General features: G+C 44.3%; 3 protein-coding genes across 3 annotated transcripts; all 3 read left to right on the forward strand.

Moving 5' to 3' along the window:
* Window positions 1–6346: 6346 nt before the first annotated feature.
* On the forward strand, window positions 6347–7176 carry LOC123073768 (Bowman-Birk type bran trypsin inhibitor). The gene is made up of 2 exons (XM_044496806.1): window positions 6347–6573; window positions 6692–7176. The coding sequence occupies exons 1-2, from the start codon at window positions 6450–6452 to the stop codon at window positions 6964–6966; spliced, it is 399 nt and encodes a 132-aa protein (XP_044352741.1). The 5' UTR covers window positions 6347–6449; the 3' UTR covers window positions 6967–7176.
* A 4076-nt stretch (window positions 7177–11252) lies between these two features.
* LOC123073769 (uncharacterized) lies at window positions 11253–12684 on the forward strand. The gene is made up of 3 exons (XM_044496807.1): window positions 11253–11701; window positions 11783–12076; window positions 12158–12684. Exons 1-3 carry the CDS (start codon window positions 11446–11448, stop codon window positions 12424–12426), a joined length of 819 nt encoding a protein of 272 aa, XP_044352742.1. The 5' UTR covers window positions 11253–11445; the 3' UTR covers window positions 12427–12684.
* A 1588-nt stretch (window positions 12685–14272) lies between these two features.
* Window positions 14273–15184, forward strand: LOC123073771 (Bowman-Birk type bran trypsin inhibitor). The gene is made up of 2 exons (XM_044496808.1): window positions 14273–14416; window positions 14511–15184. The coding sequence occupies exons 1-2, from the start codon at window positions 14296–14298 to the stop codon at window positions 14786–14788; spliced, it is 399 nt and encodes a 132-aa protein (XP_044352743.1). The 5' UTR covers window positions 14273–14295; the 3' UTR covers window positions 14789–15184.
* The last annotated feature ends 56905 nt before the right edge of the window (window positions 15185–72089 follow it).

Here is a 72089-nt window from a genome sequence, read left to right on the forward strand (position 1 = left end):
AAATGGCTTGAGGCCATGAAATCTGAGATGGGATCCATGTATGAGAACAAAGTGTGGACCTTGGTTGACTTGCCCGATGATCGGCAAGCCATCGAAAATAAATGGATCTTTAAGAGGAAGATGTACGCTGATAGTAGTGTTACTATCTACAAAGCTAGACTTGTCGAAAAAGGTTTTGACAAAGTTCAAGGTGTTGACTACGATGAGATTTTCTCACTCGTAGCGATGCTTAAGTCTGTCCGAATCATGTTAGCAAATTGTCACATTTTATGAAATCTGGCAAATGGATGTCAAAACTACATTCCTTAATGGATTTCTTAAAGAAGAGTTGTATATGATGCAACCAGAAGGTTTTGTCGATCCTAAAGGTGCTAACAAAAATGTGCAAGCTCCAGCGATCCATCTATGGACTGGTGCAAGCATCTCGGAGTTGGAATATACGCTTTGATGAGTTGATCAAAGCATATAGTTTTATACAGACTTGCAGTGAAGCCTGTATTTACAATAAAGTGAGTGGGAGCACTACAGCATATCTGATAAGTATATGTGAATGACATATTGTTGATCGGAAATAATGTAGAATTTTCTGGAAAGCATAAAGGAGTATTTGAAAGGAGTTTTTCAAATAAAGACCTCGGTGAAGCTACTTACATATTGAGCATCAAGATCTATAGAGATAGATCAAGACGCTTGATAAGTTTTTTCAATGAGTACATACCTTGACAAGATTTTGAAGTAGTTCAAAATGGAACAGTCAAAGAAAGAGTTCTTGCCTATGTTACAAGGTGTGAAATTGAGTAAGACTCAAAGCCCGACCACGGCAGAAGATAGAAAGAGAATGAAAGTCATTCCCTATGCCTCAGCCATAGGTTCTATAAAGTATGCCATGCTATGTACTAGATCTACTGTATACCCTACACTGAGTTTAGCAAGGGAGTACAATAGTGAACTGGGAGTAGATCACTGGACAGCGGTCAAAATTATCCTTAGAGGACTAAGGAAATATTTCTCGGTTATGGAGGTGATAAAAGGTTCGTCGTAAAGGGTTACGTCGATGCATGTTTTGACACTGATCCAGATGACTCTTAGTCTCAATCTGGATACATATTGAAAGTGGGAGCAATTAGGTAGAGTAGCTCCGTGCAGAGCATTGTTGTCATAGAAATTTGCAAAATACATACGGATCTGAATATGGCAGACCCATTGACTAAACTCCTCTCACAAGCAAAACATGATCACAACTTAGTACTCTTTGGGTGTTAATCACATAGCGATGTGAACTAGATTATTGACTCTAGTAAACCCTTTTGGTGTTGGTCACATGACGATGTGAACTATGGGCGTTAATCACATGGTGATGTGAACTATTGGTGTTAAATCACATGGCGATGTGAACTAGATTATTGACTCTAGTGCAAGTGGGAGACTGAAGGAAATATGCCTAGAGGCAATAATAAAGTTATTATTTATTTCCTTATTTCATGATAAATGTTTATTATTCATGCTAGAATTGTATTAACCGGAAACTTGATACATGTGTGAATACATAGACAAACAGAGTGTCACTAGTATGCCTCTACTTGACTAGCTCGTTGAATCAAAGATGGTTAAGTTTCCTAGCCATAGACATGAGTTGTCATTTGATTAATGGGATCACATCATTAGAGAATGATGTGATTGAGTTGACCCATTCCGTTAGCTTAGCACTTGATTGTTTAGTATGTTGCTATTGCTTTCTTCATGACTTATACATGTTCCTATGACTATGAGATTATGCAACTCCCGAATACCGAAGGAACACTTTGTGTGCTACGAAACGTCACAACGTAACTGGGTGATTATAAAGGTGCTCTACAGGTGTCTCCAATGGTACTTGTTGAGTTGGCATAGATCGAGATTAGGATTTGCCACTCCGATTGCCGGAGAGGTATCTCTGGGCCCTCTCGGTAATGCACATCACTATAAGCCTTGCAAGCAATGTGACTAATGAGTTAGTTGCGGGATGATGCATTACGGAACGAGTAAAGACTTGCCGATAACGAGATTGAACTTGGTATTGAGATACCGATGATCGAATCTCGGGCAAGTAACATACCGATGGCAAAGGGAACAACGTATGTTGTTATGCGGTTTGACCGATAAAGATCTTCGTAGAATATGTGGGAGCCAATATGAGCATCCAGGTTCCGCTATTGGTTATTGACCGGAGACGTGTCTCGGTCATGTCTATATAGTTCTCGAACCCGTAGGGTCCGCACCCTTAAAGTTCGGTGACGATCGGTATTATGAGTTTATGTGATTTGATGTACCGAAGGTAGTTCAGAGTCCCGGATGAGATCGGGGACATGACGAGGAGTCTCGAAATGGTCGAGACGTAAATATCGATCCATTGGACGACTATATTCGGACATCGGAAAGGTTCCGAGTGATTCAGGTATTTTTCGGAGTACCGGAGAGTTACGGGAATTCGCCGGGGAGTATATGGGCCTTATTGGGCTTTAGGGGAAAGAGAGAGGGGAGGCTACGCGCCCCCAAGGCTTAGTCCGAATTGGACTAGGGGGAGGGGCGGTGCCCCCTCCTTCCTTCTCTTCTCTTTTCCCTTTCCTTCTCTCCTACTACTACTAGTACTTCGAAGGGCTCCTAGTTCTACTAGGAAAGGAGGAATCCTACTCCCGGTGGGAGTAGGACTCCCCTAGGGCGCGCCATAGAGAGGGCCGGTCCTCCCCCTCCTCCACTCCTTTATATACGGGGGAAGGGGGCACCCCATAGACACAACAATTGATCATTGATCTTTTAGCCGTGTGCGGTGCCCCCTCCATCATAATCCACCTCGGTCATATCGTAGCGGTGCTTAGGCGAAGCCTGCGTCGGTAGCATCGTCATCACCGTCATCACGCTGTCGTGCTGATGGAACTCTCCCTCGAAGCTCTGCTGGATCGGAGTTCGTGGGACATCATCGAGCTGAACGTGTGCTGAACTCGGAGGTGCCGTACGTTCGGTACTTGGATTGGTTGGATCATGAAGACGTACGACTACATCAATCGCGTTGTTCTAACGCTTCCGCTTTCGGTCTATGAGGGTACATGGACAACACTCTCCCCTCTCGTTGCTATGCATCACCATGATCTTGCGTGTGCGTAGGAATTTTTTTGAAATTACTACGTTCCCCAACACCTAGCTACTCAAGCTACCAAGAACCGCATGCATATGGAGCAAGATCCTACATGTGTACTATGCGGCCATGCGGTAGAGGATGTACATCATGCCCTGGTACAATGCCCCCATGCAGCGGCACTCTGGGCAGCCATGGGAGACTACTGGGACCTCCCGACCATAGAAGACCTGCGTGATGCCAAGCCCGAATGGCTGTTTCGTCTGCTTGACAACCTGTCTGATGTACAGAGGTTGGCTTCCCTGATGATCATGTGGAGGATTTGGTACGCGAGGAATGAGATCACTCATGATAAACCACCGGTTCCGATCGAGGCTTCGTGCAGATTTCTCACGAGCTATATCACGTCTTTGCTTGTGATACCGCAGCACCCGGAGGCGGATTTGACAAAAGGAAAGCAGGTGATTGACCTCTCAGGAAGCATGCCGAAGAGCACACATGCAATAACAGTAGCACCGCGCTGGGAGGTTCCCGATGCAAACCATGCAAGACTTAATATTGATGGCGCTTTTGTTAAGGAAAATGGCACGGCTGGGGCTGGCATGATTTTACGTGATCATGAAGGAGATATCATCTTTGCCGTGATACAGGTCCTTTTTAATTGTGGTGATCCCTTGGAAGCCGAGATGGCAGCGCTGGATGAAGGACTACAACTTGCTCTACATTGGACTAACCTGCCGCTGCTTGTTGAAATGGATTGTGGCGAGCTGTTAAAGATGGTGCAGTCCAAAGATAAAGACCGGTCGAGGTATGTGTACCGGGTTAATGAGATCAGAAGAGTTCTGGCTCAAGAAAGGAACATTAGTCTAGCTAAGATCAGCAGGCACGCAAATTTGGTGAGCCACACCCTAGCTTGTATGGGCTGCTCGCAACAGCGCACGGCATGCTGGCTCCGGAATTCCCCTAGGGAGATAGCTAGCATTGTCGAATCTGAATGTAATCATCATAGTTGATCAATGAAAAGTTCCGTTCCCGCAAAAAAAAAGTGTGCAAGTCAGATTTAAGGTGATCTCAGCTCGCTGTCCCCGATGAACAAATACATACCTAGGGCATCTCGTGTCTTAAAACGCCCGCAAACGTCCGGGCCATCACGTTCGGATCTTTTTTGCCATCCAACATGGTGGCACAAACGTTCGCAAATGCATTCGGGCATCCAACTTCCTGCAAACCGGATGCAAAGCCAGGGAAGGTTTGCGAGAAGGGCCAGTGGACAAGATGGAGAATAAGGAGGACCCATCTGTCAATTGTCATGGCATCAAGGAGGAAAAGAACACGGAGAGGTTTGACATCTTCATAGCGGTGACGAAGAAAAGATCAACCTCTAAGATCAAAAGACAAAGCTCGAAGAGAGGAGGGTTGAGCTCGCGGCCGCTTAGGAGGAAACCAAAATGTTAACCATCAAGATGGACGAGTTGGATCCCCATGTGACAAAGGTCGTGCCAGCCGCCCTTGCAAAGATGTTGAAGCGCTTGCCGACAGAGGCAGCGGAGGTAGAGGTTGCGAAGGAGTCGGCGACAGAGTGAGGAGGGGGGAGCCATGTGTCTGGGTGGGCAAAATTTAGACGGACTGGAACTTTTATGATTGGGTGCATGTAAAAGTTAATGAACATCCGTTGTGTTTTGGTTGTAAATATTGCATACGGATGCACTTTTATTTGCTCATAAAATTTCTATTAATCAATATTTGCATTTTCCTAAATTTGTGGTAATTTTTAATTTGATTAACTTATTTTTAAAACTCGTGAGTATTATCTAAAAATTCATTTTTAAAATTCATGACAAATTTGAACTTTTTTATACAGATTTCATGAACATTTACAACTTTAATTGACACTGCACGATCAAATGATCTTAGGGGGTGGGCCCCATCCTCCCCTAATTCCAATTATAAACCTCCATGTTTGCACGTTCCCACCCCGTAAGGCCGTAACTCCCTTTGGCCTATAATCCCCCGTAGCTTTAGCAAAACTCACATCATAGGAAGAGCAGAAAGCTGAAACGGCTCCTCGGCTCAAAAGGTTGCTTTGTACGTGCAGTAAATATTTGCCAAGGACCCGATGTTGACACGCGGTAAATGTTTTGCCGAGTGTTGCACTCGGCAAAGATGCCACATGGCACGACCTGGTATCTCGGTGGAGTCTTTGCCGAGATACCTAACCAAGCTCTTGGCAAACTAGAGGCAGTGGGATTATGCTGGACATACCTTTGCCGAGGATTGCTCTCGGTGAACACAAAGAACACTGCCAAAACTTTGCTGAGAGATATCCAAGGTACTCGACAAATAGTTTGACCTACCTTGTGCCAAAAGGATAATCTCAGCGAAGCTGGCTTGCCGCATGTCCATCACCCATACGTCACATTTTGCCGAGTACAATGCCGAGTATCTCAGCACACCTTGGTTCTCGGGAAATATCATTGGTCACGTGACAGTCGTGTGTAGGGATTTGTCGAGTATTTTGTTTCATGTCTCGGCGAAGATGACGTCTTGGCGAATGTTGGACGCCACGTGCCTCGCTCCTGGGCGTTCAAATTCGCCGAGTTCCACTGTCTGGTTATCGGCAAAGTCACATGCCACGTGATAGCCTCCGTCTCCGGCTAGCCCTTCAAGTGCATTTTTTGTGCCGAGTACTCCACGTAAGGCTCGACAACTGGTTTGCCGAGTCCCGACGGACGGCGCTCGACAAAATAGGCTTTACCTGAAGGCTTCGGCCCGAGTACCCTTAGCCAAGTACTACAATCAGCAAACTCGCTGCCGAATGGGAACCGCTTTCACCAAATGTCCCTATCACTTGAAAAACTCGAAAAATGCAATTTGCTGAGTGGGAAACCGCTTTAGCCAAGTGTTCCTGGCACGTGAAAATTGCAGTAGTGCTATCTACGTAGTAGTTGACTGTACTGTGTATCGAAATGGAATCGCGCTTGGGAGATGATGCGACCAGATCCGGTTTTGCCGCCGATTGAGTCGGAGTCTCCAACTGATTTACTAGATTAACTAATGCCTAGATATATCGTCCATCGGGTTAAAACTCAAAAGAAGCCTACTAATTCAACGGTCATCAAGCCCAAACATGAACATCAAGGGGTAGAATAGACTTCTCTCTACATCAAAGGATGCAGCGGTAAACGGCTAAGTGCCACGTCTTCGCCTCCGTGTCCATCAAGATCTGTCCGGCGACGGTGCTATAAACAGAATGCCCTGCCACAAGCTTCACAAGACAAACAGTGCACTGCACAAGCGAAAGCTAGCAAATATTTGATCTGTACCGCGCTGTGCAGCCATGGAGAGAAGCGTCGCCAACATCCTGCTGGTGCTTTCGCTCGTGGCGGCCCTCGCGGTCGCCGGCCGCCCCGCCGGTACCTCCGGCGAGGTGGCAGCCATTCGCCTCCCGAGCGACGGCAAAGGTGAGGCCCTCGGACATGCCACTATCAGCTCAGATCGATATACAAGCGACTGAGTATGAGAGCATAATTTACAAAGTTCGTACACACCATCCATTGATCTCTTGACCATCTTGTACAGGTCTTGGTGGTGATGCAACAGCACTAGGGGCGGCCATGAAGAAGGTCCTCGAGGAAGACGAGAGGCCGTGGGCATGCTGCGACCACACCCAGTGCCTGAGGGTGCTACCGAGGGCCTGCCTCTGCCACGACACGGTGGCGCAGTGCGCCAGCGCGTGCCAGCACTGCGACGAGGTCAGCCCTGGCCGCTACGTTTGCCTGGATATACACGAAGGTTGGCCCGGCCCAAAGTGCACGCACGATGACGAAGTGGACGTCGCCGGCGCCGGCAACTAGCTAGTTCCATAGCTAGCTAGCATGACGCGTACGCGTATGTCCGGCCGTGTTCCCCTCGCTGTTCGCTTGTTGCTCCATGACCCACACAGTAGTCCAAGTATCTATGTACCAGTTCAACTTCAACTCGCTTATCATGTATAATAATAAAAATAAGTGTGCGTGCCGTGCCGATCAATCCAAAGTGACAAGTGCAAGATTGCTGTTGTTGAACTTTGATTTGATTTGCACGAACAAAAGGATGTTCTACCGCACCACACATACTTTTTCTTTTATAAACATTGTACCGATGCAGACGCTAACATGCACACATCCATGCTCATCCCAATGAACGCACACAAATCCTAACCTTATGAGCACATCCGAGAGACGGAGCTGGCAGGTCATAAAATTATCGAGATCGCCATAGACGTCTCGTAGTTGACGAGCTCACTACCTTTAAAGAGTAACACTAGAAACCCAAGATTACTCCAGAAAACGCAACCACCCGTGCCAAGCCTATGAACTGGAACCCGAAAGGGCAGCTCTCACCATATGGAACCTAGCCATCAGAGCTATGCTTAGCTTGCACACATACTTAATTCTACCCGCCATTGTGCCTTCATTCTTGCGCTTCTCTACGGGTCTGACATGCATCGACGTTGGCGCACTAGACCGTAAAGGTTCAGGGAGGGAGGGGCACCAGTACCAGATATGCATTCATGTTTGCCGGACATAGAGGGAAGTCTCGGGCTCAAAATGAGGAGGAGGACAGCAGAATGCAATGTCTTTTGGCCTTAGGATCTTGTCTCATGACATGTTTTCATTCTCAATCTAGGACTGGCAGTCTACGAAACAACATATGCTGAAGAGAGGACATCATGATTGTGGATGATATCTCTTGTGTTCTTGTCAAACGGCTCTGAGGTCATCCTGTGGCAGCCCAACAATCTAGACCGGGAGGATTACAAGGATAGACAGATGATGGGAGGCCAAAATGCTACATTTACCGAAGCTTTATATGGATTGGTTTTCCTAGACTTCTCTTCCACCAATCTATGCCCCCATGATTTTCACTGGTGTCCCCCTTCCCCCCTAAGCTCCAACCGTAATTTTTCACTTCAGCCCGTAACAACAAATCTGTAACACATGTCCGTAAATATAGCATCTCTGGTCAGGAGGTGAGGTGGGGTTTTGCGTGAAAGGTAAGTACAATGATTTATATGATGATTTTCTTTTACATTCCATGCCTCTAATAACAAGTTATACAATGAATCCAATAAATTTTCATGTTCCTTCATAAGAACTGATTAAAATTAAAATGAAAAGTGTGTGGCATCATGTAAAACAACAAAAAGGCTTAACTTCCTTACTAAGAGATTATTTCTTGACTAAGGAAAGTCAAATTAATCTTTTTTATTTATCTCCCATTTAACTTGGCAATCATCTTAGGTGTCATTGTAGTCGCATGCCCTAAGTGAGAGAATGTCGGTACATGCATGTAGTGGTTGTAATTAGAATTTTGTATTTTTTATAGTGTAAGTACAAATTAGTCTATAACTATTCAGAAGTCTCTCCGGAACACGAGTGCCAGTAACTGAATTTTGAATAGTTGAATTTTTTTTGAAGTTTCAAGAAATGCAAAAATGAATTCTACATGGTAATATCAATGCATACTACACATGCATAAAATTTGATACTGAGATAAATTAACATGTGAGCTACACAAAAAAGACAAATGCATGGATTTTTAGTGGTGAATATTGTGTGTGCTGATCATGTTTTCAAAATCATGAATTTTTCATTTTTTATGTAGTCCACATTCTAATTTATTTCATCATCAGAATTTACAGATGTGTAGTATACCTATATATTACCATGTACTCCCTCCGTAAACTAATATAAGAGCGTTTAGATCACTACTTTAGTGATCTAAACGCTCTTATATTAGTTTACAGAGGGAGTAGGATTTATTTTCAGCATGTTTCAAAACTTTAAAACATTATTTTGAACTATTCAAAATAAAGTGCTCACTGAAACTCGTGCTCCAAAGAATGTGTACACTCTGTATGTGGCACCATTTTATTATGTTCATCCGGCCTTCACTCGTGCTGAGTCCCCCAAAAGTAAAATACTTCTGGATTTTGAAACCTTCTCAATATGTATAAATTAAACATGTGTCCCAAAATCTATGTCGGTTTTTAACACGTTTCATATTTTAATTTACAATACTATGTGTGACGAGTTCTGAAGATTTGAGAAAAAGTCTTACATACCAAAAGGATCATGTACTGTTCCACAAATTTAGAGTATTCGAATGGGTTGCATGTGAGCACGGATGGCAATGTACGATGACATCACGTTTGCCTGTTTTGTGTTTCTACATTTGTATTGTGTTTGCTTGGCCCTTGGTGTTTTGTATGCCATCTCATGTTTTAGACTTAGTTTAGATAGGTGTGGTGTGTCCTTTGTAAAGGTTTTTGTGTAGTTTTTCTCTAATAAACCGAGCAGTTTCAGCCATCCGCTTCTTCTTTTGCAATGGAATCTTAGCAGCTCTCCTGCTAATGTTTTTCTTAAAAAAAAGTTCTGAAGATTTGTGAAGAAGTGTTACATACCAAAAGGATCATGTAGTGCTCCACAATTTTGGAGTACTCAAATGGGTTACACGTAAATTTTACTTGGGTCCAAACATGATTCTGAAGAAATATAGTGCTCTCATTTCAAAAAAAGAAATATAGTGTTCCAGTCTGATCTCAAAGTGACTTGGTACGTTTTAACCCAGTTTCAGCCAAGTTTCGTGTGCAACATTTCGACATAAATTGATGTACTGCAATTATTTTCGTAAAGCGAGTGGCTTTATAAACCAAAAAGAGAAAGTACAGTATCATATTTCCTTTTTTAGAGTAATATCGTTGTTGGCTAATCCACTAGTGAGTCCGTTCTTATCCAAATGGAATCGCCGTGTGGACATCGATGATGTGACCAGATCCGTTTTCGCCGCCGACCGATTCTGAGTCTTTGACTGATTTATAAGTTAACTACAGTGTCTAGTTGCCCTTCCAAAAGAAAAGTACAAAATTTCTAGTTGCAATTGATGCATCGGGTTAAACACTCTCAAGTAGTGCGCTAATCCATCGGTTAAGGCGAGCATGCATGCGCGAGCATCATCTATTTACGCGTGCAGGCCACGTGATGGTTTCATGCCCCCAATGCATGCACGTGGAATCGTGATTCCCTCCACGCGTGTGCACCGTTTTGAGAGTACGTAAGGGCATCTTCAGCAGAGATCCTCAAACTTCCCGTATCCATTCGTCCCGAGTGGTCCAGACCTCGCGAGCCATCCAACGGTGTCCCGTATCAGTAAGTGGATCAGTCTGGGTGTTTATTTTTCTGTAAGCCGGAAGTAAATCAGGGAGCGAGAGTTCGAAAACGAGCCACGTCAGACTTCGATGCTAGGCCAACCCAAAACTGATGTGGAGTGAGCGCATTTGGAGCTGGGCGCACTGTTTTCGTGATAAATTCCCCCTTTCTCAACCCTTTTCTTTACCATCCCGCCGCTTTGCACCGTCTCGGGGGTAAGGCGTGCCCGTGCACCTTGCACTTGTAGGAGTATATATTGCATAAAATCAGCCGCCCAGTATATTGCATAAACACTCGCATCACTCAGGAGGTGAATGCAACTTGAGCAGCCAAGCTAGCTCAACATGCTAGATCCAGAAAGTACCGTGGTAACCCACCTGACCCCTTGCAATTTAGAGCGGACGGCTGTGATTGCACGTAGTGATTAAGTTGCAGTACCCGGTTGTACATCTACTAATTGGACCCGATGACTACTAAAATGCGTCTTATTATCCAGTATCCAAGCTAGTTGTAGTATGCGAATCTAGCGTCATTCCGAGTGGATTATGGAATCTATTGAGCTCGCCGGTGACCAGATCCGGTTTTGCCGCATGTCTACCCTAAGCCACTTTCTAATTTTAGGTTAACCAAAGCCTAGTTACAAGTGATCTGTGATAAAGCATCGCAATATGCATCAGTTTAAATATTATGCAAGCATCCATACATGCACGCACGCATGCATCGACTCAAAAGTAGTCCACCACGTATGCTTGATTATGCGTGCACGACATGTGATACCATGACTCAATGCGTGCACCGTGTCGGGGGCATCTGGGTATGTACATAAAATAACTGAACATCCTGCAGCCCCATCCAGCAACGGCAAGATCGTCATATAAATCTTGCGCGCGCGCGACTATAAATACGGACCGGCGCCCGTAAGTTTTATCCACCAAAAGCCAGCTGATCGACCTGCAGCCATGAGGAGATGCATTGCTGCCGTCCTGCTGGTGCTTTCACTCGAGGCCCTCGCAGCCGGGCGCCTCTCCGCTGCCGTCGCCGACGACCGTGTGGACACCATTACATGAATCCATATAATGTTGGAAGAGCAAATGTTGGAAGAGCAAATGTTTTTGCTAGCTGCATGTGATAATCACCCAATACATGAATCCAGGTCTTGCTGATGAAGTAGCGACGGAGATCGGCGCCGAGAAGAGGAGGCCGTGGAAGTGCTGCGACAGCCCGTTGTGCAGCAGGTCGATCCCGCCGCGGTGCCGCTGCATGGACGCCGTCGAGCACTGCGACGAGGCCTGCACCCGCTGCGAGGCGTCCCAGTCCGACTCTTCCAAGCACGTCTGCAACGACCGGTACCACGGCTGGCCCGGGCCCAACTGCACCGACCCCGACGACATCCCAAGCGGTACGTACTGATGCTAACCAAACTACTCGAAGCAGCTCGCTAGGTATCTCTACTAGTGTCCATGTAACGGTGTGCGTGCAGGTCCAGGGGTCTCTGGTCCGCCGGTTGTCAGTCAAGCGACGGAGGCGGGGGAGGAGACCAGCGTCGTCGGCGGCGAGGAGAAGCCGAGGCCGTGGAAGTGCTGCGACGAGGCCATATGCACCATGTCGTTCCCGCCGATCTGCTTCTGCCGCGACAGGGTGAAGAAGTGCGCCAAGACCTGCAACAAGTGCGACAAGGACGAGTCCGACGCTTCCCGCCACGTGTGCGGCGACTCCTACTTCGGCTGGCCCGGGCCCAGGTGCACCAACCCTGACGACGGCCACGTCCCAAGTGGTACTGGTACCAGACTCGAAGCACCTGTCTAGGAATTTCTACTTGTATGTGGTGCAATGTTTATATAGTGAGTCTGTGCAGGTCCAGGAGTTTCTGGTCCGCCGGTCGTCGGTCAGGAAGCAGCTGTTAGCGAGGAGATCGCCGTCGACGGCGAGAAGCCGAGGCCATGGAAGTGCTGCGACCAGACCCTGTGCACCAGGTCTGCCCCGCCGACCTGTTTCTGCCACGACAAGGTGAAGAAGTGCGCCAAGACTTGCAAGAACTGCCTCAAGGACGAGTCGGGCACTTCCCTCCGCGTGTGTGGCGACCCTTACTTCGGCTGGCCCGGGGCCAAGTGCCACAAGATCTAACCTGGCGGCCCACGTCCGCCGCGATGACTAGCTAGCTAGGATGTCCATGCACGCTCAGCTCTATCCTTGCACCGGGTGATGGTGAACGAATAAAGTGAGTCGGCCGGCCGGCCGGTCAGTGACCTTGTGTACCGAGCCACGGAGTTCTGTATCGCACTGTAGTAGGTGCGCACTTACGTGTTGTTTTCTTCCGGGTTGTCGTTGTTGTAGCGCTGGTAGTGTTTGGTTGCATGGTCTCAGCATCGATGATTATGATAAGTTGTGTTAATCAGACAATCATGCCATCTTTGTTGATGCTGGACACTTCGAGTTTGAGGTGGTCACTACCTCTTTACTGTACCAAAATATAATATGATTTTACAGTGAAAAACATCTTATATTTTGATACAGAGGAGTAGGTTGGTTTCGTGGGCATGCATGCATGACTGATTGATGTTGGAGATGCACTTAGCTAAACAAGTGTTTACAGTGCCTTCGTAGTAGTTTTTGCGCGCCGCAGAGCGCCGGCTCCAGCGGCCGTTGCAAAATATAGCATGCGCGAGCCGCTCTAGAAGATGCGCTATATTTCTTCTCCTTCTACTCTGATTCGAGGCATAGATAGATAAAACGATAGATAGATAGTACATAGATAGATAAACGATAGATAAAAGGATACATAGATAGTTCATAGCCTCCTCCTACGATTGATTATAAAAACAATAGATAAAAAACTACTCCTCGTCGTCCTCCTTCTCCTCCTCCGACTCCGTCTCGGTGATGTCCTCCTCCAACGTCTAAAATTAAAGCGTCAAGGTACCGATCGTCGTTGGAGTCCCAGGATGACGCTGCTCCTAGGTTGATGTTGAATTGAGCGGCCTCCTTCGGCAAACGCCTATCATCGCGGTAGATGGCTCGCTCCGCCCTCCTCTCCGCCCTCCTTTGGGCGTAGAACTGGCGCTCCTTGATGACGTCCTATGGGAAGCATTTGAGCCACAACGCCTTGGCTTCCTCATCCATCTCGGCGAGGCCGAGACGGCGCTCCCGCTGCCAGTTGTCGCGACGATCCTCGTTGGTGATAAGCCACGGGGGAGGCGCCAGATCCGGCGCCAGCTCCCACGTCGGCACGTTCGGGAAGTTCATGTCCCTACGAGGCCGCCGGAGGCGCCACGTCGCCGCGTCGTACGCGCGGGCGGCCTCGTGGGCGGTATCGATGGTGCCGAGGCCAAGGCGCATGTCGCCGGACCGAATCTCGGTGAAGAAGGCACCAGGGGGGCGTGCGCGGACGCCGCGGTGGCCCGAAACTCCCCGGCGGCGCGGCGTGGCGAGAAAGCGGCGGAGGGAGCAGGGAGAGAGTGGCAGAGCCAGCGGGGAGAGGGCGCGCGGCGTGGTGGAGAGTGGTGGGAGGGCGCGTGGCGGGCGCTGCATTTATAAAGTGCGCCGGACGCCGCACGCCAAAACTAGCGCGCGCCCGGCCGCTTTCTCGCGCGCGCCTAACTTTTCTGCCATCGCTGGAGCGCGCGAAACCGCCTCCCGCGCGCTAAAACTGACTTTTACCCGTGCATGTTTTTTGCAGTCATTGTTGGAGATGCTCTTAGTGGGGCTGTTTTAAAAGTTCAGAGACTATTGTTTAATCTTTCGATCTTTCGGGTGATGTTTGTAATTTGTACTGTCGCACCGCTTTGGCCTTCTGACCCCTCCCCTACTTTAATAAAAAAGCATGGTAGTTACAAGTGAAGTGATGATCACCCATATCTGTTTGCCTCGATCTATAGCCCGGCGGGAAGCGCCACGCGTTGCACTCGTGCCCTCTGGTGATTTGCCTGACGCGGCTATATATAGACTGCCCGCGAGCCCAAGAAGCATCCTCACCAAGTACACAAGTTAGCTCTGATGGACACTACCACCATGAAGAGATCCACAGCTACCATCCTCCTGCTGATGCTTTCGCTCGTGTCCCTCGCTTCTGCCGGCGACGTGGACAACACCATCCGCCTCCCGAGCGACGGCAAAGGTGACGCGCATGCATGCCACTGTTCGTCTAAACTCTAGGTCGAAGGAATAAACTGGCAGTAGCTAATTAGCTTGTCATGGTCGTTGTCACGCAGGAATTCCTGATGAAGCGAGCATGGCGCTGACCGGGGCGAGGGAGAAGCTGGGCGGCGAGGAGAGGCCGTGGGAATGCTGCGACCGGACCATCTGCACCAGGTCGATGCCGCCGCTCTGCCTCTGCCTGGACCAGGTCGAGCGATGCGCCGCCGCGTGCAAGCGCTGCGAGCCGGCCGACTCTGACCGGTCCCTCTACGTGTGCCGCGACCAGTACTTCGGCGACCCCGGGCCCAGCTGCACCGACGGCGACGCCGTTGCCGCCGCCGGCGGTAACTAGCACGCGCGCGTTGATGCATGATGATCACCCGGCCAGCCGGTCAAACTGCGTTGTGGTCGTCGTCGTCGTTCGTTCGCTAGGTCAAACTGCTTGCTGCAGCATGGATGTTAGTGTAAGAATAATATATCGGTGGCCCTACTATGCCACGTCTTTGGTGACGACCTCGACACTCAATACAAGATCCTAAGAATACGCACGTACTACCACGTGTTGATCTGATCTGATCTTTGATTGTACAACGTTCGAGATGATCAGTCAGACGGAGTGCTAGGTGCTGCTCCATGCTGCTGTAATGCAAGTTGTATGGTAGTTCGGCAACGACGATGGATATGAATAATAACAAGAGCTGTGGTGATCAGGGAGTGAGTGCAATATATAAATGCTAATTTTGTTGCTGCTGAAGGTGGTCAAAAGACACAAGCTACGATTAGTTTCAACTTTCATGATCTAATCAAACCAAAGACTGTCGGAGTAAATGGCCACGGGTAGCCTAACCGACCGCCCTGGCTCTTCGAAAAAATTATCAGGCCTTAGGGCCTTCAAGCATTTCAAGCATTGGGCCGCCTTCCCTAGCCGGCTATCTCTGAAGCCGATTCTCGGAAGGCGACCCAGCCTCAGCAAACCTCCCCTTCAAGATAACCACGGGATGGCCGACTCCAGGGAGCCGGCCATAGAGGATGCCGACTCCCCAGAGCCGGCCATGAAGAACGCCGACTCCAAGAAGCCGGCCAAGACCGCAACCACCAAGACTGCGCCCACATAACGGTGACAAGACGGGGTGTGGCCACAGTGCGGCCCACTACCCCCAAAGCCCGAGGCAGGCATGGCCACAGGGCGCCGCACGGGACGGCCATCTCCCGTCCGGCGCGGTACTGTAGCCATGCTGGCCTCAACGTCACCCACGACAGACGCCAGTGCGGCCCACGGGCGGCGGGCCCCTTTAGCCAGAGAGAGGTGCGAAGGCGGCCCGGCTCTCCCCCAGTCGACCAAGGGCGTAGCCGGCCCCCAGAAGCCGGCTCCCCCCTTCCTCGAAGCATGCGCCACATTAAGGAGACAAGACGAGGTAAGGCTACAGTGAGAGCCCTCGAGGCGGCACACTGTAGCCACGCTTACCTCGACGAAGCCCTCGTCATCAGGGGCGAGGCTACAGTAAGCAGCCACCGACAAGATCCTAGGCGGTGGGGCCGGCCTGTCGACCAAGAGGCCGGCAGCCGGCGGGAGCCACCAGTCGGCGGGCCCCAACGGCCGGCGGAGAAGCCAGCGAGCATAGACACTGACGGCGGGGACCAGTGCCCAGCCGGATTACGATTGTACCCCCGGGGGTAGGCCTATATAAACCCCCCGGGGCACCCATGCAAAGGGTTGGCTTCTGAGCAGAGCACACACACCAAAAAGAGAGAGAAGTGAGAGCTAGCCTTGTTCTTCTTCTCCCTTGAACCCAACAGCTCTAGGAGCGATTGTAGCTACTTTTACTGATCTAGTGATCATGCGAAGACCCCGCAGAGGAGGACTAGGGGTGTTATCTCCTCGGAGAGCCCCGAACCTAGGTAAGATCCGCCGGCGTGCATGTCTTCGCCTCATCCCGTTTCCAGGCACCGGCGACGTCTTATTGGCACCCACAATGATAAGCCACCCGTTGGCATATGTCGCACCAATCACCCGACAAAGACAATGGCGAAAACAGCTTCCGACTCGACACTCCATTTAAGAGCAACTGACCTTTTGACGTTGGGAAATTGGATTGAATTTAAACAGCTGAAACCATCCACTTTAGAAGCTTATTTTTCCTCAACACTAGTGCGGGAGGTGCTGCTTGGTGATGGAGATATAGTAACAATAGAAACCGTTTGAATTATTCATTTTATTTTATTTTTGCATCCGTCAGCAGAAGACTTTATTTAAAATTTTAAATCATCGTGGTGGCGTACTTGCACGCATGCATGCTGCATGGACCGCGTGATGGACACGTACGTCGATTAGATGTGGTATATATTAACTAAAACTGCCCATAAATTGGTCTCACCTGCCTACCGGTAAGAATGCACTGACGCACCTACAAACAATTCGGGCACGTCATATTCAAGTTTCAGTGTTGTTGCTGTTTTCCATCCATCTCAAATGCATGGTACGTCGTGTATTACAAAACCTTCGGAATAAAATTAAATTCATATAAGAGACTGTACGGATACTGAAAAACATAGTTCATACCTATGCGCTGAATGAGAACAACTAAAGACATACTCTAAACTTGAATTGAGAACATGATGCGCACGGCTGTGAGCAAGGTCGCACGGTTGAGAGGACCACGACACCTCCAGCTGATGCTGCCAGATGTACTCCCTCGGTCTCATACTGTAAGATATTTTTTGACACTACTATAGTGTCAAAAAAGATCTTACATTATGGGATGGAGGGAGTAGTATTTTTGAAAGCTCTCAACGATGTCAGCAAGTGCATACGGATGGAACAGTGAGCTTGAGCGAATAGAAAGAATAACTCTTCGCCCTTTTTCTCTCTTCGCCCCATCCGGTCCCTCAGAAGCAGGGCGAAATCCTAGCCGCCACCGCCCACAGTCCCCTCCCCGCCTCCTCTCTCCCTCACCGCCGCCGAAGGGCGCGGCCAGGCAAAGCCTGGCTCGCATCTGCGGCGGGGTCCTCTTCCTTTCCAGTTGGTGCTGCGCGCGGGACACAGAGGCATGCATGTAGGCGGTGCTCGACGCAGGTCGTGGCGGCGGTCAGGCGCGTAGCGGGCTGCGTTGCTGCGGTGCCCGCATGGGAGCTGACGCGCTCACCCTTGCGTGGGTGGTGTGGCATGTGAAGCCTCGGCCCTAGCGGCGGCTCTCGTCAATTTGCGGCAGGGTGTAGGGGTGGCAATGGTGGTTCAGCAGCGTGGTTCTGGTTGTCAGGCTTCGGTAGGTGGCGCATGGTGGTGATGGCCCCTTCCTCTCCAGAGTCCTTTCATCGGCTGTCTGTGGCTTGGACCTCAGGCTCACGAATGGGCTGTTGGGAAACATAGCATGCAATTAAATTCCTACGCTCACGCAACATCTATCTACGAGATGCATAGCAACGAGAGGGGAAACTGTGTCTATGTACCCTCGTAGACCGAAAGCGGAAGCGTTTGACAACACGGTTGATGTAGTCGAACTTCCTCTCGTTTCGACCGATCAAGCACCGAACGTACGGCACCTCCGAGTTCTGCACACGTTCAGCTCGATGACGTCCCTCGAACTCTTGATCCAGCAAAGTGTCGAGGGAGAGTTCCATCAGCACGACGGCGTGGTGACGGTGATGGTGAAGTGATCCGCGCAGGGCTTCGCCTAAGCACTAGATATGACCGGAGGCGTAAACTGTGGAGGGGGTGCCGCACACGGCTAGGAATCAATGTTGTGTGTTCTAGCGGTGCCCCTCCCCCACATATATATAGGTGGGAGAGGGAGAGGGGCAGCAAGGGGGGCCCCAAGTAGGAGTAATCCTACTTGGGCGCCTCCTCCAAGTCGGCCTCCCCCCCTTCCATAAGTGTCGGAGGGGGAAGAAAAGAGAGGGGGAAGAGAAGGAAAGGGGGAGGCCGAATCCACCCCTTTCCTTTCTCCCTTCCCCTGATTCTTTCTCCTCCTATTCGGCCTATATGGGGGCGCACCAGCCCAATAGGGGCTGGTCTGCCCGCCCTTGGCCCATAAGGCCCATATCTTTCCTAGGGGTGCCCGGAACCCCTTTCCGGTGACCCGATATGTACCCGGTACCATCGGAACACTTCCGGTGTCCGAATATCATCGTCCTATATATGAATCTTTCCATCTCGACCATTTCGAGACTACTCATCTGGGACTCCGAACAACATTCGGTCACCAAATCACATAACTCATATAATACAAAATCATCATCGAACTATAATACAAAATCATCATCGAACGTTAAGTGTGAAGACCCTACGGGTTCGAGAACTATGCAGACATGACCGAGACACGTCTCCGGTCAATAACCAATAGCGGAACCTGGATGCTCATATTGGCTCCCACATATTCTAAGAAGATATTTATCAGTTGTACCGTAATGACAACATACGTTATTCCCTTTGTCATCAGTATGTTACTTGCCTGAGATTCGATCGTCGGTATCTTCATACCTAGTTCAATCTCGTTACCGGCAAGTCTCTTTACTCATTCCATAATACATCATCCCGCAACTAAGTCATTAGTCACATTGCTTGCAAGGCTTCTTATGATGTGCATTACCGAGAGGGCCTAGAGATACCTCTACGATACTCGGAGTGACAAATCTTAATCTCGATCTATGCAAACCCAACAAACACCTTCGGAGATACCTGTAGAGCATCTTTATAATCACCCAGTTACGTTGTGACATTTGATAGCACACAAGGTATTCCTCCTGTATCCAGGAGTTGCATAATCTTATAGTCAAAGGAATATGTATATGACATGAAGAAAGCAATAGCAATAAAACTAAACAATCATTATGCTAAGCTAACGGATGGGTCTTGTCAATCACATCATTCTCCCAATGATGTGATCCGGTTCATCAAATGACAACACATGTCTATGGTTAGGAAACTTAACAATCTTTGATTAACGAGCTAGTCTAGTAGAGGCTTACTAGGTACACTGTGTTTTGCCTATGTATCCACACATGTATCAAGTTTCCGGTTAATAAAATTCTAGCATGAATAATAAACATTTATCATGATATAAGGAAATATAAATAACAACCTTATTATTGCCTCTAGGGCATATTTCCTCAGTCTCCCACTTGCACTAGAGTCAATTATTTAGATTACATTGTAATGATTCTAACACCCATGGAGTCTTGGTGTTGATCATGTTTTGCTCGTGGAAGAGGCTTAGTCAACGGGTCTGCCACATTCAGATCCGTATGTATTTTCCAAATCTCTATGTCTCCCTCCTTGACTTGATCACGAATCGAGTTGAAGCGTCTCTTGATGTGTTTGGTTCTTTTGTGAAATCTGGATTCCTTCGCCAAGACAATTGCTCCAGTATTGTCACAAAAGATTTTCATTAGACCCGATGCACTAGGTATTACACCTAGATTGGATATGAACTCCTTCATTTGCTGCTTCCGAAGCACCTATGTACTCCGCTTCACACGTAGATCCCGTCACGACGCTCTGCTTGGAACTGCGCCAACTGACAGCTCCACCATTCAATATAAATATGTATCTGGATTGTGACTTTGAGTCATCCGGATCAGTGTCAAAGCTAGCATCGACGTAACCATTTACGACAAGCTCTTTGTCACCTCCATAAACGAGAAACATATCCCTAGTCCTTTTCAGGTACTTCAGGATGTTATTGACCGGTGTCCAGTGATCCACTCCTGGATTACTTTGGTACCTTCCTGCTAGACTTATAGCAAGGCACGCATCAGGTCTGGTACACATCATCGCATACATGATAGAACCTATGGCCGAGGCATAGGGAATAACTTTCATTTTCTCTCTATCTTCTGCAGTCACTAGTAGAAAAAAGGGCTTTGGTTGGGGCCTGGCCAGCCCATTAGTCCCGGTTCAGTCATCAACTGGGACCCATGGGGGGCATACGTCCCGGTGCGTGCGCCCAGGGGGCAAGCCGGGCCTCATGGGGCATTTGTCCCGGTTCGTCTGGACCCATTTGTCCCGGTTCAAGGCACGAACCGGGACCAATGGTCCTCGCTCCTGGCCCACAGCCATTGGTCCGGTTCGTGGCTGGAACCGAGACAGAAGGGGGGCCTTTAGTCCCGGTTCCAGCCACGAACCGGGACAAATGAGGTGGCTATATATACCCCCTCGCCGGCGAGCAGAGCACTCCACACTGCTCTGTTTTTTATGGCCGTTGAGGGGAGAGCTTTGTGGTTCTCTAGCTCACCTCCTATGCACATGAGGTGTTCGATGAAATGCCCGAGCCACACTAGTTAAGCTCTCTCCTCTCGAAGCTCGACCTCAAAGCTCCATGTTCCTTGAGATTTGTCTAGGTTTAGCGGTCCGTCACGTCCCGTCCCCGTCTTCACCGGTGTCGATCGCCCGCGCCGATCTCGTCGCCGGCACCACCGTGGTGAGCCTCTTGTTCTTATCTTCTTTCTGAAAGATAAAAAAATTCTTACTTTAGATAGATACTTGTCTAATTTTCTTACTTTTGTTATTGCTTGTTATTATATAGTGCGATGGTTTGGTATCTGCCCCCGTCGGCCCTCGTCCTGTCTATGATTCGGATGTGGTATATATTATCTTTTATAACTATTTGGTTCATTTATTGATTATGACAATTATGCCGACCAACGTGACATAGATTTTATTTATCTAGGAGGTATGTGAACCAGAAATTCCAACCAACCCTATTATCGAGAGGTTAAATTTAGTTGAATAAGAAAACAATTACTTGAAGGAAAAAATAAAAAAATTGAGGAGGAGAAGATGATATTGGAGTTGCATGTTGCGGATGTCGTCGATGATCACAAGATCAAGATGGATGCAATGCGTTTGAAGATTAGAAAGATTAGACAATATGCCATTCATACTGAGGCTTGGTATCATTATGCCGCTGGATCAATTGTTACCTTGGTTGCGATTATGATCGCATTTGTTGTTGCATTGAAATGTTTTACATAGTTTCAATGTATGGTTTAATTAGATGCTCTGGAGAGCTATATGTTGTTCAATGAGAACTATGTATGTACTTTGGTTTTAATGTGATGATGAACTTCTATTAATTTGGTCACTTATCTATCCATGATGTTCTGTATTGGTTTTTGACACACTTAATTATATATAATGCACGCAGATGAACCGGCAATGGATGTACGGTGACAGACACACCTTCGAGTATGTTAAGGGCACGCATAATTTTCTCGAAGTGGCTGAGGCAAACAAGCAGAATGGTTTTATGTGTTGTCCATGCCCTATATGTGGGAATATGAAGTCTTACTCTGACCGGAAAATCTTTCATAGCCACCTGCTTTATAAGGTTTTCATCCCACACTATAATGTTTGGACCAAGCATGGAGAAATAGGGGTTATGATGGAAGACAACAAAGAAGAACAGGACAATGACAACTATGTGCCCCTGGAATACGGTGATGCTGCAACGGGGGAAGCTGTTGAAGATCAAGAGGAACCAGACGATATTGTGCCCAATGATGATCTCCACCGGGTCATGGTTGATGCAAGGAGACAGTACGAAAGTGAAAAGGAGAAGCTGAAGTTCGATCGCATGTTAGAGGATCACAAAAAGGGATGTACCCCAATTGCGAAGATGGCAATACAAAGCTCGGTACCGTACTGGAATTGCTGCAGTGGAAGGTAGATAATGCTGTGCCTGACAAAGGATTTGAGAAGCTACTGAAAATATTGAAGAAGAAGCTTCCAAAGGATAACGAATTGCCCGACAGTACGTACGCAGCAAAGAAGGTCGTATGTCCTCTAGGATTGGAGGTGCAGAAGATACATGCATGCCCTAATGACTACATCCTCTACCGTGATGCGTACGATGATTTGAACGCATGCCCGGTATGCGGTGCATTGCGGTATAAGAACAGACGAGATGACCCTGGTGATGTTGACGGTGAGCCCCCCAGGAAGAGGGTTCCTGCCAAGGTGATGTGGTATGCTCCTATAATACCACGGTTGAAACGTCTGTTTAGAAACGAAGAGCATGCCAAGTTGATGCGATGGCACAGAGAGGACCGTAAGAAAGACGGGAAGTTGAGAGCACCCGCTGGCGGGTCGCAGTGGAGAAAAATCGAGAGAAAGTACCGGGCTGAGTTTGTAGGTGACCCAAGGAACGTATGGTTTGGATTAAGCGCGGATGGCATTAATCCTTTCGGGGAGTAGAGCAGCAATCACAGCACTGTAGGGGAACGCAGCAGAAAACAAAAATTTTCCGACCTACGCACCAGCCCAGGACCACTATGGAGACTGCATACATGGTTTGATCTTTTTCGTTACCGACTCGTAGCGCAGCGGGAAGTAGAGTCGATGACGATCGGCGGTGCAGATCCCCGCAGCTAGGATTTACAACCTCCCAACCGCGAGGATGTATACCCTCATCTGCTCCTCAGATAGCCCTCCAGGAGGCGGTCGAACAGCCCCCCGGACGGTGTCGTGGACAGCCCTTCGGGAGGACCTTCGAAACTCGAACGGTCACTCGGACAGCCCTTCGGGAGGACCTTCGAAACTCGGACGGTCACACGGACAGCCCTTCGGGAGGCACTCACGAACTAAGACCGAAACTACGATCTCTCTACAGAGTTGCACACATACGGTGTCACCTATCCGGCAGGGCTTCGCCGTCCAGAACTAGTTCCTGCCGGAAACCAGACAGCCTTACGGCTCTACGAAACTCTTTTCGTGGGAGGGAGAGAAGAAGCCAGATAATGCATGGCATGTGTATGAGAGCAAGGGATGAGTGTGGAGGGATGCCCCTCCACCTCTATTTATAGGAAATCCCAAGGGGGTAGGGTAGTTTCACAAAAAACCCAAAATGCACATGAATGAAGTCCTTCCACAAGGACCTAGGAGTGAAACCAAGGAACAAGAGGGTCCCCAAGGGGGATACCCCATGTGGCCGGCCACACCCCCATGAGGGGCCCAAAAAATGGCTCCTATCCATCCATGTCATCCCCAAGATCTTTTGGAGCAAAGCCCCAAAAGGTGGCTTTCCATAAAGTAACCATAAAGCTGATTTCACTATTCACGACGACATTTTTCAGCGTCTGATCAAACTGAAAATATTTATGTGGGCTAAGAACATTTCCAGTACCCACTAAAATGATTTTCAACGCGTTCCGAAACAATTCCGGTTTTAGTGATTTTCATCTGCGAAACGCATCTGAAGTGGCTCCGGCAGCTCCGGAACATTTCCGGTTTTTAGCTCAGAAAATTCCAAAAAGCTTCCAGAATGATTCTGGCATCCTCCAAGAATTATCAGGCATGTGCCGAAACCAATTTGACTTAATGGTGTATCCCGAAACAACTTTTCGGTATCATCGAAACTTATCCGATGACCTCTCTCTGCGGTACGATTCCGCTGTCCGAAACTTTTCGGTGTCCGAAACTTTTTCGGTGATTTTCTCTCAGACTCCCTGTCTAGTATTCAGCAGATAGATGACCCTTAAGCGTGTGACCCTATAGGTTCGGTGAAGTATAGACATGACCCGGAACCCCTTCCGATCAATGATCAACATCGGAGCCGTGGACACCCATATTGACCCCTATACCCACACGAATAAATATTCGAGTGAACCTCCAGTTGCCGTGTGCTATTCCTGTTGCTTCGCGATATGTTACAAATACCCGAGGTGAGACATGTTGGCATTCCCGTGGATCAACAACTTGTCCACTATGCTAGTTACCTCGTTACCGGTATTGTTCTCTTTTCTCGTTATCGTGTTCCGGCATCCCCGTGATCAAATCACAAAGTGTCTGGCCAGACGATGATGGATAACGTAACACCGAGAGGGCCCAGAGATATCTCTCCATCGTCGGAGGAGCAAATCCCAATCTTGAGCTATCAAGTTACTTGACACACTTTTCCATGAACCCGTAAGCCGCCGTAATAGCCACCCATTTACGGATGACGTTTAACAAACCCCAAAGTTCATGAAGCAAGCATGAAGAAACTCGATACTCTCATGGTCTAAGGAATCATGCAAACGTTAACCATCTCTGTGTTATGTACCAATAAACTTGTGACGAATGAATCTCATAGCATAACATCATGCCGGGTCGATTCAACACAAATGTTCTCTTAACATTATGCCCTCAAGGTTGCTGACATAGACATGCCCATGATCAGGAAAACATAACCATCATGCAACACTTGAGCTAGTCTTAGAGGCCAGACTAGGAATACATTTTACGGTTTATTATTCCACACGTGCATATGAGTCTTCCTCCGAGCCTCGTGGTTATTGCAGACTCGAGAACCATAGCAGTTATAGCATGGAACATAAACATAATTATGAACTCGAAGATAAATAATATCATTTATTATTGCCTCTAGGGCATATCTCCTACAGACTCCCACTTGCACTAGAGTCAATAATCTAGTTAATGCTAATGCACTTTACACCTGTGGCACACCGGTGTAAATATGCTTCGCTTGTGGTATAGCCTGATGTCCAACGGATCTGACGACTTCAGTTCCGTGTGTATCTTTGCATGTCCTCGCATTTTCACGTTTTCACAAAATTCATATTTCGTGTGGACTTGGCTTTGTATGTATGTGAATCACAGGTCGAACCTGGATTCCTCAGACTGAGTTTTGGAGCAACTACCTGCAGTAGTGTCCCATTGTCAAAAGCCATCTTGGAACTATACTAAGTTCATGAATGAACTATATGATTCAACATCTTCTTTGTCGCTTCTAAAGCGTCAACATACTTAGCCCTTGTTATAGAATTCGCCACAGTAACTAGTTTGAACAAATTCCAACTAATTATGCCACCACATTGTGTGTTACACAAAAACCTTTAACTTAAATCGAAAATCGCACGGTGAAAAGATGAAGACTATCGATGTATCATTTTACAACGAACTCTTCATGATCTCCGCTTGCAAGAAAACATATCATCAGTACTCACTCTAGTACTCAATGACATCTTTCACTGTTGTCCCACGATCAGTACTTTGATCACTTTAGTATCCATACCCGCAACACCTTGGGAGTATCGGACATATCTGGTTGTTTTACATACCATGGAATACATGATTAATCCAAACACAAAAGTGTGTGGAATCTGCATCATGTATTTTACTCATCAGTGTTTTGGGACACCGAGTCTTGCAAAAACTCTTTCCATGTGACTTTGGCAAGACTCACTCCTTGGCGTTTTAAATGCTAAAAGGTTTTAGCATCTTGTCAATATGTATTCATTGCTTAGCCCCATTAGGTAAATCTATCTCCATAGATCATCATGCCTAATATTGAGGCTATTTAGCCTAAGCACTTCATCGAAAAACTATTTTCAAATGAAGTCCTAATTCGTGTCAAGAAATTTATTTCCAATTACCAATGTGCCAAGCACATAAGGTTTTTAGAAATATTATTACGCTCCCACTTACTTTCTTGAATTACAAGCATCTTTTTTACCCGTTGATGAAGTCAAAACCCCTTTGACCATTTCATCAAAACACGAAGATTCCAACTCCATTTTGCTCTCTTCTGTCCATTGCTAGAACTCTGAAGTTTGCATACCTACTAGCATCCTCTGGATCGACAAATTACTTTGGACTGTATCATATACAAGTCCTAGCTTTCATTTCCATCAGATGGAAATCCTTTTATCATCCATGTTTCATATCTCATGATTGAAATATGTATTAATTGCTAGTTCAACCCGAACCGACTTTAAGCATCGCTACGATGAAAACAACCTCATCGTAGTCAACTCTTGAACTTGTTATTTCAACAAGTCGAGCTTTATGGATAAAACATTTTTATCCGTATCAGTTTTAAGTTCCATAAATATTCATTAGACTCTAAGTCTTCCGAAAGGTGTATCAAGGTTTAAATCTTGAATCACTTATATGGAAACTAATTCGGGTTGTATTGGCATTTAGCCAATTCCGGAGTTAGGGCCCATCAACGCTTCCTTGTGTATCGTAGGTATAATGTTGTCTAACAACAATATCTCGTTTGCGCACCTGAGAGGTTTGCACGAGCCTTGCCTACGTGGTTCAGCTGCAAGTTCGACCGAAGTTCTTACATTTTATTGTAGAGACTTCCGTATCAGTCGCAGTAGGAAACTCTGGAATTACTTCCAAGGTCTCTTTCCTTTGATCTGATGACGTAGATACTGTTTATCTCGTCGAGTTGCACTATTCTCCCACTCACCTTTTTGAAAGAACCATTCTCTTTAAAAGCACACCGTTTCGCGGCAAAACTATTTGCCTCGGTATAGTGAGGGAGGAATACCCAACATTTTGGTATAACCTACAAAGTAGCACTTGTCTGATTTGGAATAGGTTTGTAACCTTTTACACAAGCCCCATATTCCAAATGTTAAGAAAAGATATAACATGGTTGGGCGTACCATACCATGGCTTCATTTCAACAGACCCGATGTAGCTCTTTTCAGTGTAAAAGCCGCAGTCTTTAAAGCATCACTTTAAAAGGGATAATGGCAAATTTATTTATGTCATCTTTGACCTTACCATGTCATAAATGGTTTGATTACATCTCCACGGACTTTCCACTTGCAGTGGTGTTCCGGGAGGTGCAAGTTATGAAACCCCTTTCACAACTCATCAGACATTCGCTAAACATGTAACTCAAATATTCCTTTGTGCAATCAAATTTCAGAAGCATAATTTTCTTGTTACAATAACTTCTACTTCATTTTTGAGAACCTTTTGAATGATTTCAAAAGATCCAGACTTACGTCTCATCAAGTAAATATCCATATATCTACTTGAGTCATTTCTGAAGATAAATAAATCCACTACTAACAACACTTATCGGACTACACACATCAAATGTATGATCACTAATAAGTTTGTTGTTCGTTCCTTATGGCCTGTGAACGGTATTTTAGTCACTTCACTTTTCGGAGGAAAGTTGCAAGTGTCAGATGATTCAAAATCAAAAAGACTTCAAAATCCATCATAATGGAATTTTCCATGCGGGTTTCTCCAATGTGACCAAATGTAGTGCCACACTTGTGTGGTATTCTTTTAGTCTTGCGACATTTAGCGTCAGTGTTATGGATGTATCATATTTCCATCAATATTCATAACATACATGCCATCTTGGATGGAAGCATGGCCCTTCATGTTATTCATAATACTTAACAACAATTGTTGTTTTTATGAACAACTCTTTTGCAACAAACATTGTGCAATGGGCTAGCGTGTATGAAACTCTAAAATGAATTATGAAAGTAAACCCAGAGGTATTGTATTATTATCAATATTCATAACATACATCTCATTCATAATGAAAGTATGGCCCTTGTGTTATTCATAACATCGAACATAAAAAGTTCTCTTATGAACAACCTTCTTGCAAGATACCTTATGCAATGGGATAGAGTTTGTAAAACTCTAAATGAATTATGAAAATAAATACAGACGGCAATACACCGATGGAAGGTATAGTAACATTTACTATGTTCCCTGTGTATACCTTAACCTCATTTCTAGCTAGTCTTTCAGGCCATAGTAGTTCTTACATCGAGTTGCAACAGAATGCAATCGAGCGGGCAATTTTGTGATGAACTCACAATACCCAAGAATTAGTGATTAACATGTTTAACCATAATTCGCAAGAACTATATCTTTGACCAGCCTTCTATACATCAAAAACTTGTATGACATTCATACATGAGCTGGATATTCCAGTCTTCTTTCCTTTTGCCTTTATACTTCTAACAGTTTAACTTTTAGTATTTCTCCTACTCTCAGAAGAAGCACCCAACTTAAGAGTGGCATTAGCCCCGGACTTCCTAGGCGTGTAAGTCATACTAACACCCTTTGGACACTTCCTTTCTCTTTAAGTTGTTGTTTTATTCACCTTTCATTATATGACAGGCGTTCTTCTGGATCCCTTTCCCAACAGTCAAATGCATAGTAAACACTTTTACTAATACTTGCAAACAAACATTGCTTTGTTTGTATCTGAAAATAATTTTCAGTTCCATGAATATCATATAACTATCCCAACTTTCGAAGTTTGGGTTTCATGGAAGCAAACATATTCCACTTGACCGTAACAGAATTCTAGCTTTTGGATCGAAGGACGAGAGTCACATGATCCATAGCATTAGCGGGAGGATACGGAAAGCATGCGATAGGACAAAGTCCTTCTCAGCACTTTTGAGGACAATCCTCATATTACGTTACCAATCATAAAGTTTTAACCAGATATTTAACAGCTATTCAATTTTAATAGGGAAGGTGGAAATGCGAGCCATTATTCTACAACTATTATGCAAGAAACACTTAGACAGTGTTCATAATTAATTGCACTGAGAATTAAACATGTTAATTCAACAGTGCGCTCCCACTCAAATCAATATCTCTCACAATTAATTTTGAGTGATACAAGATCCATACTTCAATTCATCGCCATAGAATCATCATCTCATAACGGGAATTTTAATCGGTAGGCCAACTTGCCGATCACATCTCTATGTGACTCTTGCTCATCTTTCGATGCGTGTGTTCCGAGCTCAGGACGATCCTGCCATGAACGTCAAGACAACCAAGTGATCTTGCTGCAAGGTCTGACCTCACCCGCCTCACACTTCTCTAATCGTTCGTACCCATGCATCCATGGCGCACCCCGAAAAGATAGGTGCCATGACGGTGCTACACTTGGGAGAACACTAACTACTTGATATTTTAAGTGAGAGATCACCCTAATAAAAGCGACTACCGCGCAATCAAGAAGGGTGCATCATAAGGGATAAACATCTCAGGCAATTCATAATAGCATGATATGGTATAGCCCTTTTTGACGGAGAACTATTTCATTTCTTCGTCTTCGGCATTCGCATTGGTGGTCACCTTCACGAAGATTGCCACCACCTTGTCGATGCACCAGATAATATTGCTATCTCTATAGCTAACAAAATAATGCATTACAACAAGGTTGACACGCAGGTCATTAAAATGCAATCATATGGCTCCAGCCATCATGCCGAATCATGACACGTAGGTCATGTTAATCAAATTACATCATATAGTCATCTCATACATAATCGAATTAGTATGAGCACTGCTATACCACATCACATGCACATCCTGCAAAACCAAGTTAGACGCCTCTAATCGGTTTATGCAAAAATTTATTTTACGTGGCTTCTAAGGTTTTGACTTAAACCGCAGCTACCAACGTTTTATCATCAAGTATGATTATTCAAGTTGCTAGATTAACATCTCGGGTGTATGAAACATGAGATAATTAAATCTCGAGCCCCATACTAAACTTCGTCATACGCATGACCCCCGTGCAGATCATATCTGCAATGCCCTTTCATCTGCGAATTTCATCTTTCTTTTGACTACGGCAGAACCCAAAGAACTGATAGCACTTCCATGATCAATCAGGATCATGGATTGCCAGAACTTTGTCAAATTCCACCATGCTGTCTCGAGATTGAGCAAACGCAAATTCTAGGGAAGCAACAAGAACGTCGGGTAACAGATTTCATCTGTCACCCGCATAAATAATTTTCAGTAATAGATCTCATCTACTACCTAATTATATTATGCAATACCCATACATCTCTAGGTATTCTAGATCGAAACCTGCATCTACGCATAGCACGGCTCATGATGCCACTGTAGGGGAACGCAGCAGAAAACAAAAATTTTCCGACCTACGCACCAGCCCAGGACCACTATGGAGACTGCATACATGGTTTGATCTTTTTCGTTACCGACTCGTAGCGCAGCGGGAAGTAGAGTCGATGACGATCGGCGGTGCAGATCCCCGCAGCTAGGATTACAACCTCCCAACCGCAAGGATGTATACCCTCATCTGCTCCTCAGATAGCCCTCCAGGAGGCGGTCGAACAGCCCCCCGGACGGTGTCGTGGACAGCCCTTCGGGAGGACCTTCGAAACTCGAACGGTCACTCGGACAGCCCTTCGGGAGGACCTTCGAAACTCGGACAGTCACACGGACAGCCCTTCGGGAGGCACTCACGAACTAAGACCGAAACTACGATCTCTCTACAGAGTTGCACACATACGGTGTCATCTATCCGGCAGGGCTTCGCCGTCCAGAACTAGTTCCTGCCGGAAACCAGACAGCCTTACGGCTCTACGAAACTCTTTTCGTGGGAGGGAGAGAAGAAGCCAGATAATGCATGGCATGTGTATGAGAGCAAGGAATGAGTGTGGAGGGATGCCCCTCCACCTCTATTTATAGGAAATCCCAAGGGGGTAGGGTAGTTTCACAAAAAACCCAAAATGCACATGAATGAAGTCCTTCCACAAGGACCTAGGAGTGAAACCAAGGAACAAGAGGGTCCCCAAGGGGGGATACCCCATGTGGCCGGCCACACCCCCATGAGGGGCCCAAAGAATGGCTCCTATCCATCCATGTCATCCCCAAGATCTTTTGGAGCAAAGCCCCAAAAGGTGGCTTTCGATAAAGTAACCATAAAGCTGATTTCACTATTCACGACGACATTTTTCAGCGTCTGATCAAACTGAAAATATTTATGTGGGCTAAGAACATTTCCAGTACCCACTAAAATGATTTTCAACACGTTCCGAAACAATTTTCATCTGCGAAACGCATCTGAAGTGGCTCCGGCAGCTCCGGAACATTTCCGGTTTTTATCTCAGAAAATTCCAAAAAGCTTCCAGAATGATTCTGGCATCCTCCAAGAATTATCAGGCATGTGCCGAAACCAATTTGACTTAATGGTGTATCCCGAAACAACTTTTCGGTATCATCAAAACTTATCCGATGACCTCTCTCTGCGGTACGATTCCGCTGTCCGAAACTTTTCGGTGTCCGAAACTTTTTCGGTGATTTTCTCCCAGACTCCCTGTCTAGTATTCAGCAGATAGATGACCCTTAAGTGTGTGACCCTATAGGTTCGGTGAAGTATAGACATGACCCGGAACCCCTTCCGATCAATGATCAACATCGGAGCCGTGGACACCCATATTGACCCCTATACCCACACGAATAAATATTCGAGTGAACCTCCAGTTGCCGTGTGCTATTCCTGTTGCTTCGTGATATGTTACAAATACCCGAGGTGAGACATGTTGGCATTCCCGTGGATCAACAACTTGTCCACTATGCTAGTTACCTCGTTACCGGTATTGTTCTCTTTTCTCGTTATCGTGTTCCGGCATCCCCGTGATCAAATCACAAAGTGTCTGGCCAGACGATGATGGATACCGTAACACCGAGAGGGCCCAGAGATATCTCTCCATCGTCGGAGGAGCAAATCCCAATCTTGAGCTATCAAGTTACTTGACACACTTTTCCATGAACCCGTAAGCCGCCGTAATAGCCACCCATTTACGGATGACGTTTAACAAACCCCAAAGTTCATGAAGCAAGCATGAAGAAACTCGATACTCTCATGGTCTAAGGAATCATGCAAACGTTAACCATCTCTGTGTTATGTACCAATAAACTTGTGACGAATGAATCTCATAGCATAACATCATGCCGGGTCGATTCAACACAAATGTTCTCTTAACATTATGCCCTCAAGGTTGCTGACATAGACATGCCCATGATCAGGAAAACATAACCATCATGCAACACTTGAGCTAGTTTTAGAGGCCAGACTAGGAATACATTTTACCGTTTATTATTCCACACGTGCATATGAGTCTTCCTCCGAGCCTCGTGGTTATTGCAGACTCGAGAACCATAGCAGTTATAGCATGGAACATAAACATAATTATGAACTCGGAGATAAATAATATCATTTATTATTGCCTCTAGGGCATATCTCCTACAAGCACCTGGCCCGTGACTCTATGTATGTATAAGCTTCCTCCTTGGATGTGCATGAAGCGGAAGTTCATTATGATGCCAGTTCTCATCCAAGGTCCTAAGAAACCCGGCAACGACATTGATGTGTACCTAAGGCCATTAGTTGATGAACTTTTACAGCTGTGGAATGGAAACGGTGTACCTGTGTGGGATGAGCATAAACAGGAGGAATTCAACCTGCATGCGTTGCTGTTTGTAACCATCAATGATTGGCCCGCTCTCAGTAACCTTTTAGGACCGACAAACAAGGGATACCACGCATGCACGCACTGTTTAGCTGACACCGAAAGTATATACCTGGACAAATGCAGGAAGAATGTGTACCTGGGCCATTGTCGATTTCTTCCGACCAACCATCAATGTCGAAAGAAAGGCAAGCATTTCAAAGGCGAGGCAGATCACCGGAAGAAGCCCGCCATGCGTACCGGCGATCACGTACTTGCTATGGTCAATGATTTACACGTAATATTTGGAAAGGGTCCCGGTGGACTATCTGTTTCGAATGACGCTGAGGGATGCGCACCCATGTGGAAGAAGAAACCTATATTTTGGGACCTACCCTACTGGAAAGACCTAGAGGTCCGCTCTTCAATCGACGTGATGCACGTGACGAAGAACCTTTACGTGAACCTGCTAGGCTTCTTGGGCGTGCATGGGAAGAAAAAAGATACACCGGAGGCACGGGAGGACCTGCAACATTTGCAAAAAAAGACAGCATGCCTCCAACGCGGTATGAAGGTCCTGCCAAGTACGCTCTTACCAAAGAAGAGAAGGAAATCTTCTTTGAATACCTGCTCAGTATGAAGGTCCTGTATGCCTTCTCGTCGAATATAAAGGGAACAATACATATGCGAGAGAAAAATTTCCAGAACCTAAAGTCTCATGACTGCCACGTGATTATGACGCAATTGCTTCCGGTTGCATTGAGGGGGCTTCTACCGGAAAATGTCCGATTAGCCATTGTGAAGCTATGTGCATTCCTCAATGCAATCTCTCAGAAGGTGATCGATCCAGAAATCATACCAAGGCTAAGGAGTGATGTGGCGCAATGTCTTGTCAGTTTTGAGCTGGTGTTCCCACCATCCTTCTTTAATATCATGACGCATGTCCTAGTTCATCTAGTCGACGAGATTGTCATTCTGGGCCCCGTATTTCTACACAATATGTTACCCATTGAGAGGTTCATGGGAGTCCTAAAGAAATATGTCTGCAACCGTGCTAGGCCAGAAGGAAGCATCTCCATGGGCCATCAAACAGAGGATGTCATTGGGTTTTGTGTTGACTTTATTCCTGGCCTTAAGAAGATTGGTCTCCCTAAATCGCGGTATGAGGGGGGACTGACTGGAAAAGGCACGCTTCGAGGGGACTCAATAATATGCAGGGATGGGCATTCTTGGTCTCAAGCACACTACACAGTTCTAGAGAACTCTACCTTGGTGACCCCGTATGTCGATGAACACAAGAACAGTCTGCGCTCCAAACACCCAGAGCAGTGTGACGACTGGATTACATGTGAACACATCAGGACTTTCGGCAGTTGGTTGGAAACACGTCTCATAGGTGACAATACTGTTTGTGATGAGCTGTACTCGTTGTCCAGGGGACCATCTTCGACTGTATTGACTTACAAAGGATACGAGATAAATGGGAATACATTTTGCACGATCGCCCAAGATCAAAACTGCACCAACCAAAACAGCGGTGTCCGCTTTGATGCAGCAACCGAGAGGGGAAATGACACATATTATGGTTACATAGTGGACATATGGGAACTTGACTACGGACATGATTTTAAGGTCCCTTTGTTTAAGTGCAAATGCGTCAATCCGTCAGGAGGCGGGGTACAGGTAGACCCACAGTACGGAATGACAACAGTGGATCTGAACAATCTTGGGTACACAGACGAACCGTTCGTCCTAGCCAATGATGGCGCAGGTTTTCGATGTGAAGGACATGTCTACCAAACCGAGAAAACGAAAAGATAAGGAAGCGAATACATCATACGATGAGTCAAAGCACCACATAGTTCTTTCAGGAAAAAGAGACATTGTGGGGTGAAGGGAAAGATAGACATGTCTGAAGATTATTAAAAGTTTCATGAAATTCCTCCCTTCAAAGTCAAGGCTGACCCAAGCGCCCTGTTAAACGATGAAGATTATCCATGGTTACGGCGCAATAAGCAAAGGACACAAGCAAAGAAAAAAATGAAGACTTTCTCTCCACAACTATTATGATGATGCCTCTTTGATCTAGAATATCACTGCAGTTACATGTGAAGAAATGAAATGCCTGTTGTAACAGACGAGTTTCCGTATGAAACCCTGATACCTCGAAACAGATTGTCTGTTTTGTACACGAAGTGCATCCAGTTTTTGCCGTAACCCTCTCAACTTTTTAGCACATGCTATGTGGGTGAAATGATGATACCATGCCAACTTTAAACCTTTGCAGAGTTCATTTGAAATGCTTTTTAATTTTAGGGTCATATAGCCTAAAAAATCAGTAAATGCATGAAAAATAACAAATGAAGTCAGAAAGGGTTGAAAATTGATGATGTGGCTTTGAATGGTGCATTTTGAACACACAAAAAGTCTGGAGTTCAAATAAGTTCAAAAAAATGAAATCCCTTTGTAACAGATGAGTTTTCGTCCGAAACCCTAATACTTCGAAAGAGATTGTCCATTTTGTACACGAAGTGCATCCATTTTTTGCCGTAACCCTCTCAACTTTTTAGCACATGCTATGTGGGTGAAATGATGATATCATGCCAACTTTCAACCTTTTCACAGTTCATCTGAAATGCTTTTTAATTTCAGGGTAATATAGACTAAAAATTTAGTAAATGCATGAAAAATAACAAATGAAGTTAGAAAGGGTTGAAAATTGATGATGTGGCTTTGAATGGTGCATTTTCAACACACAAAAAGTCTGGAGTTCAAATAAGTTCAAAAAATGAAATCCCTTTGTAACAGATGAGTTTTCGTCCGAAAGCCTAATACTTCAAAATAGATTGTCCGTTTTGTACACGAAGTGCATCCAATTTTTGCCGTAACCCTCTCAACTTTTTAGCACATGCTATGTGGGTGAAATGATGATACCATGCCAACTTTCAACCTTTTCAGAGTTCATTTGAAATGTTTTTCAATTTCAGGGTTCTTGTAGCTCAAAAAAATCAGTAAATGCATGAAAAATAACAAACGAAGTCAGAACGGGTTGAAAATTGATGATGTGGCTTTGAATGGTGCATCTTGAACACACAAAAAGTCTGGAGTTCAAATAAGTTCAAGAATATGAAATCCCTTTGTAACAGATGAGTTTCCGTATGAAACCCTGATACTTCGAAAGATATTGTCCGTTTTGTACACGAAGTGCATCCAGTTTTTGTCGTAACCATCTCTACTTTTTTGCACATGCTATTTGGGTGACATGATGATATCATGCCAAGTTTCAACCTTTTCAGAGTTCATTTTGTAGTGCTTTTCAATTTCACAGTCATTTAGCTCTCTAAACAAATTAGTAAATGAATGAAAAATAGCAAATTATGTAAGAAAGGGTTTAAAGTTGATGGCGTTGCTTTGAATGGTGCATACTGAACACAAAAAAGTCCGGACTTGTAATAAGTTATTAAAAATAAAAGATAGGCGCAATGCTCACCTGCACATTGCTTAGCTTCAGGCCTTGAGAAACTACACATAGCTCCGTGCAGTCTACACCATTTCCAGGCCTGAAGCTAAGAAACGTGTAGGTGAGCATTGCACATCTCCTTCATCGTCTCTGCACTCAGGGCTTATAAACCGCTGCGAGTGCCTCTCGCTTGCCGAGGTGGGACTAAAAAACAGTGGCAGAAAGAATCAACTAAAAAACTCTATTACCGGTTCATGTCACGAACCGGTACCAAAGGTGCTCGTGGGGCCCCAGCCTTAGAACCGGTACTAAATGAAATGCCTTTGTAACAGGAGAGAATTCCTTATTTAACACTGTGCCTAAATTTTATGCCCTATTTTGATATCGACAAATAATTTCTTCCCTATCTAACAAGAAGTCTAAATTATATGCCTTTTATAACACTTCTATCCATTTTAAGCCTAAATGGCGCCTAAAAAGACCATTTTACCCCTCATGTAGTATGTTTGTGCGTGAGCGGGTGCGTGCTGCTGTGTGCGTGCGCACGTCTGTGCTACTGATGGTGCGCGTGTGTGTGCGTGTGTTGCTGCGTGTTTGTGGGTGCGTGCGCGTGTGCTGTTGGTGCTGCTGCGTGTGTGTGCGCGCGTGCGTGCGCCCGTGCATACGTGTGTGCGCGCGTGTGTGCTGTTGCGCGTGTTGCTCGGTGTGTGCTCCCACGGACATGTGTGCTGCTGTGTGTGCATCTGCCTGCGGTGGTCACTCAGCGGCTCGCCGGACGGCCGGAGGTGGTCGTGCCTCACATCTCACGGCCAGATCAGAGGCCAGATTGGCGATCGCCAGCGCTGATCAAAGGATGGGAATACGCCGCGGTGCGGCGGTTGTACCCGGCCATTGGAGAGGCATGTAGGAGATCACGTGATTTAGGCCTTCTTCTTACTGTATGGCCCCGTGGCCCAACTAATTGCAAGCAGAATAGCAGATGATGCATGAGCCTGTGTAGTCAAATTCCAATTTTCGTTCGTTCACTAGCGTGGTATGCCAGACTAAAAAAAACTAGCGTGGCATGCCAGACTAAAAAAAAACTAGCGTGGTATGCGGGAACGACGTACTAAAATCCTGTGTAGTCAAGCCACTATACGTATAACGTGGCTTCTCCACTGTGTGCTGTTGTGTATGCGCGCGTGCGTGTGTGTTGTTGTGCGTGTATATGCTGCTGCGTGTGTGTGCACGATACTGCCCCGTACCGATGTTGTGTGTGCTACTGCCCCCCCCCCCCCCCACACATATTACATGAGGGGCAAAAGGGTCTTTTCAAGTGTCTTTTACGCTCAAAATAGACCAAAGTGTCATAAAGCGCATAAAATTTAGACTCGTTGTTATATAGGGAAGAAAAATGTTTTCAGTATCAAATAAGGAAACGAAATTTAAAGTAGTGTTAAATAAGAAATTGTTTCTTGTAACAGCCTTAGAACCGATACTAAAGGAATCAACTAAAAAGCTTTTATAAACCTCTAGTATTATTGAAACTAAAATTATATAAAATGTATGCAACTAAAATTATCAAAGTGTTTTCTGTTCAAAACATTAAAAGCAAAAAGAATTTTCATAAAATAAATAAAAAAAGCAAAAATAAAATAAAATAAATAAGTAGAAACAAAATAAACTTTTATAAATAAGTATAAACAAAATAAAATAAAATAAAATAAACTTTAATAAAATAAATAAGTAGAAACAAAATAAAATAAAATAAAATAAATTTTTATAAAATAAATAAGTAAAAAAATATAAAATAAAATAAATAAACTTTAATAAAATAAATAAAAATAGAAACAGTAAGTATTTTGTTGTAAGTAGAAATAAAATAAAAAATAAAGCAACAAAGAAAACAAAAAACTAGAAAAAAAATGCCACTTACTGGGCCACCACAGCCTGAATACGACTAGAAACCCAGCTAGTTGGGCCAGGATTCAGGTCGCAGAAGGCCCAGCAGCCCCACAGGCATAGCAGTGTCAGATTAGGCCAATAGGCCTGCAGTTCAGAGGAGTTCAATAGGGATGAGGCAGTCGAGCTTATAAACCGGTGTGGGGCGCTCTCAACTAGCGAGGTGGGACTAAACTCCCACCACCATCCCGCTGTGCAAGCCCATTGGTCCCGGTTGGTGCCACGAACCAAGACCAATGCTCACCTTTAGTCCTGGTTCGTGGCACCAACCGGGACCAATGCCCCCCTTTAGTCCCGGTTGGTGCCACCAACCGGGACCAAAGGTCTCTGCTTCCCGCCCTTTGGGCTGCTGAAAAGAGACCTTTGGTCCCGGCTGGTGGCACCAATCGGGACTAAAGGGCGGCTTTGGTCCCGATTGGTGCTACCATCCGGGACCAAAGGTGTGGCTATATAAGCCAACACTTAGGAAAATTTGCCCAACTGCTCCCATTCACCCCGACACCGCCAGGCCGCTCCTCGTCGCCGTCGCCATCGCCGCGCCCTGTCCCGACGGTGCCCGCCGCCCGTCCTCCGCCCCGACGCCACACCGACGCCGTCGTCCGCCGCCCGCCGCCCCGACGCTGCCCGGCCCGCCCCTGCCCGCCCCGACGCCTCCTCTGTGAGCACCGCGCCATGCCCTACCCCGCCGCCACCGCTGCCGCCGCGTTGCCACCCCGCCGCTGCCGCCGTTGCTTTTTTTGTTATATATATGCTTTTTTGTTATATATGCTTTATATATATATATATATATATATATATATATATATATGCTTTCTTTTTATATGTATGTATGTATGTATTTTTTAATACTTTTTATATGTATGGAAAAGAGAGGAAGAAGAGAAGAAAAAGAAGGAGAGGAAAAAGGGGAGAAAAAGGAGGAGAAGAGGAGAAAAAAAAGATATGAGGGGGACGTCGGACATGTGATGAGGGGGGACGTCGAGGATCGCCAAGCGGTCGACGGTCGGACATGACATGAGGGGGGACGTCGGACATGTGATGAGGGGGGACGTCGGACATGATATGAGGGGGGACGTCGGTCATGACATGAGGGGGGACGTTGGACATGACATGAGGGGGGACGTCGAAAAAAATAAGAAGAGGAAGAAGAAGACAAAAAAAGAGGAGAAGAAGAAGGAATAGATGAGAAGAAATCTATTTTTTCTTCTCCTCTATTCCTTCTTCTTCTCCTTTTTTTCTTCTTCTCCTCTTTTTTTTCTTCTTCCTCTTCTTAATTTTTATCGGGAACGAGGGTGTCGAGGATCGCCGAGGGGTCGAGGGTCGAGAACTAGGGTAGAGGGTCGAGGGTCACCGAGGGGTCATGGGTCGCCGAGGGTTCGAGGGTCGAGGGTCGTCGAGGAGTCGAGGGTCGAGGAACGCCGAGGGGTCGAGAGTTTGCCTTGTGTCAAAGTATTGAAGAAATCCATGGCTTCATCATTAGCCGGAAGTAACCGGGGCATGATGCTACAAAGTTCTGCAAAGTTGTTCTGGAACGGAGTCCCGGATAGAATAATATGGCTTTTGGTACGAATTTCAGCAAAGGCCTTCCAAATAGCGATATTCGGAAGGCTCTTGCTGAACTTTGTACCAAAAAGCAAATTATCCTATCTGGGACTCCGTTCCAGAACAATTTGAAGAGCTTCGTAGCATCATGCGCCTGTTACTTTCGCCTAATGATGAAGACATGGTTTTGTTCAATCCTTTGACACTAGACAAACGTGACATGAGGGGGTCTAGGGTCGGGAACTAGGGTAGAGGGTCGTGGATCGCCGAGCGGTCGAGGGTCGTGAACTAGTGCAGAGGGTCGAGGGTCGTCGAGGGGTCGAGGGTCGCTGAGGGGTCTTCTATATGTCACGTTGTCTGTCAAAGTATTGAAGAAATCCTTGGCTTCATCATTAGCCGGAAGTAACCGGGGCATGATGGTACGAAGTCCTGCAAAGTTGTTCTGGAACGGAGTCCCGGATAGAATAATATGGCTTTTGGTACGAATTTCAGCAAAGGCCTTCCAAATAGCGATATTCGGAAGGCTCTTGCTGAACTTTGTACCAAAAAGCAAATTATCCTATCTGGGACTCCGTTCCAGAACAATTTGAAGAGCTTCGTAGCATCATGCGCCTGTTACTTTCGCCTAATGATGAAGACATGGTTTTGATCAATCCTTTGACACTAGACAAACGTGACATGAGGGGGTCGAGGGTCGGGAACTAGGGTAGAGGGTCGTGGATCACCGAGCGGTCGAGGGTCGTGAACTAGTGCAGAGGGTCGAGGGTCGTCGAGGGGTCGAGGGTCGCTGAGGAGTCTTCTATATGTCACGTTGTCTGTCAAAGTATCGAAGAAATCCATGGCTTCATCATTAGCCGGAAGTAACCGGGGCATGATGGTACGAAGTTCTGGAAAGTTGTTCTGCAACGGAGTCCCGGATAGGATAATTCGTCTTTTTGTACGAATTTCAGCAAAGTCCTTCCAAATAGCGATATACGGAAGGCTCTTGCTGAACTTGGTACCAAAAAGCGAATTATCCTATCTAGGACTCCGTTCCAGAACAACTTTGCAGAACTTCGTAGCATCATGCGCCTGTTACTTTCGCCTAATGATGAAGACATGGTTTTGTTGAATCCTTTGACACTAGAGAAACATGCCATGAGGGGGTCGAGGGTCGGGAACTAGGGTAGTGGGTCGTGGATCACCGAGCGGTCGAGGGTCGAGGGTCGTCCAGGGGTCGAGGGTCAAGATTTATCAAGAATGCCCCCATTATGGATGTGCACAAGTTGATCCATTTTTTTTCTGATCTCATCTATATATATATATATATATTCTTCTATATGTCACGTTGTCTATCAAAGTATTGAAGAAATCCATGGCTTCATCATTAATTGGAAGTAACAGGCGTATGATGCTACGAAGCTCTTCAAAGTTGTTTTGGAACGGAGTTCCTGATAGAATAATTTGCCTTTTGGTACGAATTTCAGAAAAGGCCTTCCAAATAGCGATATTCGGAAGGCTCTTGCTGAACTTTGTAACAAAAAGCGAATTATTCTATCGGGAACTCTGTTCCAAAACAACTTTGAAGAGCATCGTACCATTATGCGCATGTCATTTCCGGCTAATGATGAAGTCATGGTTTTCTTGAATTCTTTGACACTAGATAACGTGACATATAGAAGGGTAGATGAGATTAGGAAAAATATGGACCATTTTCTGCACATCCACAATGGCGCCATTTTGTTAAATCCCTTGTCGGTCCGGACGTCGGACAATCATGAGAGAGGCGGTCCGGCCCAAACCCTAGAAGCGCTGCCGAGGCCACCCAAATTTACCAAGTTAAAAGAGTGTTGTCGTCGAGGCCACCCCAAACCCTAGAAGCTTTGCCGAGGCCACCCGAAAACCTAGAGAAGCGTCAAGGCCACTAATATGATTCCTTGTTGTGATGAGCTAGCTAGGTCTATGTTTGTCACTAATATATCCATCTGTCATGTTTTGTATAATAGTTGCCATGTTGTAATATTTGCAGAAACTATGGAGCACCGAGACATGGAAGCAGAACAGGTGTTGGGGGAAATAATCGCAACCGAAGGTGATGTCTCATACTATCTATACGACACCGATGGTTGATACGTCTCCGTCGTATCTACTTTTCCAACCACTTTTGCCCTTGTTTTGGACTCTAACTTGCATGATTTGAATGGAACTAACCCGGACTGACGCTGTTTTCAGCAGACTTTCCATGGTGTTATTTATGTGTAGAAAGAAAAGTTCTCGGAATGACCTGAAACTTCATGGAACGTCTATTTGGAAATAATAAAAAATCCTTGCAAAAGATGAAGACCAGGGGGCCCACACCCTAGCCACGAGGGTGGGGGGCGTGCCCTCCCCCCTAGGGCGCGCCCCCTACCTCCTGGGCCCCCTAGAACTCCTCCAACCTCAACTCCAACTCTATATATTTGCTTTCGGGGAGAAAAAAAACCAGAGAGAAGAATTCATCGCGTTTTACGATACGGAGCCGCCGCCAAGCCCTAAAACCTCTCGGGAGGGCTGATCTGGAGTCCGTTCGGGGCTCTGGAGAGGGGGATTCGTCGCCGTCGTCATCATCAACCATCCTCCATCACCAATTTTATGATGCTCACCGCCGTGAGTGAGTAATTCCATCGTAGGCTTGCTGGACGGTGATGGGTTGGATGAGATCTATCATGTAATCGAGTTAGTTTTGTTAGGGTTTGATCCCTAGTATCCACTATGTTCTGAGATTGATGTTGCTATGACTTTGCTATGCTTAATGCTTGTCACTAGGGCCCGAGTGCCATGATTTCACATCTGAACCTATTATGTTTTCATGAATATATGTGAGTTCTTGATCCTAGCTTGCAAGTCTATAGTCACCTACTATGTGTTATGATCCGGCAACCCCGAAGTGACAATAATCGGGACCACTCCCGGTGATGACCATAGTTTGAGGAGTTCATGTATTCACTATGTGCTAATGCTTTGTTCCGGTACTCTATTAAAATGAGGCCTTAATATCCCTTAGTTTCCGCTAGGACCCCACTGCCACGGGAGGGTAGGACAAAAGATGTCATGCATGTTTTTTTCATAAGCACGTATGACTATATTCGGAATACATGCCTACATTACATTGATGAATTGGAGCTAGTTGTGTGTCACCCTATGTTATGACTGTTACATGATGAACCGCATCCGGCATAATTCTCCACCACCGATCCAATGCCTACGAGCTTTTCACATATTGTTCTTCGCTTATTTACTTTTCCGTTGATACTGTTACAATCACTACAAAACACCAAAAATAGTACTTTTGCTACCGTTACTTTTGTTACCATTACCACCACTATCATATTACTTTGCTACTAAATACCTTGCTGCAGATACTAAGTTATCCAGGTGTGGTTTAATTGACAACTCAACTGCTAATACTTGAGAATATTGTTTGGCTCCCCTTGTGTCGAATCAATAAATTTGGGTTGAATACTCTACCCTCGAAAACTGTTGCGATCCCCTATACTTGTGGGTTATCAAGACTATTTTCTGGCGCCGTTGCCGAGGAGCATAGCTCTATTCTTTGAGTCACTTGGGATTTATATCTGCTGGTCACTATGAAGAACTTGAAAGACGCTAAGACAACAATTTATACCTCAACTACGAGGGGAGATAAGGAACTGCCATCTAGCTCTGCACTTGGTTCACCTTCTGTTTTGAGTAAGCTTGCGACACCTAAACCTGCTTCTGCTATTCGTTCTGATATGTCGCATGTTATTGATGATGCCACTTCTGCTATGCATGATACTTATGATGAAACTACTTCTATGCTTGATACTACTGTGCCCCTTAGTGAATTTCTTGATGAACAAATTGCTAGGGCAAGAGAGAAAGAAATTATTGAAACTGATTATATTGATGAAAGTGATGACGAAGACTTGCCTGTTATTCTTGAGGGTTATGTTTTTGATAAATAAGCTTCTTTAGCTATTTCAGCTTGCAAAGATAGATATGAACTCAAGAGGTTATTAGCTAAATGGAATCAACAATCTCTAAATGCTAGAATGAAACCTGACCCTGCTTTTGCAACTTCACCTATCTGTGTTACCGATAAGGATTATGAATTCTCTATTGATCCTGATATAATTACTTTGGTTGAATCTGATCCTTTTCATTGCTATGAATCTGAAACTCTTGTGGCACATCTTACTAAATTAAATGATATAGACACCCTATTCACTAATGATGAGAGATCTCGCTACTTTTATATCCTTAAAATATTTCTGTTCTCATTAAAGGGTGATGCTAAGATATGGTTTAATTCTCTTGATCCTGGTTGTGTGCGTAGTCCCCAGGATATGATTTATTACTTCTCTGCTAAATATTTCCCTGCTCATAAGAAACAAGCTGCTTTGAGGGAAATATACAACTTTGTGCAAATTGAAGAAGAGAGTCTCCCACAAGCTTGGGGGAGGCTTCTCAAGCTACTTAATGCTTTGCCTGATCATCCTCTTAAGAAAAAATGAAATATTTGATATCTTTTATAATGGACTAACCGATGCTTCCAGAGATTACCTGGATAGTTGTGCTAGTTCTGTTTTCAGGGAAAGAACAACGGATGAAGCTGAAATTCTATTGAATAATATGTTGACAAATGAAAATAATTGGACACTTCCTGAGCCACTTCCTGAGCCAGCTCCTGAGCCAATTCCTGAGCCAATTCCTAAACCAACTCCGAAGAAGAGAGGTGTTCTATTTCTCAGTCCTGAAGATATGCAAGAGGCAAAGAAATCTATGAAAGAAAAAGGTATGAAAGCTGAAGATGTTCAGAATTTACCTCCTATTGAAGAAATACATGGTCTTAATCTACCGCCTGTTGAAGAAATCTATGATCTTAATCCATTACCTATTGAAGAACCTCATGGTCTTGATAACCCGACACAGGTAGTAAAGGTAAATTCTCTCTATAGATTTGATGAAGGTGATATTCCTCACTATAAGTCTGCTAGACAATGCTTAGAAGAGTTTGATAATTTTATTGTCAAACAAGAAAACTTCAATGCTAATTTTGGTAGACAATTGAAATATAATTCCGATACACTTGAACACTTGAGTAATTACATGGCCAATGTTAGAGGTGAACTTAAACTCATTAGTAAACATGCTTCTATGGTTACCACTCAAGTAGAACAAGTACTTAAGGCTCAAAATGATTTGCTCAATGAAATGAATAGTAAGAAAAATGATTATGCTGTTAGAGTGGCTACTAGAACTGGTAGAATGACTCAGGAACCTTTGTATCCTGAAGGCCACCCTAAGAGAATTGAGCAAGATTCTCAGAGAAATAATATAGATGCACCTAGTCCTTCTAAAAAGAAGAAAAAGAAAAATGATAGGACTTTGCATGCTTCTAGTGAACCTATTGCTGAACCACCTGAGAATCCAAATGATATCTCTATTTCGGATGCTGAAACACAATCTGGTAATGAACATGAACCGAGTGAAAATGTTAATGATGATGTTCATGATGATGCTCAACCTAGTAATGATAATGATGTGGAAATTGAACCCGCTGTTGATCTTGATAACCCACAATCAAAGAATCAACGTAATGATAAGAGAGACTTTGTTGCTAGGAAACACGGTAAAGAAAGAGAACCATGGGTTTAGAAACCCATGCCTTTTCCTCCGAAACCATCCAAGAAAAAGGATGATGAGGATTTTCAGCGCTTTGCTGAAATGATTAGACCTATCTTTTTGCGTATGCGATTAACTGATATGCTCAAAATGAATCCTTATGCTAGGTATATGAAAGACATTGTTACTAATAAAAGAAAGATACGGGAAGCTGAGATTTCCACCATGCTTGCTAATTATACTTTTAAGGGTGGAATACCAAAGAAACTTGGAGATCCAGGAGTACCCACTATACCATGCTCCATTAAAAGAAACTATGTTAAAACTGCTTTATGTGATCTTGGAGCCGGTGTTAGTGTTGTGCCTCTCTCTTTATATCGTAGACTTGATTTGAATAAGTTGACACCTACTGAAATATCTTTGCAAATGGCTGATAAATCAACTGCTATACCTATCGGTATTTGTGAGGATGTGCCTGTTGTAGTTGCAAACGTTACTATTTTAACGGACTTTGTTATTCTTGATATTCCCGAGGACGATAGTATGTCTATTATTCTTGGAAGACGTTTTTTGAATACTGCAGGGGCTGTTACTGATTGCAACAAAGGCAATGTCACTTTTCATGTTAATGGTAATGAGCATATGGTACACTTTCCGAGGAAACAACCTCAAGTTCATAGTATCAACTCTGTTGGAAAATTCCATCGATTATATTTGGAGGTTTTGAATTTCCTCTTCCTACTGTCAAGAAGAAATATGATATTCTTATTATTGGGGATGTGCATATCCCCGTTGAGGTAACATAGTGTTATTCTAAATTTCTCCGATTTCATGTTATTCGGAATGAGTTTGTTAACAAGACTTGATCAACCTTGTTAGTGGATTCCTTTTTGATGAGCACGAGATGGATGAAACTAGAAGGCACACCTTTTGTACCCTCTTTCTACTTTATGTTATTTAGTTGAAATAAAGTAAAATAGTCTTTTTTTGTCTGTTTTTTGATTTATCTGTGCAATATAAAAATACCCCGAAAATAAAAGTTCTCCAAATGCCTTGAAAATGGAATATGATTTTTTCTGGAATATTTGAGAATTTCTGGCACTGAGAACACAGCAGGAGGGGCAAACACCTGGCCACGAGGGTGGAGGGCGCGTCCTACCCCCCAGGGCGCGCCCCCTGCCTCGTGGGCCCATGGTGGCCCTCCTCCACATATTCCCGCACCCATGCACTCTTTCTTCCTCCCACGAACACCAATATCCAGCTCAAGCACGAGTTCAAGCTCATTTTGCTGTGATTTTCGATCTCCTTGCTCAAAGCACCTCTCACAAAACTGCTTGGGGAGATTGTTCCTTGGTATGTGACTCCTCCATTGGTCCAATTAGTTTTTGTTCTAGTGCTCTATTCATTGCAAATTTGTGCTGCCTAGGTGACCATGTTCTTGAGCTTGCATGTCAAATTTACAAGGTTCCAAGTAGTTCTAATGCATGAAATAGTCTCTAGGCACTTGTAGGAGTAGTTGCTATCAGTTTTATTGAGCTTGGTTCACTTTTGTTTGAAGTTACTAAAAATTTCAGAATTTTTCAGAAAATAATGAAGAGATTTTTGAGGGGCTCATCGAGCCGAAGCTCCAAGGAAAAGCAAGATGAAGAAGCACAGAGGCCCAAATATAATTTTCCTCGCACCGCGGAGGTCCGGCCGTGTGAATGGCCTTCCGATGATTTCTTGAGAAAAGCCAGGATTTATGATGATTTCTATTCATTGGCTGAGAATGCTGGCCTCACCGACTTCCTCCGCGACCAACGTCATCAGTATCTCTTACTCACCAATACTTTTGTGCAAAACTTCTACTATTTTCCTAAGGAATCACCTCCTTCAGTAGAGTTTCATTTATATGTTGTTGTTAAGAAGATGCCACTAGATGAATTTTGCAAGGTTTGCAAAATACCCTTCGAGGGTACCTTAGATGAACCACATCGTAAAGATGTGGACGGGTTTATTGACACCACTACTGTGGGGGAAACCAGGAAGGTTCCCGATGCAAGAATCACTAGCATACATTTTCCTGTTTTATGCTACTTTGCTATATTTGCTAGTCGTTGCTTAATTGGTCGCGGAAACTGTGGATACCTTAGTGTTCCTGATATTATCATTTTGCTCCATGGTTTATATTCCGATAACACTGTTAGTATGGGCGGTATTATTGCTAAACGGTTAAGTCTGAACCGTACTAAGGTTCCCATCTTTGGAGGTATTTATGCTTCACGCCTGGCTGCGCATTATAACATACCTATTAGGCTCTATGAGAAAGAAGAAAAATTGTTGCCCAATGCTGATTTAGATTATAAGAGTATGTTAGCGCATGACTTTATTGTTAAGAATAAGGAAGGGGAGCTTAAATACAAATTGTACTTTGATAAACATCACCCTGAGACTATTACCTTGCCTGCTCCTTCCTTGTTTAATTTATCTGAAGGTTTGTATCTCGTTCCGTGGGCGGCCATTCAAGCCTACTGGAACCCTACACCAGCCCCGGAGCCGGAACCACAATTTGAGCCTCCACGACAGTCTGATTACTTTTGGGATCCGGAGATGACTGCCAGCCAGTGGCTGTCAGAGTCTTCTTCATCTCAGTACGACCCCAGCTACACCTACGGGTATCCACCAGGCCATCCTTGGCATTGAACCAACTTAGGCCAAAAGCCTAAGCTTGGGGGAGTACGTATTTCCCACGGACATTACATTTATGTTTACACACACTCATTGCTAGATGTCGGTGCTCATACTCTTTCACTGCAATATCCATGCTAGTTTATTTTGTTTTTCCTGCTTTCTTCTTGTGTGTTTGTTAAACTTTAAGAAAAACCAAAAAAATTAGTAATAGCTTTTAGTTAGTTTACTTTTCTTGCTGTAGTACTAATAATTAAAAAGAAAACCCAAAAACATTTCCCGTTCTTCTTTTGCTTGTTGGGAGCTTTCCCGTGTAAATAGTTATTTTCTTTTCTTTTCTTTGGGGGTCGATAGGAGAAAACCATGATTAAATTGTTGAAGTGGCTCTTATATGCATTATTGTTGATTTAACCAAGAGCCCATATTGCCTTGTCTTCTCCTGTTTATTGAATGCTCGCAGATTCCAGCTTAGTCCAATGCACGTGCACTCTTATTATTCACATCGTTCGGTCGTGCAAGTGAAAGGCAATTATGACGATATATGATGGACTGACTGAGATGAGAAAAGCTGGTATGAACTCGACCTCTCTTGTTTTTGTAAATATGATGAGTTCATCGTTCCTGATTCAGCTTATTATGGATAAACATGTTTGCAATGAAAATTAGAGATCATAGTTGCTCATGCCATGCTTGATTGGCTATGAGTTATAATGGTTTACCTTGCGTGCCAACATGCTATTAAAATGGTTGTGATGTGGTATAATGGGGTGGTATCCTCCTTTGAATGATTTAAGTGACTTGACTTGGCACATGTGCACACATGTAGTTGAAATAAAATCGACATAGCCTTCACAATATTTACGTTCATGGTGGATTATATCCTACTCCTGCTTGCATCCAATGTTTATTAATCTTAATGCATGTTCATGACTGTTGTCGCTCTCTAGTTGGTCACTTCCCAGTCCTTTGCTAGCCTTCACTTGTACTAAGCGGGAATACTGCTTATGCATCCAATCCCTTAAACCCCAAAGTTATTCCATATGAGTCCACTATACCTTCCTATATGCGGTATTTACCTGCCGTTCCAAGTAAATTTGTATGTGCCAAACTCTAAACCTTCAAATAAACATTCTGTTTTGTATGCTCGAATAGCTCATGTATCAACTAGGGCTGTCCGTATCTTCCATGCTAGGCGGGTTATTCTCAAGAGGAGTGGACTCCGCTCCTCACTCACGAGAAAATGGCTGGTCACCGGGATGCCCAGTCCCATGCTTTATGCAAACTAAATCAAAATAATTGCAAACAAAACTCCCCCTGGGACTGTTGCTAGTTGGAGACACTCGTTGTTTCGAGCAAGTCATGGATTGATGCTTGTTGGTGGGGGGGGAGTATAAACTTTACCATTTTGTTTGGGAACCGCCTATAATGTGTGTAGCATGGAAGATATCGCCATCTCTTGGTTGTTATGTTGACAATGAAAGTATGCCGCTCAAAATATTATTTATCTCTATTTCAAAACCGAGCTCTGGCACCTCTACAAATCCCTGCTTCCCTCTGCGAAGGGCCTTTCTATTTACTTTTATGTTGAATCATCACCCTCTTATTAAAAAGCACTAGCTGGAGAGCGCAGCTGTCATTTGCATCCATTACTATTAATTTATATTGGGTATGACTATGACTGGATCTCTTTTACCATGAATTACAATGTCTAGTCAGTCCTTGATCTTTAAAGGTGCTCTGCATTTATGTTTTGCGGTCTCAGGAAGGGCTAGCGAGATACCATCTTGTTATATCATATCATGATTGTTTTGAGAAAGTGTTGTCATCCGAGAGTTATTATTATGGCTCGCTAGTTGATTATGCCATTGATATGAATAAACATGAGACCTGAGAATTATTGCAAATGTGGTTAGTCATAATCTTCGCTGAAAACTTGAATGCTGGCTTTACATATTTACAACAACAAGAGCAAACAGAGTTTGTAAAATTTTTTCTTTATCACTTTCAGTTTTTCAACTGAATTGCTTGAGGACAAGCAAAGGTTTAAGCTTGGGGGAGTTGATATGTCTCCGTCGTATCTACTTTTCCAAACACTTTTGCCCCTGTTTTGGACTCTAACTTGCATGATTTGAATGGAACTAACCCGGACTGACGCTGTTTTCAGCAGACTTTCCATGGTGTTATTTATGTGCAGAAACAAAAGTTCTCGGAATGACCTGAAACTTCACGGAACGTCTATTTGGAAATAATAAAAAATCCTTGCAAAAGATGAAGACCAGGGGGCCCACACCCTAGCCACGAGGGTGGGGGGAACGCCCTCCCCCCTAGGGTGCGCCCCCCTACCTCGTGGGCCCCCTGGAGCTCCTCCGATCTCAACTCCAACTCTATATATTTGCTTTCGGGGAGAAAAAAACCAGAGGGAAGAATTCATCACGTTTTACGATACAGAGTCGCCGCCAAGCCCTAAAACCTCTCGGGAGGGCTGATCTGGAGTCCGTTCGGGGCTCCGGAGAGGGGGATTCATCGCCGTCGTCATCATCAACCATCCTCCATCACCAATTTTATGATGCTCACCGCCGTCCGTGAGTAATTCCATCGTAGGCTTGCTGGACGGTGATGGGTTGGATGAGATCTATCATGTAATCGAGTTAGTTTTGTTAGGGTTTGATCCCTAGTATCCACTATGTTCTGAGATTGATGTTGCTATGACTTTGCTATGCTTAATGCTTGTCACTAGGGCCCGAGTGCCATGATTTCAGATCTGAACCTATTATGTTTTCATTTATATATGCGAGTTCTTGATCCTATCTTGCAAGTCTATAGTCACCTACTATGTGTTATGATCCGGCAACCCCGAAGTGACAATAATCGGGACCACTCCCGGTGATGACCATAGTTTGAGGAGTTCATGTATTCACTATGTGCTAATGCTTTGTTTCGGTACTGTATTAAAAGGAGGCCTTAATATCCCTTAGTTTCCGCTAGGACCCCGCTGCCACGGGAGGGTAGGACAAAAGATGTCATGCAAGTTCTTTTCCATAAGCACGTATTACTATATTCGGAATACATGCCTACATTACATTGATGAATTGGAGCTAGTTCTGTGTCACCCTATGTTATGACTGTTACATGATGAACCGCATCCGGCATAATTCTCCATCACCGATCCAATGCCTACGAGCTTTTCACATATTGTTCTTCGCTTATTTAATTTTCCGTTGCCACTGTTACAATCACTACAAAACAACAAAAATATTACTTTTGCTACCGTTACTTTTGTGACCATTACCACCACTATCATATTACTTTGCTACTAAATACCTTGCTGCAGATACTAAGTTATCCAAGTGTGGTTGAATTGACAACTCAACTGCTAATACTTGAGAATATTCTTTGGCTCCCCTTGTGTCGAATCAATAAATTTGGGTTGAATACTCTACCCTCGAAAACTGTTGCGATCCCCTATACTTGTGGGTTATCAATGGTCTGGAAGGAGAGAATGGAGGAGGAAGGACATGATTATGATGGCTCCGGTGACCGAATGCCGGTGGAAGAAGGACACCATGATGACGGCTCCGATGACCGAACGGAGTCCGGCCAGGTATATATATATTAATTAAGCCTGTGCTGACTATAGCTAATTGATGCATTAATTGTTTTGGTATGTACACATATTAACTCTCTTCTTTCTTCTTTTCTAGCCATCCGGATTGAGCCAAACTTCGGTAACGAGACGAGGCCCGAAGAAAAAGTTGCACCAGGATGAAAGGTTCACGATCACAGAAATCGCGCGCGATGGCCAACCGATTGCACTCATCCAGACCAAGGAAGAATTTTCTACTCAGTGCGGGGTTCTTGTTAGGGACATGATCCCGATCAGCATCCACCAATGGTATAAGCCTAAGAACGAAGACCCTCATGTATATAGCTAGTAGCGTCGGATAGATAATATGAAAACTTGTTGTTCGACTAATCTCTCGGAGAAGGAGAGGTCGATCACCTCTCTCTGTATATATGTTCATGACGATCTTCTGTACTTAATGGTTTCCTTCATTTGCTTACTAGCTAGCGTGTCGAGTCCTCTCTATACGTATAGTACGTAGCGTCGACGAAGCATGGAGATAAGAGAGGACACTTCTCTCTATTAGCTAGCTAACACAATATATGAAACCCCTAAATTAACCCTACAAAATCCCCCAAAACCCCCAACCCCCCCCTTCAGACAAAAAGAGAACCCTAGCCCCTGAACTGCTCACGCGTGGACGCTTATTGGTCCCAGTTGGTGCTACCAACCGGGACAAATGGCCCCCCCGCCTGGGCAAGCCGCAACGGCCATGTGGATCCCCAGCTGTCCCGGTTGGTATAAGAACCGGGACTAAAGGTATTCAGCTTTAAGTACCGACCCTTTAGTCCCGGTTCCCGAACCGGGACAAATGAGCCTTTTTCTACTAGTGAGTGGTCGGGCATTGAGTCTGACTCAACTTCACACCTTGTAACACACGCAAGAACCCTTTCTTTAACTGATCCATTTTGAACTTCTTCAAAACTTTATCAAGGTATGTGCTTTGTGAATGTCCAGTTAAGCGTCTTGATCTATCTCTATAGATCTTAATGCCCAATATATAAGCAGCTTCACCGAGGTCTTTCATTGAAAAACTCTTGTTCAAGTATCGTTTTATGCTATCCAGAAATTCTATATCATTCCCAATCAACAATATGTCATCCACATATAATATTAGAAATGCTACAGAGCTCCCACTCACTTTCTTGTAAATACAGGCTTCTCTAAAAGTCTGTATAAAACCATATGCTTTGATCACCTCATCAAAGTGTATATTCCAACTCCGAGATGCTTGCACCAGTCCATAAATGGATCGCTGGAGCTTGCACACTTTGTTAGCACTTTTAGGATCGACAAAACCTTCTGGTTGCATCATATACAACTCTTCTTTAAAAATCCATTAAGGAATGCAGTTTTGACGTCCATTTGCCAGATTTCATAATCATGAAATGCGGCAATTGCAAACATGATTCGGAGAGACTTAAGCATCGCTACGAGTGAGAATGTCTCATCGTAGTCAACTCCTTGAACTTTTCATAAACCTTTTGCGACAAGTCTAGCTTTGTAGATAGTAAAATTGCCATCAGCGTCAGTCTTCTTCTTGAAGATCCATATATTCTCTATAGGTCGCCGATCATCGGGCAAATCCACCAAAGTCCGTACTTTGTTCTCATACATGGATCCTATACCTCGGATTTCATGGCCTCAAGCCATTTATCGGAATCTGGGCTCATCATATCTTCTTCATAGTTCGTAAGTTCGCCATGTTCTAGTAACATGACTTCCAACAGGATTACCGTACCACTCTGGTGCGGAACGTGCTCTGGTTGACCTACCAGGTTCGGTAGTAACTTGATCTGGAGTTTCATGATCATCATCATTAGCTTCCTCTCTAGGTTGTGTAGGCATCACTGGAACGGTTTTCTGTGATGAGCTACTTTCGAATTCGAGAGAAGGTACAATTACCTCATCAAGTTCTACTTTCCTCCCACTCACTTCTTTCGAGAGAAACTTCTTCTCTAGAATGGATCCATTCTTAGCAACAAAGATCTTGCCTTCGGATCTGTGGTAGAAGGTGTACCCAACAGTTTCTTTTGGGTATCCTATGAAGACGCACTTCTCCTATTTGGGTTCGAGCTTATCAGGATGAAGCTTTTTCACATAAGCATCGCAACCCCAAACTTTAAGAAACGACATCTTAGGTTTCTTGCCAAACTACAGACCAAAACGATAGTGGTAAATCGGTAAGAGACATCATGGATCACACCATATCTAATAAAGTACGGTTACGATGTTCGGACACACTATTACGTTGTGGTGTTCCAGGTGGCGTGAGTTCTGAAACTACTCCACATTGTTTTAAATGAAGGCCAAACTCGTAACTCAAATATTCGCCTCCGCGATCAGATCGTAGAAACTTTATTTTCTTGTTACGATGATTCTCCACTTCACTCTGAAATTCTTTAAACTTTTCAAATGTTTCAGACTTGTGTTTCATCAAGTAGATATACCCATATCTGCTCAAATCATTTGTGAAGGTCAGAAAATAACAATACCCGCGGCGAGCCTCAACACTCATTGGACCGCATACATCGGTATGTATTATTTCCAATAAGTCAGTGGCTCGCTCCATTGTTCCGGAGAACGAAGTTTTAGTCATCTTTCCCACGAGGCATGGTTCCCAAGCATCAAATGATTCATAATCAAGTAATTCCAAAAGTCCATCTGCGTGGAGTTTTTTTATGCGCTTTACACCAATATGACCTAAACGGCGGTGCGACAAATATGTTGCAATATCATTATCAACTTTGCATCTTTTGGCATCAATATTATGAATATGTGTATCACTACGATCGAGATTCAACAAAAATAGACCACTATTCAAGGGTGCAGGACCATAAAAGATATTACTCATATAAATAGAACAACCATTATTCTCCGATTTAAATGAATAACCGTCTCGCATTAACAAGATCCAGATATAATGTTCATGCTCAAAGCTGGCTCAAAATAACAATTATTCAGGTCTAAAACTAATCCCGAAGGTAGATGTAGAGGTAGCATGCCGACGGCGATCACATCGACCTTGGAACCATTTCCGACGCGCATCGTCACCTCGTCCTTAGCCAATCTTCGTTTAATCCGCAGCCCCTGTTTCGAGTTACAAATATGAGCAACCCAACCAGTATCAAATACCCAGGCGCTACTACGAGCATTAGTAAGGTACACATTAATAACATGTATATCAAATATACCTTTGTTCACTTTTCCATCCTTCTTATCCGCCAAATATTTGGGGCAGTTCCGCTTTCAGTGACCAGGCCCTTTGGAGTATAAGCACTCAGTTTCAGGCTTAGGTCCAGACATGGGCTTCTTCTCGGGAGTGGCAACTTGCTTTCCATTCTTCTTGAAGTTCCCCTTCTTTCCTTTGCCCTTTTTCTTGAAACTAGTGGCCTTGTTAACCATCAACACTTGATGCTCCTTCTTGATTTCTACCTCCACAGCTTTGAGCATAGAGAAGAGATCGGGAATTGTCTTATCCATCCCTTGCATATTATAGTTCATCACGAACCCTTTGTAGCTTGGTGGCAGTGATTGGAGAACTCTGTCAACAACACTATCATCTGGAAGATTAACTCCCAGCTGAGTCGAGTGATTATGATACTAGACATTTTGAGTATGTGTTCACTGACAGAGCTATTCTCCTCCATCTTGCAGCTATAGAACTTGTTGGAGACTTCATATCTCTCAACTCGGGCATTTGCTTGAAATATTAACTTCAATTCCTGGAACATCTCATATGGTCCATGACGTTCAAAACATCTTTGAAGTCCCAATTCTAAGCCGTAAAGCATGGCACACTGAACTATCGAATAGTCATCAGATCAAGCTTGCCAGACGTTCATAACATCAGCATCCACTCCTGCAGCATGCCTTTCACCTAGAGGTGCATCAAGGAAATAATTCTACTGTGCAGCAATGAGGGTAATCCTCAAGTTATGGACCCAGTCCGTGTAGTTGCTACCATCATCTTTCAACTTAGCTTTCTAAAGGAACGCATTAAAATTCAAGGGAACGGTAGCACGGGCCATTGATCTACAACATAGATATGCAAAAACTATTAGGACTAAGTTCATGATAAATTAAGTTCAATTAATCATATTACTTAAGAACTCCCACTTAGATAGACATCCCTCGAGTCATCTAAATGATCACGTGATCCAAATCAACTAAACCATGTCTGATCATCACGTGAGATGGAGTAGTCTTCAATGGTGAACATCTCTATGTTGATCATATCTACTATATGATTCACGTTCGACCTTTCGGTCTCCAGTGTTCCGAGGCCATGTCTGTACATGCTAGACTCGTCAAGTTCAACCCGAGTATTCCGCATGTGCAAAGCTGTCTTGCACCCGTTGTATTTGAACGTAGAGCTTATCACACCCGATCATCACGTGGTGTCTCAGCACGACGAACTGTCGCAACGGTGCATATTCAGGGAGAACACTTATACCTTGAAATTTTAGTAAGGGATCATCTTATAATGCTACCGCCATACTAAGCAACATAAGATGCATAAAAGATAAACATCACATGCAATCAAAATATGTGACATGATATGGCCATCATCATCTTGTGCCTTTGATCTTCATCGCCAAAGCACCGTCATGATCTCCATCGTCACCGGCTTGACATCTTGATCTCCATCGTAGCGTCGTGGTCGTTGTCGGTGTCAAAACCGGCGGATCTCCGGTAGGGGGTCTGATACGTCTCCAACGTATCTATAATTTTTTATTGTTCCATGCTGTTATATTATCAATCTTGGATGTTTTATAATCATTTTATAGTCATTTTTTGGTCCCAACGTATCTATCATTTTATGGCATTTGGACTCCATTTGATATTGATTTACTGTGATGTAAAAAACATACAAAAAACAGCAACTGGCACTGGGCACTATGTCAATAGGTTAGTACCAAAAATGATATAATATGATTATAAAACATCCAAGATTGATAACATAACAGCATGGAACAATAAAAAACTATAGATATGTTGGAGACGTATCAGTTCTCATGATGACCATGATCATGAAACCTCATCTCCGATCAATGTGGGAGGAAAATATTGAGGATTTAGTTAGGGGAAAGTTCCCGAACTCTGTGGTCCATGATGAACCAGAATTTTCACTTCCATCGTGCCGACCAATTATATTCTTAAGATAGCTAGCTTTCGGCTTCACCCAGTCTGAGGTACTAATCCGGATGACCCGGTAGTAATAATCACAGAGGTGCTCCCTTTACCGCCTAGCCGAACAATCGGGAACGTAGGGGTAAGGACAGGAGCCAGGCAACCCATCTTGGCCAAAATCTTAAGTCAAATTGATGCATATTTACGGCTTTATTACGATGATTATAGAAGACAAATTCTCCATTGAGACTATTTATAATCTGAAAGTGGCCCATCGTCGGCTTCCACCCCTTTGTAGATACTACACAGGGTGTTTTCGTAGTAACAAGACAACCCTTAGCCGACGTCTCGGTGCCCGAAGTTGGTTGTGTTAGCGGAAACGAGGCAATCAGATATGTAGGCTTTATAACTTTCACTTAGTCATAGGAGCTTTAAATTGGGGAGGCTAATTACGATCCTCAGGTTAGTGTTCGGCGACAGCCAAGGTCAAGCCGTAAACACTTTGGCCAATGTTATGAACGCCCGTCATTTAACACGGGGTGACCTCTATCGATCTTATAATTTAATCGGATCGCTGACCAGTTTACACTTATTGTGACAATCAGTTTTCAACTTTCTCCATTGAGGCACTTAACCATACGAGCTGGAAGCACAATCGCAGTGGTTCTCCCTTTGCACACCTAGCCGAACAAATTGGAACATAGGAGGCAAGCACAAGAGCCGGGTAAACCAACTATTGACCGAAGACACAATTCGAAACTGATGTAAATAAAGCAATATCCGAGAACATTTGCCGAAGACTCCTTGGAGTACCTTGGCTTTTGGTGGGTTCGGCTCAAGTCGCAGCCCCTCGTTGATATTGTCAATGCTTAAAAAGTGTCCGGCAGTGTACTGCGGAATTTATGCTCGGATTCAACTCCGAGGTGCAGGTCGGCAGAAAAATGCCGAACTATGGGTCGAAAACGATTTCCCAAGCTGGATTATTACGCAGGGTACCTCGGTCAAGAGGACGTCCCACCTCATAAATGAAAAACACACAAATAGACCAAAAGTGCCATAAGCTTAAAAAACCAAAAAACTTATGCGGAAACTTTACGTCCGAACTAAATCATGTTTTTTTGGTGCCAATCCAAAAATTTGGTCTTAAATTAGTGTGTGCTTCCATTGTGCTTTAAGATGACACATCCGATCTCAAGACTTCGAGTGGGTCAGCCTTCGGCTTCAACCTCCTATCCCAAAGGTGGAGTGTTTCTCAGGCCAGATTAGCGAATTAAAATCGATCGGCTTTAGAGAGAGACCAGGCTATCCAGCTATTGACCACACACTCGAGTCGAGGAAGGAGTGATAGAAAAGGACTTTGCAACGAACAAGAAGAAAACACATTTATTATAAAACGGCTCATGTAAATTTTAAGAGCCCCCAGTTAACATGGGTAAAGGGAGTTTCTTTTCAGAAACAACTCACATGAGCATGGTCGAACCGAACACAAATTAAAAATTTAAAAACTTTGAGCGTGAAAGCGACTTAGCTGATTAATGTTTTCGGCGTTGATGACGCGGGTCGAGCTTGCAGCGGGTCGAGGTCCCTGCCCCCAAGCCAGGCCCGAGGTGTCCGAGCGAAGAGCTCGGCTTGATTAAGTGGCGATGCCGCATGGTCGATGTGGCGATCCGAAGCCCCTGGTCCAGCCGAGGTGACGAAAACCCTCATGACCGAGGTGACGAAAAAAGAAGTGTTCAACAATCAACGTTTGAACGAACAGCTTTATTGTTTAACATAAGCATACTGTTTGGTTGAACCGAACAAGAATTAATAAATTTAGAGAAAAAATTGGGCATGGAGGCGACTTAGCTGGTTAATGTACTGGGCATTCTTGACGAGGTCCGAGCTCGTGGCGGGATGAAGACGTAGTCCGCAGCCTAGCCAAGGTCCCAACCCCCAAGCCCGAGGTGGCCGCGCGAGGAGCTCGGCTTGATGAGGTGGTGAAGCAACATGGTTAACATGGCGAGGCAAAGCTCTTGGTCCAGCTAACGTGACGAAGTTGGTCGGCTAGTGACGCCGAAGTCACCGGAGTAGGTTGATGAAGAGATGGCGAAGCCCCCAGTCGAGGTGACGGGGCAGGTCGGTAGTGTGACGTTTGCAGCACTATACCAGCCGAGGTGTCGAAGCAGGTCGGCGTGGTGGACATCGGCTTGGTTAGCCGGATCAGTATCTGGGATTTCTTCGGAGTCATCCTCCAGTACGATGGTGCGAGGGGCGAGTCCTGCCAGGGTTGACTCTTGGCGTTCGGACGCCGAAGTCATGTCCATACTTGAAGCTGGATTCGGGATAAGAGAGGCGAGTCCGGTCGGAATTGAGTCCCGATCTTCGGACGCAGAGGTTGCATTAAGGCTTGAAGAAGCAATAATGCGGCGATGCCGACGCAGGCCGGATCATGTGACGCGGTCGATGCCTGCTTGCTGAGGTGACCATGCGGTCATGTTGGTGCGCCTGCTATGTGCAATACGTGTGGCGATGATGTTGGTGATGATTTAGCCTTCACGATGCTGAACTCTTGTTCAGCTTGCCCAGATGATTATCCGATAAGGTTGGGCTCAGTAAATGAAGTGACAATCCATCTGGCGCAGGTCGGCAGCCGCGCAGCAACATTGTTGGGCCGGTATGACACCGGCGCGATGGTGAAGATTATATTGGAAAAGACTTTAAAATTAGTGGGATGTGTTTTAGAATAAAACAATACCCCATCCAAAACTTCCTTCGGAAAGGATGCCTGAAATCCCGTTCATAGAAAAGATGAACACGGGTCGGATTCGTTCTCGCGCAGAAAACAGATCTGAAAGTTGATGCGCTCATCGGATGCTTCCCGGAGTTTGAACGGTCGGATCAAGCTGAAATTTTGAGAGGTGGTAGATAAAGGAATTCGACAGCCGATCAATGGTTCGATCTTCCAAAGGACGTCCGATCTAGATGCTGGACACCACGCTCCAAACTCGTCCAGATTCCGGTCTAGATTCGACAGGGCTCCGGTATATCGGAGATCGGCGGAGATTGCTCCATCTAAACGCGACTAAATTTTACAGGGTTGTTGTAGACTCAATTCCGCACAATTCCATCAAAGGAATCATCAAAGCGATGCTCGAGGAGGTGGTGGCAGCGGATTCAATTTTGCTGTCCGGAAAAACAACAGGGTCGCCCAAGGGCAATGCTGACGTTGATCCCCGGAGGTCCATGGATGATTCCTCCATGATCATGATAGAGATCGGAGTTGATGTTGATGAAGGCCCTCGTCCGAACATGATGATCGGAGGTAGGGCACAGTCCTCGGTCAAGCCAAGGTGACCAGTCGAGCCGGCGACGAAGATGCCGACGTCGGAGTTGATCTGCAGGCGAGCCATTGATCCTTTGCCGATCACACAGCGGACCCTCAATGAAAGCACCATTGTCGGTGTCAAAACCGGCAGATCTTGGGTAGGGAGTCCCAAGTTGTGTGTCATGGATCGATGGGTAACAGGAGACATGGGACACAATGTCTACCCAGGCTCGGGCCCTCATAATGGACGTAATACCCTACTTCCTGCTTGATTGATCTTGATGAATATGGAGATTACAAGAGTTGATCTACCTTGAGATCATAAGTTGTGGTCTAAAACCTGAGGTTATGATGAATAATCTCCTCATCTATCAACTAGCCTGGCCTCGGCTTATATAATGTACCGGAGGCCTACGATAACAAGAGTCCTAGTCGAATACGTTGGTGGATAGGAGTCCTTGTCTTGATCACCGTGTCTTGTGGAATCTTCCTTGTATGCGGCATGGGCTGTCTGAACTAGCCCAATAGTGAACCGCCATGGGGGTCCTCGGCCCAATCTAGCTGGTCGGGAGACGACGTGGTGAGTACCCCCTAGTCCAGGACACCATCAGTCGTCTCGCCAACTATTGCTTCTACAACTATCGCTAACGCATAGTGATAAAGTAAAGCAATTACATGGTGTTTGCTTGTCATACAATAAAGCGACTACCATAAGGCTCCTACCAGTTGCCGATAACTATATAAAACATGATCATCTCATACAACAACGTATATCACATCATGTCTTGACCATATCACATCACAACATGCCCTGCAAAAACAAGTTAGACGTCCTCTACTTTGTTGTTGCAAGTTTTAGGTGGCTGCTACGGGCTTCTAGAAAGAACCATTCTTGCCTACGCATCAAAACCACAACGGTGTTTCGTCAAGTTTGCTGTTTTAACCTTCAACAAGGACCAGCCGCAGTCAAATTCGATTCAACTAAACTTGGAGAAACAGACACCCGTTAGCCACCTTTATGCAAAACTAGTTGCATGTCTGTCGATGGAACCGGTCTCATGAACGTGGTCATGTAAGGTTGCTCCGGGCCGCTTCATCCAACAATACCGCTGAATCAAAATAAGACGTTGGTGGTAAGCAGTATGACTATCACCGCCCACAACTATTTGTGTTCTACTCATGCATATCATCTACGCATAGACCTGGCTCGGATGCCACTGTTGGAAAACATAGCATGCAATTTCAAAAAAATACCTACGCTCATGCAAGATCTATCTAGGAGATGCATAACAACGAGAGGGGGAGAGTGTGTCTACGTACCCTCGTAGACCGAAAGCGGAAGCGTTTGACAACGCGGTTGATGTAGTTGAACTTCTTCTCGTTCCGACAGATCAAGCACCGAACGTACGACACCTCTGAGTTCTGCACATGTTCAGGTCGATGACGTCCCTCGAACTCTTGATCCAGCAAAGTGTCAAGGGAGAGTTCCTTCAGTACGATGGCGTGGTGATGGTGATGGTGAAGGGATCCGCGCAGGGCTTCGCCTAAGCACTATGAAGATATGACCGGAGGTGTAAACTGTGGAGGAGGGCGCCACACACGGCTAGGAATCAATGTTGTGTGTTCTAGCGGTGCCCCCCTGATGTATACTACGCAACTTGTTGTTGTAGACTTGTGTTGGGCCTCCAAGCGCAGAGTTTTGTAGGACAGTAGCAATTTTCCCTCAAGTGGATGACCTAAGGTTTATCAATCCGTGGGAGGTGTAGGATGAAGATGGTCTCTCTCAAACAACCCTGCAACCAAATAACAAAAAGTCTCTTTTATCCCCAACACACCAAATACAATGGCAATTTGTATAGGTGCACTAGTTCGGTGAAGAGATGGTGATAAAAGTGTAGTAATTATGGTAGATATTGGATTTTGTAATAGGAACAATAAAAAACAGCAAGGTAACAACTAACAATAGTGAGCACAGACGGTATTGCAATGCTTAAAAATGAGGCTTCGGGTCAGTACTTTCGCGAGTGCAATCTCTCAACAGTGCTAATATAATTGGATCATATAACTGCCCCTCAAAGTGCGATGAAGAATCACTCCAAAGTTCCTATCTAGCGGAGAAAATAAGAATACATTGTTTGTAGGGTACACAACCACCTCAAAGCTATTCTTTTCGTTCGATCTATTCAAGAGTTCGTACTAAAATAAGTAAATAACACAAAGCTATTCTTTCCGTTCGATCTATCCTAGAGTTTGTACTGAAATAACGCCAAGGAAAATTCATATTCATAATACTCAATCCAACACAAAGAACTTCAAAGAGTGCCCCAAGATTTCTACCGGAGAAACAAAGACAAGAACATGCATCAACCCCTATGCATAGATTACCCCAATGTCACCTCGGGAATCCGCGAGTTGAGTACCAAAATATGTTTCAAGTGAATCAATACGATACCCCATTGTCACCACGAGTATTCATTTGCAACACATATATCAAGTGTTCTCAAATCCATGAAAGTATTCAATCCAATAACAACGAAATCTCAAAGGGAAAACTCAATTTATCACAACAAGATAGAGAGGGGAAAACACCATATGATCCGACTATATTAACATAGCCCTGATACATCAAGATCGTGAGATCTCAAAAATACGAGAGAGAGAGAGAGAGAGATTAAACACATAACTACTGGTACAAACCCTCAGCCCCGAGGGTGGACTACTCCCTCCTCATTGTGATGGCCGCCGAGATGATGAAGATGGCCACCGGTGATGATCTCCCCCTCCGGTAGGGTGCCGGAACGGGCTCCCGATTAGTTTTCGGTGGCTACAGAGGCTTGCGCGGCGGAACTTATAGTTCCAAGAGGGGGTGCGAGAGGCCACCGAGGTGGGCACAACCCACCTGGGCACGCCAGGGGGTGCGCCTGGGCCCCCTGGCGCGCCCAGGTGGGTTGTGTCCCCCCTCGGGGCACCCCCCAGGTGCTGCTCTGGCCCATCCTGGGTGTTCTGGCCCATAAAAAATCTCCAAAAAATTTCGCGGTGTTTGGACTCCGTTTTATATTGATTTCCTACGATGTAAGTAACAAGCAAAAAACAGCAACTGGCACTGGGCATTGAGTCAATAGGTTAGTCCCAAAAAATGATATAAGGTTGCTATAAAATGATTGTAAAACATCCAAGAATGATAATATAACAGCATGAATACTTCATAAATTATAAATACGTTGGAGACGTATCACCCCCCTCCACACACACACACACACATATATATATGACAAATTTTTCGTACTACCGGGTGTAGTTACTCCCACTTTTGTTTCATACGTTCTAGGTAGTATATATATCATATCGGAGAGTATGTACGCGTAGTATGAAGTATGTAAGAATGTTTACGTAGTATATGTACATTTTTTTAGGTAGTATGTAGTATATTTTGAGCATACTCCTTTTTACGTACAAATATGTACGTATTTCACAAATATTATAAAAACATGGGTTCACATGCAATTTTTTCACATAACTCACTTTGGAGTATCTTAGATATAGTATATGAACATAATAAAAATAATAAAGTACAATATATAGTAGCACATGGTAGTATATGAGAAATGGGTGTAACTACACCCGGTAGTAGGATATATATATATATATATATATATATATATACTATTCGTCACCCTGGGTGAGGAATGGTTATTTTTCACCCCCCTCTATTTTATCACCGGTACACTGTAATTTTACGTTTTGTAAATTGTCTTATTTCTGACGTAAAAAGAGACCGTAAGAAAATATATAATCGCCTTAAAAAATATTTTGTATTATGTAAATTACAAACGTAAAAATATAGTGTAAAATATGCATAAACTCCAAATTTTCTTGTCTTATGACCTATATTTTTATTTTTTATACCAAATTTTACGTAGTGAATCAATACGAATGTAACTATTTGAATTCCAAATGTAATTTAATTATGAAGTGATCGTAAGATTACTTATTCGGGTGAAGAATAACTTATTCTGCACCCTGGGTGATGAAGAGTATATACATAAACACTATTCTGATCACGGGATGAGAATAATATTCTGATCACAACCTGACCTGCCTGAGTAACGCACCTGAACTTCCCTCTGTACGAACCCGACCTTCGGGCTATCTTCGCAACCGTGTCTCCCCGCGCGAATTATTCTGGTTAGTCGTGTTCTATATGATGTTAGTGTAATCTAGAATTTTTTTTTGCAACTAAATACCCGTTTTAAATAGGAATCTCTCTCGTTGGCGGATTTTGCACTCGGGTCGTGATGAACTCGCGTTTTTTGCAATTTTACTGCCTGAGTTGTTCGACCTGAACTTCCCCCTGTGCTAGGTTGAATTTCCGCCAACATCGCCCAAATGGGGCTTGCTATATACCGTTGGAAAGCTATGGACATGAGTATCATGACCCAAGTTAAATTTTGGTCAAAATATAAGCGGTTTAAGAGCAGTTTTGAAAACCGTTTTTTCTTCACACAAAAAACGTGAATCGTATTTTCGATCGCATTTCCAAACCGTTTATAGGAATGAGGCAAATAATATGGCGTTGTATAGCTGTTGCAAAACCGCTCGTTCCACATGTTGAAATTTTTCTTTAATTTCCTATGGTTAAAGAGTAATTTGGCAAATCGTAAAATTTCACAAACTGAACAGCCGAGTTCGTATTTTCGATGCCATTTCTGAACGGCTAATCCCATTGAGTCAAATGATATGGCGTTGGAAATCTTATGAAAATGCGCTCCTTTTTAATGTTGAAAGTTTTTTCTAATTTTAAACGGTTTAAAAATAATTTAGAAAACGATATAAGTTCTACCGAGTTCATATTTTCGAGATAATTTTTTAACCGTGCGTTCGAACGCAGCAAATGATGTGGCGTTGAAAAGCTTGAACAAATGCGAATCTTTTTGCTATATATTGTTTCTCCCAATTCTTTACGGTTTTAAGTAAGTTTTCAAAATGGCTAAAAACGTATTTTTGTTGTAATTTCTACAAACTTTGTCGGAATGGGGCAAATAATATACCGTTGAAAAGGTACGAAAAATGCAAAAAAATTCATATTGATGGTTTTCTCTGATTCCTAGCCATTTTGATGTAATCTCAAAAACAACGAGATTATTCGTTCTGCCTTTATAGCAAAACAGATTCTTCGAAAATGCTCCGCGTGAAGAACTTGAACTTCTCGGCATGTATACTTGAACTTCACTCTGTTTTTCACGTGCTTTTATTTGCTCGTAGATCTCCATCCACTGCTCGTATCCACTCACCGGCATTAAGCAAGTGATATACCGATGGAAAGCTGCTGTAAACACGCAACTTTCCCGTGTTGATCAGTTTTTCATACTCGCGACGATTTTAAAAGTTTTTCGTCTAAAATTCATTAGTTGAACTTCCTGCTGTTTTCACGTTTTCTGTGACGTATTTTCGTCTATAATTTTCTCATCCATTCGTCAGCGTTACACAAATGATATTCTTTTTATACAAACCTCTCTCACAATATATTTTTTAACTTTATCCGACCGACGACTTGAACTTACACAAATGATATTACTGTCATTTTGATGTAAATTAGAAAATGACGAGATCATGGTTTCTGCCTTCATCGCGAATGGAAATGCACTGCGTGAAGTAGTTGAACTTCTCGGGCATGTTTGTTTGAACTTCACTCTGTTTTTGACGTGCTGTTTTTTGCACTGCGTGAAGTAGTTGAACTTCTGGGGCATGTCTATTTGAACTTCACTCTGTTTCACTTTATTGTATTTTTCTTATATGAAATATACACCATGTAGTACGTGAACTTCCAGTTGTTATCACTTTGAACTTCTCTTTGGTTTGAGAGAATTATTTTAAAACACAAAAAACAACATATTTTTTATGTATTTTTGGACATCTAAATACACAATGAACCTTCCTCACAAGAATTTTTTGAACTTTTCCTCGCTGAGCACTTGAACTTCTAGCAACCATTTTTTTCGTTTATGAGTTGTTTTTAAAAGTGAAAAAATGGCGTCGTGTTTTTTTATTTTTTGAACAGGTAAATCCTAGGTTTTAATAAACTCTGAACTTCTCTGTTATTTCAATTTGAACTTCACCTTTTTATATTTTTAGTAAAGAACTGTATTTGATTTTTATACGAAAAAAATCGAACATGGAAATACAAGGTGAACCTCTCACGTGAGAATTTTTGAACTTCCCCGGATAGAGCACTTGAACTTATTTCAACAAACCTTTTAAGCTTATATTTTTCTATACTTTTATTCTCACCTGAAATGCATTCCGTGCAGTAGTTCAACTTCTCGTTGTTTTCACCTTGAACTTCGGTCACGTATTTTTGTTCAACCTATCTCACAAGAATTTTTGAACTTTCTCGGGCCGAGCACTTGAACTTCTAGCAACAAAACTTTAGGCTTTGCATTTTCATTATTTTTTTAATACAAAATGCACACCGTGTAGTACGTGAACTTCTAGCAGTTATCAAACAGCACTTCTCTTGGTTTACGTGAAAACATCTGAGTTTTTTATAGACAGTGAACTGATCTACCTTTTTTACTTCTAGGTTTTTGTAGAAAAAGGAAAATATGGTTTAAAAGAATTAAAATGCACTATTTTTTTTAATTTCACTATCTTGATTTTCTAATAAATATTGAACTTCTTGTTATTATAATTTGAACTTCTAGATTTTTTGTTGAAATGAGTAAAATCCATTTTCTCTATATTTTTTGAAGTGCTCTATTTATTCAAGTTGAACTTCTTGGTTTATTCATTGGTAATGATGGAAATCATAGTTTTTTAATAACATTGAGCTGCTCCGTTATTTAAATTTGACTCCTAGGTTTTTTTAGAAACGAGGAAATTTTGTTTTCTTTGTTAAAAAAATGAACTATTCCGTTATTTCATTTTGACCTTCTTGGGGTTTTTTAGAATTTGGAAAATATATCTTTTTTACAGCATCAAACACCTTTCTTATTTTATTTTTTTTTAAATATCAACAACACATGGCTCACTATATTTTTTTATTTGCACTAATTTTACTATACCTGAACTTGTCCTTATTTTATATTTGAACTTCTCACATGAAACTAATATTTTCATTGTATATATTTTTCACAAAAAAATGTCTACTGTTTTGTCTTTTAACTTATAGGCTTTTGGGGTTTTGTAAACTTCTACATTTATTTTTGGGCAAACTCTTTTTTTGGTATAAATGCCTTTTCGCTTGTTTTTTAATGTTAATTTTTCTCATCTCTTTTTTCCAACCTTCGAACACTTTGTATATGTATTTCTCGTCTACTATACGCATCCATTTTTGTGATTTTAAAAATAACAGGCACTGCCATGGAGGGTTGAATTTTGTCAACCACGAATTAGATGGACCTTGTCTAACGGAATAGTAGGACTTCAGTTAACTTCATATTCCGTCTCCACCAAAATTACAGCTGCTCATGCTAAAGCAATGAATCTTGTGTTTTTTTACCTCAATTTTTGTATCCAACTCCCCATTTTTTTCACAATGATTGAACTATGGGCACAATTTAATAGAGCTACATCATATTTTCAAACTAGACGAGATGCTTTAGTGCTTTTTTCGGCAACTTGTACCTTTTAGTATGTTGTACATCCCGGTTCATTTTTTACCTTTTATTTTATTTTCTCTAAATGGCTTTACCTTTTAAATACGAACTTTTAGGTAAAAATGAATTTTTGGCAAAATGAAATACTTCACCTCATATATTTTTTGACAAGAGACTTTTTACTGAAAATAACGAGCATCCTTTTTGTTTCTAAAAAATTCTTTCTTTTTGTTTTAGTTTCGGCACGTTGAACATCGAATCGTTCCGTTACTTATTTTTGAACTTCTAGATTTATTTATAAATATGGAAATTCCATTTAACAAAAGTGAAACGACCTTTTTTTGAAACTTTCAGATTGTAAACCGAAGAACTTCTTTGAGTTTTTTCATGAAAAAACCACTGGTTTTTAGGTAAACATTTAATACTCTTATTCATGTCATCCAAAACCTAAAATTACATTTCTATATATAGATGCACGTTATTTTTTGTATAGTCTCATATGGTGAACATGTAAAGAGAAACAAAATTAGTATTTTTCATCATCCCAATGAGCATACTCGCCAATTAGCAGTACCCATGTCATGAATGAAGTTAAGGAGCCAGGCCAGCCGTAGCTGCAGTAGAATTTGGCATATGGCGTAGAACTTCAGAGCGGACGTAGCGTATCGCCGCAGTAGAACCTTGCGTACATCCATAGTAGAAGTTCACGGCCGCCGGTGTGTAGCCGTAGTACAACTTCTCATTGGCCAGCGTATAAATGTAGAACTTGAATACAAAACAAAGCCATAGTAATACTTCTCACTGGCCAGGAGCCTCACGGGGACCTGTAATATCTCCTAAACATAAAGCTCATCTCTGAACCTTGTCCCCTCAACCTCTCTAACTACATTTCCTAATCAAAGATCTCTTTTTTATAGGACTAGCAAGCAACAGACTAGATATGGTGCTATCTGAACGGCCATTTTGAACTTTACTGAACGTCGCCTGGTCGGGCCTTTTGCTCGACGCAGAGGACGAACGCTATTGCTGCTTTGAAGAGGAAGACGAATGGGTCCAGGCGCTGCTGGTTGAAAGCAAACATGATGGAGCTCGGAGGAGCAGGACGGTTGCTCTACCTCGTGCAGTTGAGAGAAACCGTGAGCTCCAGCCAAGCAAGATTATGGCCCACCCTGGCCTGTAAGACCAATTGCCTTGAGTTTGCATGGAGACACCACTCAGAAAAAAGAGTGTGTGGAGACTTCAGTGGAGCGGGGAACAATGGCGCTCAAATCCGGCGGCGGCACCACCGCGAAGAGACCGCAGCCGCCGGCAGAAGACGCGCGAGACCGGCCAGGACGACCACCTCTCGGCACTGCCGGAGCTGCTACAGCAGCGCATCCTGACCTTCCTCCCGCTCAGGTCCGCCATCCTCGCCTCGTCCTTCTCTCGCGCCTGGCGCGGCCTTTGGGCGCACCGCTGGGAGGACGACGGGAACCCGTCCCCTACCTCCACCACCACCTCCGCCCGCACTCCACTCCCTCTTCCACCAAGCTCCTCGAGGCCCTCGAGCTGCGCCAGTCCCAGGGCCGGCGCGGGCGAATCCACCGCTACTCCCTCGTCGTCTGACACCCTCTCGATCCGCCCCCGCAGGCTCGGCCGCTACCTCGCTGTCGCCGCCTGCTGCGGCGTGGAGGACCTCCGCGTCGTGCTGCGGAGGACGAGGCCGGACACGCCCCTCCTCTTCCCCTTCCCGGCGGCGGCCGGCCCCGCCCTCACGCGCCTCTTGCTGTGGGTTATTGGGGTCTCCGGCCTCTACAGCAGGGCCGGAGGAGGCGGGGGGCAGCGGCACACCGGAGAGGCGGGTGAGGCCTCGCGCCGGAGGAGGTGGGCGGCGGTGGCGCGCCGAAGAGGCGGGGGAGGCCTCGCGCCGGAGGTGACGGGAGCGGCATCGAGCCGGAGGGGGTGGGGGCGGCGGCGCGGCAGCACGAGGGAGTGGGGGCGGCGGGATCGAGAAGAAGGTCGTGGGATGGATCAGAGAAGGTCGTGCGAGGTGCGGGGTAGTTGTTCTGATGATTTTTTGTTCGGGAGAACCTAATCGGGCCTTATATAGGCCTGACGTGATCCAAATAACTATTCTGATCCCAGGATCAGAATAGTGTTGTCATATATATATATATATAAACACTATTCTGATCACGGGATCAGAATATTATTCTGATCATAACATGAACTTCCTGAGTTACACACCTGAACATCCCTCTGTAGGAATCTGACCTTCAGGCTATCTTCTCAACCGTGTCTCCCCGCACGAATTTTTTTGGTCAGTCATGTTCTATGTGATGTAAGTGTAATCTACAAACGGTTTTGAGCAACTAAATGCCCATTTTAAATAGGAATCTCGCTCATTGGCGGATTTGCTCTCGGGTCGTGATGAAACAAGCCTCTGTTGCAATTTTACTGCCTGAGTTGTTCGACCTGAACTTCCCCCTGTGCTAGGTTGAACTTCAGCCAACATTGCCCAAATGGGTTTGCGATATATCGCCGGAAAGCTATGAACACCAGTATCATGACCCAAGTTAATTTTTTGGCAAAATGTAAGCGGTTTAAGAGCAGTTTTGAAAACCGTTTTTTCTTCAAACAAAAACGTGAATCGTATTTTGATAGTTTTTCTAAACCGTTTATCGGAATGAGGCAAATAATACGGTGTTGGAAAGCTGCTGCAAAACCACTTCTTCCTCATGTTGAAAGATTTCTCTAATTCCCTATGGTTAAAGAGGAATTTGGAAAATTGTAAAATTTTACAAACCGAACAGCCGAGTTCGTATTTTTCATGTCATTTTTAAATAGCTAATCCAATTGAGGCAAATGATATGGCGTTGGAAAGCTTATGAAAATATGCTACTTTTTCATGTTTAAAGATTTTTCTATTTTTTAATGGTTTAAAAGTAATTTAGAAAATGGTCCAAGTTGCACCGAGTTTGTATTTTCAAGCTAAATTTTTAACCGTACGTCCGAATGCAGCAAATGATATGGCGTTGGAAAGCCTGAGTAGATGCGAAAGTTTTTGTTATATATTGTTCTCCCAATTCCTTACTATTTTAAGTCAATTTTGAAAATGGCTAAAAACATATTTTCGCCATAATTTCTACTAACTTTATCGGAATGGGGCAACTAATATACTGTTGAAAAGCTACAGAAAATGCGAAGCTTTTTCATGTTGATGGTTTTCTCTGATTCCTAGCCGTTTTTAAGTAATTTTGAAAACAGCGGGATCATCCGTTCTGCCTTTATCGCGAAACAGATTCTTCGAAAATGCACCTCGTGAACAACTTGAACTTCTCGGCATGTCTACCTGAACTTCACTCTATTTTTTCACGTGCGTTTTTTGGTCGTAGCTCTCCATCCACTCACCGGAATTGAGCAAGTGATGTACCGATGGAAAGCTCCCGTAAACACGCAACTTTCCCATGTTGATCGTTTTTTCATACTCGCGACGGTTTTAAAAGTTTTTCATGTGAAATTCATTTAGTGCAGTAGTTCAACTTTCTGCTGTTTTCACATTGAATTTCTGTGACATATTTTCCATTGCAATTTTCTCATTTTTTTGAGAAACTTGACAGTTGGGTGAAAACCCTACTGTTTTTTCATATATCTATATAAATGGGGTGTTTACATAGACATGTCAGCCAGTCATGGTACAAGGTGCACCTTGCACCTAGTGTGCAGCCAGTATGCTTTTAAACAGTGTAAGTTTTGGCTATACAATAGAGTTACAAAAATTGACAAAGGCAGCTCTACGCGCTGCTTTTACCCTATGTTGAAGAAGTTCAAGGTCCTCTTTAAAGCATGTCAGCCAGGTCCCCACACTAGGATCCACCCCTCGGAAATGTTTGTTGTTTCGCTCTTTCCAAATGCTCCAAGCCGAGGTTAGGAATGTTTCGAAGAAGAAAGGGTTCGGCCAAGAGTCTCTTGCAGTTTGTAGAATATTGAGGCGGCTGTCAAAGGGTGCCCAAACGATGTGGAGTTTAGCCCAGCAGCTTTGACTAAAGGAGCAAGTGAAGACTATATGGTCAACGCTCTCCTCGACGTGTTGGCCACAGAGGATGCAATCAAAGTTATCACCAATGTTATAATGCCTCCTTTTGAGCATATTGCGCGTGTTGAGTCTGTCAAGGAAGAGTAACCAGCCGAACACTTTGATTTTCATAGCACACCGCGATTTCCGCAGATGTGTGAATGCAGGGTGTGCCTCCCCGTCCCTAAGTAGTTGTTCTAATAGTCCTTTGGCTTGTAATACGCCGATCCCCAAGAGTAATGCCATACATCGTGCAACGAGGTCGACGGGGATGTCCAATGTGGAGGGGAGTGCACATCCTGGATTTCCTCAAGCGCTTGTGGCGAGACTGGTAGGTGAAAGGTTTCATGCAGATCCGTACTGGTCATTGCCTCGGCCACAGAAAGGTCCTCATGAATGGCAAAGGAAAATGCTCAAGGGTGGGATGTTTGGAGGATTTCCTCTTTCCAAAGGTCTTTCCAAAAGAGCGTCATTTTACCGTCAACCACCTGAACGCACGTGACTCCACCGAAAATGGGGGTGAGTTTTAAGATGTCCTTCCACCAAAACGAACTGACTGAGTCCACCGCATGAGGGATTTTGTCCATGTAATGGTTGTCCCAGATAAGATTCACCCAAGGAATATCCTGTTTGTTGAAGAATTTGTGCAGGAATTTTAGCAACAGGGCCTCATTATGAATTTTTAAGTTGATCACTCCTAGTCCCCCCTT

Source organism: Triticum aestivum, chromosome 3D (genome assembly GCF_018294505.1).
Source record: "Triticum aestivum cultivar Chinese Spring chromosome 3D, IWGSC CS RefSeq v2.1, whole genome shotgun sequence".
NCBI lineage: Eukaryota > Viridiplantae > Streptophyta > Magnoliopsida > Poales > Poaceae > Triticum > Triticum aestivum.

Excerpts from the sequence above, each read along its gene's own strand:
- LOC123073771 (XM_044496808.1), top strand. The coding sequence starts at position 14,296 with ATGGACACTACCACCATGAAGAGATCCACAGCTACCATCCTCCTGCTG. Across the intron at positions 14,417-14,510 it reads CCTCCCGAGCGACGGCAAAG|GAATTCCTGATGAAGCGAGC; the intron begins GTGACGCGCATG and ends GTTGTCACGCAG.
- LOC123073769 (XM_044496807.1), top strand. The coding sequence starts at position 11,446 with ATGAATCCAGGTCTTGCTGATGAAGTAGCGACGGAGATCGGCGCCGAG. Across the intron at positions 11,702-11,782 it reads CCCCGACGACATCCCAAGCG|GTCCAGGGGTCTCTGGTCCG; the intron begins GTACGTACTGAT and ends GTGTGCGTGCAG. Across the intron at positions 12,077-12,157 it reads CGACGGCCACGTCCCAAGTG|GTCCAGGAGTTTCTGGTCCG; the intron begins GTACTGGTACCA and ends GAGTCTGTGCAG.
- LOC123073768 (XM_044496806.1), top strand. The coding sequence starts at position 6,450 with ATGGAGAGAAGCGTCGCCAACATCCTGCTGGTGCTTTCGCTCGTGGCG. Across the intron at positions 6,574-6,691 it reads CCTCCCGAGCGACGGCAAAG|GTCTTGGTGGTGATGCAACA; the intron begins GTGAGGCCCTCG and ends CATCTTGTACAG.